At 33.8% G+C, this 60,948-nt stretch overlaps 1 protein-coding gene across 1 annotated transcript; it reads right to left on the reverse strand.

Moving 5' to 3' along the window:
• Nucleotides 1-31,970: 31,970 nt before the first annotated feature.
• Nucleotides 31,971-59,918, reverse strand: LOC118182562 (sodium channel and clathrin linker 1-like). The gene is made up of 2 exons (XM_035351933.2): nt 59,827-59,918; nt 31,971-39,971 (listed from the first exon to the last, which is right to left on the reverse strand). The coding sequence occupies exon 2, from the start codon at nt 39,804-39,806 to the stop codon at nt 38,094-38,096; it is 1,713 nt and encodes a 570-aa protein (XP_035207824.1). The 5' UTR covers nt 39,807-39,971; nt 59,827-59,918; the 3' UTR covers nt 31,971-38,093.
• Nucleotides 59,919-60,948: the final 1,030 nt, after the last annotated feature.

The following is a 60,948-nucleotide window of genomic DNA, read 5'->3' on the forward strand; positions in this document are numbered from 1 at the left end:
GGGCGTAGTTTGTGAGCGTCAAGAGCACGCATTTGTATTTTCTAAAGTTGAATAAAAAGGGACTTAAACCCTTCTCAAGACTCTGTCTAATTTCCAGTTTCAGCAGTCACCACTTTGTTGCGTGCAGGTTGGAGGCGCGCAACTTTACATTGGCGCCCGAACACTTGTCGAACACAAATGGCCGAAAATCGGATGGAAGCCGCGGGACAACAACAAGAAATGGCAACCCAATTGGAAGGATTTGGATACCTGGTCCAGACGTTGAGAGCGTCAATCAAGCCAAACGTCAATTTCGACGGAAAAAATTCGGTGACGATATTTCTAGAAAACCTCGACAATCACTTTCAGCTCTACCCTGTGCCTGAAAGACAAAAAGTTGCTATCGCCACATCTGCACTAAGAGGAAAGGCGCGCTATGGTGGAAGAATATAGGCAAATTTTTATTAGGGGAATTTGGAAGCCAGACATATACATTTGAAAATTTCAAAAAATCGTTATTAAAGGCCTTCCCCATAGTGAAAGATCGAGCAAGGCTAGAAGCCGAACTATATAGTTTCTATCAACGGGATATAGAAGAGTTATTCTGCGAAAAATTTAAACTGACGGATATGCTGTATGGGAAGAAACCCGACGCGGAGATTATTGAAATAATCTTACCAAGATTGTTACCTGCTGTTCAAGACTACTTGGAAATTAGAAACCCAAGCACATTGCAGGAGCTCTTCGAATTGGCGGTGAAGTTTCAAAATCGCAGAATAGCGGAAAAAGCTAGAGGGGCATCGTATTCTTAAAGTACCCGAAGACAATCTTCAAATGAGCAGACCAGAAATGCAAACCGCTCTTATGGGGGAAAGAGCTATCAAGCTAACTCATCGAACCTCGAAGGTCAAGGCCCAAAAAGGAAATTCGAAAACATACGTCCGCGTACCCAGAAGGCAGATGTTGAAAGGAAAGCTTTACACGAGTAGAGGGGCCTGTGAAAGCGAGGGTCCAGACCCCGGAAGTTTTTAAAAAACCCTCAAAAAGACACTTAAATACGGTCATCGTAAAGAACTCACATCTACCAATTATACAAGTCCTGGTTGGCGATGTACCAGTAGAAGCCCTCATCGATATAGGAGCAGAAGGTAATTTTATGAGCGAAACATTTTTCAAAAAGAAATTTTATAGGTTATGATTATTTAAAAACAAAAACACAGAAATTATAGCGGCGCAAGGAAAAACCTGTCACTGCATCGAGAAATTATCATTAAACATACAGGTAAAAGAGGAAAGCCTCAAAGTATTAATTTTTGTAGTAAAACATTTGCAAAATCCTCTTATTTTAGGTATGGAGTTTTTAACCCCTTAACTGCCGCGGGCGTATATATACGCCTTGCTCAGCCGATGCGTTAACTGCCCCAGATGCGCAGCCCATGCGTTAACTTTGCGAATAATTTTAGGTATAGCAGCGCAAAGCAAATGATAGCAGTTTGGAAGGACGTATATATACGCCTGGGGCAGTTAACGCATCGGCTGAGCAAGGCGTATATATACGCCTGCGGCTGTTAAGGGGTTAAGGGCCGCGAGGGCCAAATTGAATTTTCAGGACAGTTCTATTGTGCTGGAGATGGACCAGAGGGTGTTGGAACCCGTGGAACAACCGCAAGTTGACCTTAGCCATTTGAATGACCATGAAAGTCAAGTCATCCAGCAAGTGGTGAGTAATTTTTCAAACTTGTTTTGAGAAAGGCCTGGTAGCTGTCAAATAGTTACGCATGAGATACAGTTAACTGCTGAAAAACCTTGTAGGACTAAACCGTATCGTTATGATAAACAAAAACACCTAATCATCGAAGAACATATTCAGGAAATGTTAAAGTACAAAATAATAACGCCCATAAATAGTGACTACGCGAGTCCAGTCGTACTATGTAGGAAAAAGATCGAGTTTCCACCTTCGGATAGAAGGGTTTAGAGGTTTGCTATCGATTACAGAAAACTTAATAGTGTTAATAAATTCCCAGTTTACCCTTTGACGGTTATAGAGGAAATTATTAGAAAGATTAATTCTACAAGATACATGACTACCTTGGACTTAACGTCTGGCTACTATCAAATAGCTATGAGACCCGAAAACATACATAAAACCGCGTTTATAACAAAATCGGGCACTTATGCATCTTTACTCATGCCCTTTGGGTTGTGTGGGGCCCCGTCAACATTTCAGAGAGCTATGGACATTGTTCTAAAGCCTGTCCTAGGAAAATCGACTTTAATCTATCTACATGATATAATTGTAACGAGTAGTACGTTGTAACAACATATTAAAGACCTAGAAAAGTTTTTAAATTATTAAAAGAGGCCGATCTTACAATTAACGACTCAAAATGCAAGTTCGCAACTAAACTTAAATATCTGGGTTATAAAATTTCGCAAAAGGGTATAGAAACTCAAGATTCAAAAATAAAAGCCATCAAGAATTTCCCACCTCCCAATACCGCCAAGAAACTTTCTTCTTTCCTTGGGTTATGTTCTTATTATCGGTCATTCATAAAAGATTTTGCTAATATTGTTGAATCCTTGTTAGTAATTAAAAGAAAGAAAAGTAAATTCACGTGGACAGCAGAAGCAAATACCGCATTTGAAAGGTTAAAAGAAGCGCTCATCAATGCCCCTGTTTTGAAATTCCCGGAGGAGGACGAAAACCTGGAAATTGCAGCAGATGCGTCGGACTATGCTGTAGGTGCTGTTCTCATGCAAAATGGCCATCCTTTGGCATTTTTTAGTAAAACGTTGAATCCTACACAAAGGAATTATACAGCTACAGAGAGAGAAACATTAGCCGTATTAATGGCTGTACACAAATTTCGAGTTTATTTCGGCAAAGCGCCAGTAACAGTCTTTTCGGATCATGCGGCTGTTGGTAGACTTTACTCGGGGAAAAACCTAACGCCCAGGTTAATAAGATGGGCTTTAAAACTTCAAGAATATAATCTCATAATTAAATATAAACCAGGTAAGGAAAACAATGTAGCTGACGCACTTTCTCGTATAAAACTGGACGATGAAGGACATGAACTCAAATGCGCTGTGTTGACTTCAAAAATTTTAATTCTAGAGATACAATTATTGCTGAATTGAAAGCAGATTCTGAATTTGGAAGTATCTATGCATATTTGAAAGACCCCGAAAGCTTTGAGCACACAGATATCGATGCGATAAGAAATAGAGCAGAAAACTATGAAATAATAGATAATTTATTATTTTATACGAAAACAACAAACGAAAATCTCGAGTACAAACCAGTCATCCCAGTCTCGCTTCCATTAAGCATTTTGAAGGAATTACACGACGCGAAAACAGCGGGTCATTTAGGGGTCAGAAAGACTTTAAAAAGGGTACGCGAGGCGGTATATTTCCCGCAATTATACAAAATAGTAACTGCGTATGTCAGGTCCTGCAATCAATGTCAGTTAATAAATGATATTAATTACAGCCGCCCGGGTACTTAAATAGCATTCGCGCTACATTTCCGAATGAAATTTTAGGCATAGATCTTCTTGGTCCTTTCCCCCAGAGTGAGTTAAATAAAAATCGTTTTCTTTTAGTAATTGTAGATCATTTTTGAAAATGGACAGAAATTGTTCCACTTAAACGCGCGTCAGCCAAAACAGTTGCAGATGCATTCTTACACAGATCCATTTTAAAATACGGTGCACCGATAAAAGTCATTAGCGATAACGGTAAACAATTCCTTAGCCAAATATTTGAAAATATTTTCACTGGACTTGGCATACGCCATATCAAAATGGTTCAGTATAGACCACAGGCAAACATAGCAGAAAGAGTTAATAAAAATATTGTAAAAATAATTCTAAGTTATGTTAGCACACATCACAAGCGCTGGGATGGCTACATAAATGAGTTAGCTTATGCTTTAAGAACGGCAAATCACGATACTACGGGAAAAACTCCAGCAGAATTATTTTTAGGACGGAAGTTAATTACGCCATTAGATAAATTATTCTTTGTGCAACAAAGAGAGCAAGAATTTAAACAAAAAGATGTACAAAAACTCATTGACCAGGCGGTTAAAAGCTCGGATACGGCAAGAAATAGACAAAAATTATTCTATGATAGAAAACGCCGTGAAGCAGATTTTAAAGTTGGATATAAAGTGTTGAAGCGGAAATTTTCTTTATCAAGTGCCCCAGACAATTTTACTGCAAAGTTAGCTCCAAAATTTGAAGGCCCCTATGTAATTCAGGAAATGAAGGGAGTCGTATTGTACTTTAAGAACGAGAGCGGGGAAATCTGTAAAGCAAGTCCCGATCAGGTGAAAAAATATTATAATCAAAATGATTTTGAAATCCTTAAAAGTTTCTTGCAGGACTCCAGCGTAAAAGAAGTGGAAGGTCAAGAAGTAACGTCACCCGCTCAACCACCCAAGAAGCAGAGAACTGAAGAGAAACCTAGCCCTTCTACAAGTCATGCGACGGTACCGAAAAGAAGAAATGAAAACGTTCAGACTCCAGCAATTAAGAAATACAAGAAAGCAAAGCCGCCGCGTAAAGAAGCTTTGGTAAAGAGGAAAAGACCACTTACAACGTATGGCAGTAGAAATTCTGCATCGAGGAAAACGCTTCCAGGGCCAAAGTGTCAGGTGCAAACAAGGCCGCCGTTCCCGACAACGAAACGACAGCAGGAGGAACGAAAAGACCAACACCAACAGAAGAAATTCAAGCATGATTCCAGACCGGAAGACTCCAAGACCAGCCGTCCAGGGCAAAACGGAAAAGACAGCAACCCGACGACTACCACTCCAAGAGGCCAGCATGCAGAGGGCGAAAAAGAAATATCAACATGGACGACACTCGAAGGACACAAAGCAGACGACTGACATCGATGAATACCATATCGTGGGAGCAGTTCTGCCAGAAGAGGATGTCGGAGTTCCAATCATCAAAAACTCAAAGATAAGTTAAAATCTTCTATAAATTTTTTTTTCTTTTGTTCCGAAATGTTATGCGTAAATACGAAGTTCTATGTTTTGACGGAAGTCAATTTGTCTCGGTTGAGACTTAGTTTTGTTTTACTTTGTAGGGTTTATATTTATTTTAACTAACATTTATTTTAAGTTTAAACTATCTTTCCTGTCAAGCCTTACTTTCCCCTGGAACTGCCAATGCCAGAGTATGTAAATTTTAGTAGAACGCGCAAGGATTCAAATTATCAGCGGAAGTATTCTGAGTTAAATAGAAAGGAAACGAGTTCGAAGGTGTGCTTTTCTTACTTCATGAGCGCGGAAGTAGTTAGTCAGAAATTGAAGAACCACGCGTTTCGGCCTGTGTACTTGCCTAGGCAAATTGTTAATCTTTCAAAGTAATATTCAGAGTTTGCTGAATTATCAGCGGTACTTTAGAACGCGGTGAGGTTAGTTACGTTTAGAGAGCCTCGTAGTTAGTTACTTGTTAGTATCTCTTTTTAGTTTCTTATCTTTATTTTACCGCCGGGTGGGCGTAGTTTGTGAGCGTCAAGAGCACGCATTTGTAATTTCTAAAGTTGAATAAAAAGGGACTTAAACCCTTCTCAAGACTCTGTCTAATTTCCAGTTTCAGCAGTCACCACTTTGTTGCGTGCAGGTTGGAGGCGCGCAACTTTACATTGGCGCCCGAACACTTGTCGAACTCAAATGGCCGAAAATCGGATGGAAGCCGAGGGACAACAACAAGAAATGGCAACCCAATTGGAAGGATTTGGATACCTGGTCCAGACGTTGAGAGCGTCAATCAAGCCAAACGTCAATTTCGACGGAAAAAATTCGGTGGCGATATTTCTAGAAAACCTCGACAATCACTTTCAGCTCTACCCTGTGCCTGAAAGACAAAAAGTTGCTATCGCCACATCTGCACTAAGAGGAAAGGCGCGCTATGGTGGAAGATTATATAGGCAAATTTTTATTAGGGGAATTTGGAAGCCAGACATATACATTTGAAAATTTCAAAAAATCGTTATTAAAGGCCTTCCCCATAGTGAAAGATCGAGCAAGGCTAGAAGCCGAACTATATAGTTTCTATCAACGGGATATAGAAGAGTTATTCTGCGAAAAATTTAAACTGACGGATATGCTGTATGGGAAGAAACCCGACGCGGAGATTATTGAAATAATCTTACCAAGATTGTTACCTGCTGTTCAAGACTACTTGGAAATTAGAAACCCAAGCACATTGCAGGAGCTCTTCGAATTGGCGGTGAAGTTTCAAAATCGCAGAATAGCGGAAAAAGCTAGAAGGGCATCGTATTCTTAAAGTACCCGAAGGCAATCTTCAAATGAGCAGACCAGAAATGCAAACCGCTCTTATGGGGGAAAGAGCTATCAAGCTAACTCATCGAACCTCGAAGGTCAAGGCCCAAAAAGGAAATTCGAAAACATACGTCCGCGTACCCAGAAGGCAGATGTTGAAAGGAAAGCTTTACACGAGTAGAGGGGCCTGTGAAAGCGAGGGTCCAGACCCCGGAAGTTTTTAAAAAACCCTCAAAAAGACACTTAAATACGGTCATCGTAAAGAACTCACATCTACCAATTATACAAGTCCTGGTTGGCGATGTACCAGTAGAAGCCCTCATCGATATAGGAGCAGAAGGTAATTTTATGAGCGAAACATTTTTCAAAAAGAAATTTTATAGGTTATGATTATTTAAAAACAAAAACACAGAAATTATAGCGGCGCAAGGAAAAACCTGTCACTGCATCGAGAAATTATCATTAAACATACAGGTAAAAGAGGAAAGCCTCAAAGTATTAATTTTTGTAGTAAAACATTTGCAAAATCCTCTTATTTTAGGTATGGAGTTTTTAACCCCTTAACTGCCGCGGCCATATATATACGCCTTGTTCAGCCGATGCGTTAACTGCCCCAGATGCGCAGCCGATGCGTTAACTTTGCGAATAATTTTAGTTGTAGCAGCGCAAAGCAAATGATAGCAGTTTGGAAGGACGTATATATACGCCTGGGGCAGTTAACGCATCGGCTGAGCAAGGCGTATATATACGCCCGCGGCAGTTAAGGGGTTAAGGGCCGCGAGGGCCAAATTGAATTTTCAGGACAGTTCTATTGTGCTGGAGATGGACCAGAGGGTGTTGGAACCCGTGGAACAACCGCAAGTTGACCTTAGCCATTTGAATGACCATGAAAGTCAAGCCATCCAGCAAGTGGTGAGTAATTTTTCAAACTTGTTTTGAGAAAGGCCTGGTAGCTGTCAAATAGTTACGCATGAGATACAGTTAACTGCTGAAAAACCTTGTAGGACTAAACCGTATCGTTATGATAAACAAAAACACCTAATCATCGAAGAACATATTCAGGAAATGTTAAAGAACAAAATAATAACGCCCATAAATAGTGACTACGCAAGTCCAGTCGTACTATGTAGGAAAAAGAACGAGTTTCCTCCTTCGGATAGAAGGGTTTAGAGGTTTGCTATCGATTACAGAAAACTTAATAGTGTTAATAAATTCCCAGTTTACCCTTTGACGGTTATAGAGGAAATTATTAGAAAGATTAATTCTACAAGATACATGACTACGTTGGACTTAACGTCTGGCTACTATCAAATAGCTATGAGACCCGAAAACATACATAAAACCGCGTTTATAAGAAAATCGGGCACTTATGCATCTTTACTCATGCCCTTTGGGTTGTGTGGGGCCCCGTCAACATTTCAGAGAGCTATGGACATTGTTCTAAAGCCTGTCCTAGGAAAATCGACTTTAATCTATCTACATGATATAATTGTAACGAGTAGTACGTTGGAACAACATATTAAAGACCTAGAAAAGTTTTTAAATTATTAAAAGAGGCCGATCTTACAATTAACGACTCAAAATGCAAGTTCGCAACTAAAGAACTTAAATATCTGGGTTATAAAATTTCGCAAAAGGGTATAGAAACTCAAGATTCAAAAATAAAAGCCATCAAGAATTTCCCACCTCCCAATACCGCCAAGAAACTTTCTTCTTTCCTTGGGTTATGTTCTTATTATCGGTCATTCATAAAAGATTTTGCTAATATTGTTGAACCCTTGTTAGTAATTAAAAGAAAGAAAAGTAAATTCACGTGGACAGCAGAAGCAAATACCGCATTTGAAAGGTTAAAAGAAGCGCTCATCAATGCCCCTGTTTTGAAATTCCCGGAGGAGGACGAAAACCTGGATATTGCAGCAGATGCGTCGGACTATGCTGTAGGTGCTGTTCTCATGCAAAATGGCCATCCTTTGGCATTTTTTAGTAAAACGTTGAATCCTACACAAAGGAATTATACAGCTACAGAGAGAGAAACATTAGCCGTATTAATGGCTGTACACAAATTTCGAGTTTATTTCGGCAAAGCGCCAGTAACAGTCTTTTCGGATCATGCGGCTGTTGGTAGACTTTATTCGGGGAAAAACCTAACGCCCAGGTTAATAAGATGGACTTTAAAACTCCAAGAATATAATCTCATAATCAAATATAAACCGGGTAAGGAAAACAATGTAGCTGACGCACTTTCTCGTATAAAACTGGACGATGAAGGCAATGAACTTAAATGCGCTGTGTTCACTTCAAAAATTTTGGATTCTAGAGATGCAATTATTTCTGAATTGAAAGCTGATCCTGAATTTGGAAGTATCTATGCATATTTGAAAGATCTCGAAAGCTTTGAGCACACAGATATCGATGCGATAAGAAATAGAACAGAAAACTATGAAATAATAGATAATTTATTATTTTATACGAAAACAACAAACGAAAATCTCGAGTACAAACCAGTCATCCCAGCCTCGCTTCGATTAAGCATTTTGAAGGAATTACACGACGCGAAAACAGCGGGTCATTTAGGGGTTAGAAAGACTTTAAAAAGGGTACGCGAGGCGGTATATTTCCCGCAATTATACAAAATAGTAACTGCGTATGTCAGGTCCTGCAATCAATGTCAGTTAATAAATGATATTAATTACAGCCCGGCCGGGTATTTAAATAGCATTCGCGCTACATTTCCGAATGAAATTTTAGGCATAGATCTTCTTGGTCCTTTCCTCCAGAGTGAGTTAAATAAAAATCGTTTTCTTTTAGTAATTGTAGATCATTTTTCAAAATGGACAGAAATTGTTCCACTTAAACGCGCGTCAGCCAAAACAGTCGCAGATGCATTCTTACACAGATCCATTTTAAAATACGGTGCACCGATAAAAGTCATTAGCGATAACGGTAAACAATTCCTTAGCCAAATATTTGAAAATATTTTCACTGGACTTGGCATACGCCATATCAAAATGGTTCCGTATAGACCACAGGCAAACATAGCAGAAAGATTTAATAAAAATATTGTAAAAATAATTCTAAGTTTTGTTAGCACACATCACAAGCGCTGGGATGGCTATATAAATGAGTTAGCTTATGCTTTAAGAACGGCAAATCACGATACTACGGGAAAAACCCCAGCAGAATTATTTTTAGGACGGAAGTTAATTACGCCATTAGATAAATTATTCTTTGTGCTACAAAGAGAGCAAGAATTTAAACAGAAAGATGTGCAAACACTTATTGACCAGGCAGTTAAATGCTCGGATACGGCAAGAAATAGACAAAAGTTATATTATGATAGAAAACGCCGTGAAGCAGATTTTAAAGTTGGGGATAAAGTGTTGAAGCGGAAATTTTCTTTATCAAGTGCCCCAGACAATTTTACTGCAAAGTTAGCTCCAAAATTTGAAGGCCCCTATGTAATTCAGGAAATGAAGGGAGTCGTATTGTACTTTAAGAACGAGAGCGGGGAAATCTGTAAAGCAAGTCCCGATCAGGTGAAAAAATATTATAATCAAAATGATTTTGAAATCCTTAAAAGTTTCTTGCAGGACTCCAGCGTAAAAGAAGTGGAAGGTCAAGAAGTAACGTCACCCGCTCAACCACCCAAGAAGCAGAGAACTGAAGAGAAACCTAGCCCTTCTACAAGTCATGCGACGGTACCGAAAAGAAGAAATGAAAACGTTCAGACTCCAGCAATTAAGAAATACAAGAAAGCAAAGCCGCCGCGTAAAGAAGCTTTGGTAAAGAGGAAAAGACCACTTACAACGTATGGCAGTAGAAATTCTGCATCGAGGAAAACGCTTCCAGGGCCAAAGTGTCAGGTGCAAACAAGGCCGCCGTTCCCGACAACGAAACGACAGCAGGAGGAACGAAAAGACCAACACCAACAGAAGAAATTCAAGCATGATTCCAGACCGGAAGACTCCAAGACCAGCCGTCCAGGGCAAAACGGAAAAGACAGCAACCCGACGACTACCACTCCAAGAGGCCAGCATGCAGAGGGCGAAAAAGAAATATCAACATGGACGACACTCGAAGGACACAAAGCAGACGACTGACATCGATGAATACCATATCGTGGGAGCAGTTCTGCCAGAAGAGGATGTCGGAGTTCCAATCATCAAAAACTCAAAGATAAGTTAAAATCTTCTATAAATTTTTTTTTCTTTTGTTCCGAAATGTTATGCGTAAATACGAAGTTCTATGTTTTGACGGAAGTCAATTTGTCTCGGTTGAGACTTAGTTTTGTTTTACTTTGTAGGGTTTATATTTATTTTAACTAACATTTATTTTAAGTTTAAACTATCTTTCCTGTCAAGCCTTACTTTCCCCTGGAACTGCCAATGCCAGAGTATGTAAATTTTAGTAGAACGCGCAAGGATTCAAATTATCAGCGGAAGTATTCTGAGTTAAATAGAAAGGAAACGAGTTCGAAGGTGTGCTTTTCTTACTTCATGAGCGCGGAAGTAGTTAGTCAGAAATTGAAGAACCACGCGTTTCGGCCTGTGTACTTGCCTAGGCAAATTGTTAATCTTTCAAAGTAATATTCAGAGTTTGCTGAATTATCAGCGGTACTTTAGAACGCGGTGAGGTTAGTTACGTTTAGAGAGCCTCGTAGTTAGTTACTTGTTAGTATCTCTTTTTAGTTTCTTATCTTTATTTTACCGCCGGGTGGGCGTAGTTTGTGAGCGTCAAGAGCACGCATTTGTAATTTCTAAAGTTGAATAAAAAGGGACTTAAACCCTTCTCAAGACTCTGTCTAATTTCCAGTTTCAGCAGTCACCACTTTGTTGCGTGCAGGTTGGAGGCGCGCAACTTTACATTGGCGCCCGAACACTTGTCGAACTCAAATGGCCGAAAATCGGATGGAAGCCGAGGGACAACAACAAGAAATGGCAACCCAATTGGAAGGATTTGGATACCTGGTCCAGACGTTGAGAGCGTCAATCAAGCCAAACGTCAATTTCGACGGAAAAAATTCGGTGGCGATATTTCTAGAAAACCTCGACAATCACTTTCAGCTCTACCCTGTGCCTGAAAGACAAAAAGTTGCTATCGCCACATCTGCACTAAGAGGAAAGGCGCGCTATGGTGGAAGATTATATAGGCAAATTTTTATTAGGGGAATTTGGAAGCCAGACATATACATTTGAAAATTTCAAAAAATCGTTATTAAAGGCCTTCCCCATAGTGAAAGATCGAGCAAGGCTAGAAGCCGAACTATATAGTTTCTATCAACGGGATATAGAAGAGTTATTCTGCGAAAAATTTAAACTGACGGATATGCTGTATGGGAAGAAACCCGACGCGGAGATTATTGAAATAATCTTACCAAGATTGTTACCTGCTGTTCAAGACTACTTGGAAATTAGAAACCCAAGCACATTGCAGGAGCTCTTCGAATTGGCGGTGAAGTTTCAAAATCGCAGAATAGCGGAAAAAGCTAGAAGGGCATCGTATTCTTAAAGTACCCGAAGGCAATCTTCAAATGAGCAGACCAGAAATGCAAACCGCTCTTATGGGGGAAAGAGCTATCAAGCTAACTCATCGAACCTCGAAGGTCAAGGCCCAAAAAGGAAATTCGAAAACATACGTCCGCGTACCCAGAAGGCAGATGTTGAAAGGAAAGCTTTACACGAGTAGAGGGGCCTGTGAAAGCGAGGGTCCAGACCCCGGAAGTTTTTAAAAAACCCTCAAAAAGACACTTAAATACGGTCATCGTAAAGAACTCACATCTACCAATTATACAAGTCCTGGTTGGCGATGTACCAGTAGAAGCCCTCATCGATATAGGAGCAGAAGGTAATTTTATGAGCGAAACATTTTTCAAAAAGAAATTTTATAGGTTATGATTATTTAAAAACAAAAACACAGAAATTATAGCGGCGCAAGGAAAAACCTGTCACTGCATCGAGAAATTATCATTAAACATACAGGTAAAAGAGGAAAGCCTCAAAGTATTAATTTTTGTAGTAAAACATTTGCAAAATCCTCTTATTTTAGGTATGGAGTTTTTAACCCCTTAACTGCCGCGGCCATATATATACGCCTTGTTCAGCCGATGCGTTAACTGCCCCAGATGCGCAGCCGATGCGTTAACTTTGCGAATAATTTTAGTTGTAGCAGCGCAAAGCAAATGATAGCAGTTTGGAAGGACGTATATATACGCCTGGGGCAGTTAACGCATCGGCTGAGCAAGGCGTATATATACGCCCGCGGCAGTTAAGGGGTTAAGGGCCGCGAGGGCCAAATTGAATTTTCAGGACAGTTCTATTGTGCTGGAGATGGACCAGAGGGTGTTGGAACCCGTGGAACAACCGCAAGTTGACCTTAGCCATTTGAATGACCATGAAAGTCAAGCCATCCAGCAAGTGGTGAGTAATTTTTCAAACTTGTTTTGAGAAAGGCCTGGTAGCTGTCAAATAGTTACGCATGAGATACAGTTAACTGCTGAAAAACCTTGTAGGACTAAACCGTATCGTTATGATAAACAAAAACACCTAATCATCGAAGAACATATTCAGGAAATGTTAAAGAACAAAATAATAACGCCCATAAATAGTGACTACGCAAGTCCAGTCGTACTATGTAGGAAAAAGAACGAGTTTCCTCCTTCGGATAGAAGGGTTTAGAGGTTTGCTATCGATTACAGAAAACTTAATAGTGTTAATAAATTCCCAGTTTACCCTTTGACGGTTATAGAGGAAATTATTAGAAAGATTAATTCTACAAGATACATGACTACGTTGGACTTAACGTCTGGCTACTATCAAATAGCTATGAGACCCGAAAACATACATAAAACCGCGTTTATAAGAAAATCGGGCACTTATGCATCTTTACTCATGCCCTTTGGGTTGTGTGGGGCCCCGTCAACATTTCAGAGAGCTATGGACATTGTTCTAAAGCCTGTCCTAGGAAAATCGACTTTAATCTATCTACATGATATAATTGTAACGAGTAGTACGTTGGAACAACATATTAAAGACCTAGAAAAGTTTTTAAATTATTAAAAGAGGCCGATCTTACAATTAACGACTCAAAATGCAAGTTCGCAACTAAAGAACTTAAATATCTGGGTTATAAAATTTCGCAAAAGGGTATAGAAACTCAAGATTCAAAAATAAAAGCCATCAAGAATTTCCCACCTCCCAATACCGCCAAGAAACTTTCTTCTTTCCTTGGGTTATGTTCTTATTATCGGTCATTCATAAAAGATTTTGCTAATATTGTTGAACCCTTGTTAGTAATTAAAAGAAAGAAAAGTAAATTCACGTGGACAGCAGAAGCAAATACCGCATTTGAAAGGTTAAAAGAAGCGCTCATCAATGCCCCTGTTTTGAAATTCCCGGAGGAGGACGAAAACCTGGATATTGCAGCAGATGCGTCGGACTATGCTGTAGGTGCTGTTCTCATGCAAAATGGCCATCCTTTGGCATTTTTTAGTAAAACGTTGAATCCTACACAAAGGAATTATACAGCTACAGAGAGAGAAACATTAGCCGTATTAATGGCTGTACACAAATTTCGAGTTTATTTCGGCAAAGCGCCAGTAACAGTCTTTTCGGATCATGCGGCTGTTGGTAGACTTTATTCAGGGAAAAACCTAACGCCCAGGTTAATAAGATGGACTTTAAAACTCCAAGAATATAATCTCATAATCAAATATAAACCGGGTAAGGAAAACAATGTAGCTGACGCACTTTCTCGTATAAAACTGGACGATGAAGGCAATGAACTTAAATGCGCTGTGTTCACTTCAAAAATTTTGGATTCTAGAGATGCAATTATTTCTGAATTGAAAGCTGATCCTGAATTTGGAAGTATCTATGCATATTTGAAAGATCTCGAAAGCTTTGAGCACACAGATATCGATGCGATAAGAAATAGAACAGAAAACTATGAAATAATAGATAATTTATTATTTTATACGAAAACAACAAACGAAAATCTCGAGTACAAACCAGTCATCCCAGCCTCGCTTCGATTAAGCATTTTGAAGGAATTACACGACGCGAAAACAGCGGGTCATTTAGGGGTTAGAAAGACTTTAAAAAGGGTACGCGAGGCGGTATATTTCCCGCAATTATACAAAATAGTAACTGCGTATGTCAGGTCCTGCAATCAATGTCAGTTAATAAATGATATTAATTACAGCCCGGCCGGGTATTTAAATAGCATTCGCGCTACATTTCCGAATGAAATTTTAGGCATAGATCTTCTTGGTCCTTTCCTCCAGAGTGAGTTAAATAAAAATCGTTTTCTTTTAGTAATTGTAGATCATTTTTCAAAATGGACAGAAATTGTTCCACTTAAACGCGCGTCAGCCAAAACAGTCGCAGATGCATTCTTACACAGATCCATTTTAAAATACGGTGCACCGATAAAAGTCATTAGCGATAACGGTAAACAATTCCTTAGCCAAATATTTGAAAATATTTTCACTGGACTTGGCATACGCCATATCAAAATGGTTCCGTATAGACCACAGGCAAACATAGCAGAAAGATTTAATAAAAATATTGTAAAAATAATTCTAAGTTTTGTTAGCACACATCACAAGCGCTGGGATGGCTATATAAATGAGTTAGCTTATGCTTTAAGAACGGCAAATCACGATACTACGGGAAAAACCCCAGCAGAATTATTTTTAGGACGGAAGTTAATTACGCCATTAGATAAATTATTCTTTGTGCTACAAAGAGAGCAAGAATTTAAACAGAAAGATGTGCAAACACTTATTGACCAGGCAGTTAAATGCTCGGATACGGCAAGAAATAGACAAAAGTTATATTATGATAGAAAACGCCGTGAAGCAGATTTTAAAGTTGGGGATAAAGTGTTAAAGCGGAAATTTTTTTTATCAAGTGCCGCAGACAATTTTACTGCAAAGTTAGCTCCAAAATTTGAAGGCCCCTATGTAATTCAGGAAATCAAAGGAGTCATATTGTATCTTAAGAACGAGAGAGGAGAAATGTGTAAAGCAAGTCCCGACCAGGTGAAAAAATATTATAATCAAAATGATTTTGAAATCCTTAAAAGTTTCTTGCAGGACTCAAGCGTAAAAGAAGTAGAAGGTCCAGAAGTAACGTCGCCCGTTCCACCACCCAAGAAGCAGAGAACTGAAGAGAGATCTAGCCCTTCTACAACCCAGGCGACGGTACCGAAAAGAAAAAACAAAAACTTTCAGACTCCAGCATTTAAGAAATACAAGAAAGCAAAGCCGCCGCGTAAAGAAACTTTGGTAAAGAGGAAAAGACCACTTACAACGTATCGCAGTAGAAATTCTACATCGAGGAAAACGCTTCTAGGGCCAGAGAGTCAGGTGCAAACAAGGCCGCCTTTCCCGAGAACGAAAAGACAGCAGGAGGAGCGAAAAGACGAACATCAACAGAAGAAATTCAAGCATGATTCCAGACCGGAAGACTCCAAGACCAGCCGTCCAGGGTAAAACGGAAAAGACAGCAACCCGACGACTACCACTTCAAGAGGCCAGCATGCAGAGGTCGAAAAAGAAAAAGTAACGTGGACGACACTCAAAGGACTCTAAGGAGACGACTGACGTCGATGAAACCTATAACGTGGGAGCAGTTCTGCCAGAAGAGGATGTCGGAATTCCAATCATCGAAAACTCAAAGATAAGTTAAAATCTTCTATAAAATTGTTTTCTTTTGTTCCGAAATGTTATGCGTAAATACGAAGTTCTATGTTTTGACGGAAGTCAATTTGTCTCGGTTGAGACTTAGTTTTGTTTTACTTTATTTAGCTTTAGCTAAGGCAAAAGTATTATTTTCTTTAAGTATAAAATCTAAGAACAAGCAGTTTCTGTTGGTCGAAAGACTAATTCTGTTATGTTAAAGCCAAAATTTGGCCGAAGATAAAAATAACTTCGTATTCTTGTATTAATAAGAAATTTAGTTTCAGTGCCGCCAGCTTGGCGAAGAATGCGTAAAGTACAAAATTATTTTTCTCTTATTCATTTTATGGTAAATTGTAAACAATCATATGTATTAGAATTTTTTAAATATACGTAAATACTTGAAAGTTATGTAAAAGTAGAATTTAGTCTGGAAGCATAAAGTTTTAGATGCTAAAAGTAAATGCTCAAAAGCAATGAATTCAAATTTAAGTATTAAACTGTAGATAAAATCATGCTTTAGAGCGAAAGCCTGCATGTCTAAAGATGAATGAGGGAGAATTTAGAATGAATGTGTTTTGTAGGGTTTTCCACCTACACTTGAATTTTAAGAATGTTAAAATAGCTCATCGAGTTGTAGAATGTCGAGTAAGGTGTGTCTATTTGGTCGTTGAATTCTAACAAATCATTGTGGTTAGGGGAAGTGTTGCAATACTAAAACACGAATATTCCCGTTTGACACCACACATGGTGGAGAGCCAGGGTAAAGTTAAATTCACGTTTGAATACTTGAATGAATGTGAATTAAGCAGTAACTAAGGAAAATAAATCGTTGAAAAACAAAAACTTATTCAGTGTCAAGAAAGTGTAAATTATATAGTATTTAGAAAGATACTGATACTTATTCCTTCCAGATGCTGGAAGGACAGATTGATTGCGGAAGTCCAGGAAAGATTGCTGTAAGAAGAGAGAATTAAATAAGTATCTACAGAAATTTATTCTACCTTTTGTGAGATAACAGATTTTTTTTATGTAAACGAGGCTCTTAAAATTTAGTTCAGAATTGTGGAAACTTTTCAACAGGTCGTTTCTAGTACCTGCTTCCAAGTTTACCAAATTCTGGCAGCGGCAAATGTAGGGTTTATATTTATTTTAAGTTTAAACTATCTCTCCTGTCAAGCCTTACTTTCCCCTGGAATTGCCAATGCCAGAGTATGTAAATTTTAGTATTTACATTAATAGATAAATAGTATTCAAAATTGTCAGCGGCAGTAATCTGAGTTAAATAGAAGGGAAACGAGTTCGAAAGAGTGCTTTCTTGATTCACGAGCGTGGAGGTGGCTAGTTAGAAATTGAAGAACCACGCATTTCGGTAAATGTGCTTGCCTCGGCAGATTGTTAATCTTTCAACGTAATATTCAGAAGTTTGCTGAATTATCAGCGGTATCTTAGAACGCGGTGAGGTTAGTTACGTTTAGAGAGCCTCGTAGTTGATCACTTGTTACTATTCTTTTCTTAGTTTCTTATTTTTATTTGATCGCAGGGTCGGCGTAGTTTGTGAGCGTCAAGAGCACGCATTTGTAATTTCTAAAGTTGAATAAAAAGGGATTTAAACCCTCCTCAAGACTTTGTCTACTTTCCAGTTCTTAGCAGTCACCACTATTGTTGCGTGCAGGTTGGAAGCGCGCAACATTACACGGTAAAAACTCTAAACAAAAAATTTATGAATTTACTTTTGCCTACAAATAAAGTAAAATTAAGTAAGATTGATAGTACATTTCATTTTTAATTTTATGAACATTTTCAGGCAGTAGTAGCAAATATTTATCATTTCAAATGTTTATAGAAACCAAGGATTGTTTTATTTATTTTTTCTCTTTTCAAAATTATTATGGTATTAAAAGATGATCATTTATGACAATATTAATAACTCATAAAATTCGGAGCATAAACTTTTCTGAGTGTAAAGAAAAATTTAAAAAAAAATTCGCAGTAAATAAAAAAATCTTATGCGGAACTAGAAATAAATTTAAAAAAATCATTACTATAAAATACAAGATATTATATGTCCAATCTTAAATTTTTATTAATGCGCCTAAAGTAACCTTGTAATTTTATATACCTGTAAACATATACATCCATAAATACATATGTATGAAAGTAAACAATTTATGATATTTGTTGCATTGAAAAATTCGCTTACTTCACTTTTTATTTCAAATATTTGTGAAAACAAGATTATATCTATTAATCTATTAATGTAAATACACACACCTATATACTATATATATTTAGAGAGAGAGAGAGGAAGAGAAAGAGATAATATGGTTTATTGATGCTTAAATAAAATTAATTTAGTAAATCTGCTTCGAATATTTTCTCTCTGTTTAGATTCATTGTAACATACAACTGCATGATGCATTCTGATTTTTAAATATTGAAATATCACTGCTTTAATTAATTTAATCAGGTGGTTTTTATCTGGATCATCATCATAAATATGGTCTTGAAGAGAAGGAAATATATGTGTTCCTACGCTTTTTAAGACTTTTAGAGTCATGAAATTTATAATATTTTTTTTATTCAATTTAAACTCCTCTTCAGTCTGCCTAAAAATTATTTCTGCATTTTTGCAGATCATTCGGACGTCACTGGAAGAAGTCAAACCTTTACATCCAGATTTATAATATTTGAAACCTAGCAAACCATCATATGGTTCTGTTGAAACAAAGGCTGAGAATCAGATATTACATTTTACTTTATAAGCTAAGCTTTTTAACAACAAAACCAGCTATATAAGATGTATACTTTTCGTTCTTAAATATTCTTATTTTTGATTAGTTATAATGCTAGGAATTAAAATTTACCTATAATTTAAAAAAGCAGCAAAAAATTATAAATTTTAAAGAAAAACTTTCAAAAATTCATTTTTAGGCATTTTAATATTTAGCTATAGTTTAGTATTAGTTATACTTTTAGTAATTGTAAGAGAACATTACTTGGTTGAATTTTTCTGTTAGTTCAGATTTAAAATATTATTTTCTAAAAGAAGAAGTTACAAATTCGCTTACATCATAAGAAAAGCTAAAAATATATACAAGCCTGAAAGCATGCAACAGCTTTATAATTATTTAGAACGTTAATTATGCTTGAAAAACATACTAAGTATTTAAAAAGCAATCTCAGTATCAAAAATAAAAATAATTAAAAATTCTTACTTGTGAAATGAGGCACTACCACTAGCTTTTTCGTGACAATTGTACGCGCTGCAATAGCCAACCATTGCTAATTTCTGGAAGTCGTCCCTACTCCTCCGGATGTGATCAAGGTGACAGCCGGGAACGCGCCAGACAAGGGAGAAAACACAACTGGGTTAGTCTATTTCTTATAAGGTTCATGCTCCTGCCCTTCTGGACTCACTTCTTTGCTCACACTTCGAACTTATTCTCTTTTCAGCGCCCAAAGAGCAAACATCTGATGACAGCCGGAACACATCAAGCAGAATGCTTGATAATCTCAGCATAAGTGTAACTTGGAACATCTCGGTTCAGTTTGTTTAGAAAACTGTGGTTGTTTACTGTAGCGAATTCGCGGTGAAATCGGATTAGTTTTCTTCGTTTTGAATTAAGTTCTGTTGAACATTTGAGTAGCTTAAAAGATAACTACTGTGACATACTGCAATACTGTACGAATATCTGAGGAAATTTAAGAATTTTGTTTTATTTGTTGTGATAATAATAAATTTTATTCACTTTTCATCGGACTTGTGCATTCAATTTATTACGAACCCGTTTGCATACAACTATATGTTCCTGATTATATGTGGAGTTGACCTTAACAGTTTTCTGTACTGTCTTTAAATTTTATTTGCCGTTATATCGAGAACCAGCAATCAAAAGTTCTTTCGAAAAACTTTCTTTAAATTCTTTGAACAAGTTCTAGGATTTTATTTTATTTTATTTATTTATTTATTTATTTATTTATTGGATGAAAATAAATGCATCTTCTTTTATTGCAGTTATTTAAATATACCCAAGATTCATCTATTGTAACAATATTTTTAAAATTTTTATTCGAATAATAGTTTCTCGTAGAGAATTCTGCAGCGATATGTCATGGATAAAGACGATGCACATTGCGTTTTTCCACCTTTTTAAGATTCAAATCAGCATTAATCATTTTGTTTACAGCTGACACTGAGCATTTTAATAATTACACAACGGTCCTTTGCGGATTTTCTTTTAAAGTTCTTACCTTTGCAACATTCGAAACATTCCTCTTTTTAATTGGATACGTAATTTGGGGTGTACTTCAACTGCGCGAATGAGCCCCCCCCCCGGTCTTGCTATAGTCCAACTGCGCGAATGAAAATTCCTTACCCCTGTAACCTACAGGGTTATAATTTAACTTTTCGAAGCCAATTGTAGCCAAGAGGAAAATAAAATAAAGAAATAGAATTACATATCACAAGAACAAGTAAAAAATATTTAACAAGCAGGCTAATTACTTGAATAACAGCAATAAATGCGAGAGCTAATAAAGAAAGTAAAAGATATTGGCAAACATACATATTAGCATTACAAAACTGTTTCATTTATTATAATAACATCATAAATTAATTAATTATAAAGCATACCAATTATATTTTTTATAAAGTACATCAATAATAGTCAAGATATCTGAACTAGACTGGAAAATTTAATAGAGCTCACTGACGTGCAAAAGATTATTCCATATCAAAGTGTGTTAAAGTTTGCTAAAAGATATTTTTTGTTAATTAAAGTAATCATGTAAATGTTTGCAGAAATTAATAGTTAAATTTAAAAAATGCTTAGCATGAAATCTATTATAACAACATTACTATGCGTTTGGAACACTGACGTATAAATTGTAAATTTAAATTATTATGCTAAGAAGTTTTTTCTAGAATTTATCTAGAAGAAAATAATTAGATAAACGATACTACAAATTAATATAATCAATCAGCCCTTTCAATAAATAAAAGTTTATTTTTTGAACCAAAAATTAAAAATTGGGATGCAAAAGTTTGTGTAATATACTTGGAAATATCTGAACATATAATTAATTAGAAATGTATAATTAAATTAATAACAAGGTAATTAACAGTAACATTAAGCTTAATTTCATTCAAAACAAGCTAATTAACAGTAACATTAAGCTTAATTTCATTCAATCTAAAACAAGCAATCGATTAGGAGCTCTGAATAACTGAAGTTTTATTGCTACTTTATGTAGATTTGAGTATAAAATAAATATTTGCACTTATGAAACAAGTGAATAATGTATTGATAGTCAACAGGAATTAACATACAGTGGTTAAAAATATAACTACAGTCAAAAGTCGTTAATCCGGACTCGTCGGGCGATTCCGGATTATAGATCATCAGTTTAAATCTGGTAAGATGGCATGCAGAAATTATAAAATTAAAAATATTAAACCGTAATTTATGAAATAAAGAACAATTATGATTTAAAAGGTATCAAAATTTACAAAAAAAAAAAAAAAGCCTAATATTTATTTGTTTACTTTATTAAACATTTCTTTCAATGTAAGTTGTTTAAGTTGCTTCATTTTTTATGTGATAATACATTCTCTTTAATTCTATAAACAGACATAATTTCTTGTTCAGTTACAAAGTTCCGCTGTTCAAGTCCTATAATTGCTGTGTCGAGAATACCGACTAATTTGTCAATCGAAATTTTTTCGTTTTCAATAACCTCTGTCACTTTCTTCGCTATCGGAAGCGAATTATAATGATGAGGAATTTGATTTAAATCATATCAAAGACGGAGTACATCGAGATGAAATACTACATTTAGTAAGGAATTATAAGCCAAATAAAATAAAAACATCTGCCCTGAAGATAAGGATAGTGCTGGCAGATCAACTTCCAATTTATTGTGCGCTGCGGCGTTAAAGATAAACAAAGTTTAGATAAAACAAACGTTAAAGTTTAGATAAACAAAGGATATGACTTTATCCGTTTTTTGCAGCAATTCCACTTTTTCTTTAATGGACTTCGAAACATACTTTCGCTTTGTAGATCCTTTACATATTAGTAAATATATATCAGAAATTCTATTTGACATAATCGAAAGTTCAAGCTTACTTTTATAAAATTGCTTTAACAGTCTGCAAAAAATAATAAGCCGAATCCAATTCGAAGATTAAGGAACAACGCAATCTGAAACATTAACTGAATTAGGTAATTTTAGCTTACCTTATACCTTCCGTTATACATAAAACGCGCATTCGTGAACGTATTTTGCGCACGCGCACACGCATATTAGCAGCCTTGAAGGTCTTACGCGCCTGCGCCAACGCGACGCATGCGCAGAAAGTTTGTAGCTTTGAGGTCCGGGTTATAGATCATTCCGAATTTTGGGTGTCCGAATTAACGACTTTTGACAGTACTTATCAGAAGGTATGCAAAGTTGCCATGGCTATAGAAATTGAATGATTATAGAAAACTCATAAAGTTAAGCGCTACGGTGTGAAAAAAAAATTCTGGAATAAACATGTTAAGAAAATTAGATGGAGAAATAATCCTTAATTTGTTGATATCCATATAAACTCTATGCTTTTGGAAAACGTTACATATAATTTGCACCGAGTAATCAATCACCGAAAACGAGTTAATTTCTTTCCTTATTTTTTCTTAGTAGAGGGATTTGTAAAAAGGTATGCCAAGGTGAAAATTTTTGAAATATTTTTTAAAGAATAAATTTAAAGAGTATTGTTACTTCATAAACTGAAATTTTTACAATACATTTTTACACAGTAAATAAGTACAAAAAAAGAAAGAGCTGGGAGATCTCTGGGATTAGAAACTCGGGTCAAACTACTAATGTTTAGTGACTTTCTGCTTGATCATAAGACCTTTTGAAATTCGGCTGAACAATATACAGTCAAAAGTTGTTAATCCGGACTCGTCGGGACTTCGGCGATTCCGGATTATCGATTTTTCCGGATTATAGATCATCAGTTTAAATCTGGTAAAATGACATGCAGAAATTATAAAATTAAAAATATGAAACCGTAATTTACGAAATAAAGAACCATTATGATCTAAAGGGTATCAAAATTTACAAAAAAAAAAAAAAAAAAAAAAGCTTAATATTTATTTGTTTACTTTATTAAACATTTCTTTTAATGTAAGTTGTTTAAGTTGCTTCGTTTTTTATGTGATAATACATTCTCTTTAATTCTATAAACAGACATAATTTCTTGTTCAGATACAAAGTTCTGCTGTTCAAGTCCTATAATTGCTGTGTCGAGAATACCGACTAATTTGTCAATCGAAATTTTTTCGTTTTCAATAACCTCTGTCACTTCCTTCGCTATCGGAAGCGAATTATAATGACGAGGCATTTGATTTAAATCATATCAAAGACGGAGTACATCGAGATGAAATACTACATTGAGTAAGGAATTATAAGCCAAATAAAATAAAAACATCTGCCCTTAAGATAAGGATAGTGCTGACAGACCAACTTCCAATTCATTGCACACCGCCGCGGCGTTAAAGATAAACAAAGTTTAAATAAACAAACGTTAAAGTTTAGATAACCAAAGGATATGCCTTTATCCATTTTTTGCAGCAATTCCACTTTTTGTTTAATGGACTCCGAAAGATATTTTCGCTTTGTATATCCTTTACATATTAGTAAATATATATCGGAAATTCTATTTGACATAATCGAAAGTTCAAGCTTACTTTTATAAAATTGCTCTAACAGTCTGCAAAAAATAATAATCCGGATCCAATTCGAAGATTAAGGAACAACGCAATCTGCAACATTAACTGAAATAGATAATTAGTTAATTTTAGCTTAGTTTATCCCGTCCGTTATACATTAAACGCGCATTCGTAAACGTATTTTGCGCACGCGCACACGCAAATTCGCAGCGGTAAAGGTCTTACGCGCATGCGTCAACGCGACGCATGCGCAGAAAGTTTGTAGCTTTGAGGTCCGAATTATAGATTATTCCGGATTATGGGTGTCCGAATTAACGACTTTTGACTGTATTAAGGAAAATAGAAGATACAGCACAGATAAGAACAAAAGTGGGCTGAATTAGAGAGTTACATGTTTGGTGAATGAGTTAAACTTATCTGTATGCCATTATGAAATATTAGGAATGTAGCTTAAAGCATCAGTGAAGAAGGCAATGACAATCTACATCATTGTAATTTAAATATATAACATTATCAGTATCTGCTATTAATTTCAATACTGCTGAAAAAAATTATACATGAATTATATTATAAATCACATGAACTCATTGTATTAGAAATATTATTAGCGTGATTTAGCGACTATCTTTGCTAACAAATAATGTCAAATAATTAATTTTACAAATAATTCAGCCTGAAACTGGGCTAGAAAATAAGCTGCATGATAAAGTTTAAGCTTTATCAAGGTGTTAAAAACATCTTCTGTAAACTAGAGTTATGATGCAAGAATTTGTAAAAATTATCATTTAAATATAAATTGGCATAAATACAAAATATATAAATTCTTCATACAGAAAACTTGAATACAGTGCAACAATATGTGAAAAAGGAATGGATTAAAAGGGAACTGAAAATCCCAAGATATTAATATAATATAAGGGAGTCCGAGATTTTTTTTTTTTTTTTTTTTTTTTTTTTGTTAATTATGAAAATTCTGCAGATGCTCATAATTATCAATTTATTAATTAAATGTGTATTAGAAATTAAATGTATGCCAAAGTACATCAGGTAATTGGAGAACAGAATAAATATTTAAACGTTTCTAGTATTAAAATATGGAATTTGTAAGAAAGTTAAATACCTTAAAATAACTTCAATGACTAAAAATGGAAAGCTTAATACGGCATGTATTGCAATAATATTAGTATGAATTTAAAACCACTTAAGAAATCCAATTTTTAGATTTAATAAAGATAATCTTTTAAATTAAATTAGAACTGTTTACCTAAAATGGTAAATTTCAAAGTTAAAACCATTCTGCTATCTAAGATTTTTTAATATTTATCTACACACGAAAAAACTTATTTAAGTTGCGGTACAAATCCGATATTTGATAGATTGATTATGTATCCGTTTTATGTATGTCATTAATCTATCAATTTTATTATTCAAACTGATATAAATCATTTATAATATATATATATATATATATATATATATATATATATCACAGCAGCTAAAATCTACAACTTGGAAAGTTTTTAATTCTTTCAGAGAATAAAAAATATCTGGCTCATTATTCTTTTAAGCATCATAAAACTTTAAAAATGAGTGTAAAAGAAATTCATTTTTACTTTAGCACATGCCAGATTTTAAATTAGTATTTATTTTGTATGCACAATTTTTACAATATTGGTAAACGAAAATGGAGGCTTGATGTCTCAATAAAATGTCCCATTAATGGCGATAAAAGACTTTTTGTACCACCCATCTTCTTGGGAATCCAAGTTCTTAGAAAGAGGTGACAGGAAAACGTCACGCAATTCGTGGATTAGATAAGGGGGGGGATCTTTGATCAAATTTCGTGCAGTTCGTACCCTGTTGTATTTTGAACAATTTTTCGCCTTAAAGACAAACTTTGACTTCCCCCCCCCTTTTACTGAAAATATTATCTATCGTTGCTTTAAATACTAGAAAATTATGGCTTTCACAGCATTTTTTAATAACTAGATAGGAATAATTTTCTTCGGAAGGAGCACAAGCATTGCCTTCCGCCCATTGGTTCTGTAAAAGTGGTATTTTGCATAAAAATAAAACTGTCAAGCAGCAGATGATAATGTTGTATACTTCCAAAAATATAGTTGCAGTTTTAATTTTTTTTTTTTTTTTTTTTTTTTTTTTTGTAGCAAAGCAAACAGGTGCGAACAGCCTTAGTAATTTTATAACACATCAAAATTTTCAACTTACAGAGTATACGTACAGTATTTATTGACTTACAAAAAAATAAAAATCTGAGTATTCGGAAAATTAAGTTTATAATTTATGCTTTTATTATATATATGTATAAGGTTTTTCTTCTTTATACCATACCTAGAGAAAGTATTTACCTATGGACATCCATTTTGCAAAATATTTTTTCCTCCTCAAGATGATCTGGTTGCCTTAGTTCTATTTATTTATTTGCAAAATTTATGCTGAATTAAAGTTGCTCTTTTCTGATTTTAGATTTCACTCTGGTGTGTTTTTCTTCCTAGTGATTTTGGTTTAAAATTTTTCAAGTGTTTGGTTACATCAGTCTTTCTTGCATATTTTAAGATATTTAACCCATTCTTCACGGGATGTTACATGGCCTCCTGCTCAGATAGTATATTTATCTGGACATTTTTCCTTAGTTATTTTACAAGTATGAATCACATGTGGAACTGCATACTGCATGCATTATCCCTTACTAGAAACACTTAAAGCAATAGTACCCATATGTTTGATACCAATGGTACTGTGTGAAGCCAGGCTTAGTTTTATAAGACTTTATAAGTATGGTCAAAATATGCAGAATGTTTACATAATTTCAGAATGATTTCAATAGAAATTTTAAAAAAGCAAATTTTGGGAAATAAAAATTTCTTGGAACAGCTTATTATTTGAAAAGAGGAATGTTACATGCAAACAAGTTAAGGATTGAAAATATGTTTTTGTGCTTTTCAATGAGAATAGTTAAAAAATGTTGTTAAGTGCATGGTATTAAAATTTTGAAGTGCAAAATAAGCAACATTATTAATTGGAAGGAGAAAATCCATCAATCATTACTTCTACATGGAAAGAAGACTTCAAAAGAATGCCCAAAAAAGATAAGCATTGTTTCTAATGTTTCTAAAGTTAAATTGTTGGTAACAACAGATAACCCACTGAAGCAGATATCAATTACAAAGTCTTTAAATACATCTGTAAATACAGTAAATAAATAATAGTAGAGCAAATAAAATAATAAACCAAGATTTACAACTTAAAGAAACTAAAAAAAAAAAAAAAAAAATTATGTTCACCAGCTTTTGTCAAGGGATCTGGATCAACGTACAGCAATTTGTAGAATTCTGTATGAAAACTATTTCGCAGGAGATAAATAGAAATATATTTTGACCCCTGATGAAGCATGAGCATAGACTCCAACCTTCAGCAAACCTTGTCAGTAGTCAACGCGCGAATGACATTTTTACAACTTTGAAAATGTGCGCGTAGCGTATGTTGTAATTAACCATTCATTAATTTTAAATTAATAATTAATTGTAATCAATTTTATTACATTTAAAATCCATATACATATAAAACTGAATAATTAAAAATATACCTTGTAAATTATATGCACATTTAATTAGAAATTTTCTTTTAACTCCTCAAGCATTCACTAATAAAAAGTACTTCAAATCACTACTAATCATAGAAAAAATCAGAAGCTATAAATCATATCTTTATTCTGGATATGATTTCTATAGGGAAATAAAATTTAAATAACCAAGAATGATACATATAAGTATTAAACAAAATACGCATAATTTATGAATGCAAAGATTTATATGTAGCATGCTTAGCAAGCTTAAGTTCTGATTTTGAGAATGTTTTTTTTATAACACAGTTCTTCATATTTGCCTGCATATTTATTTTTTCAATCAAAACTGCTTCAAGAGTTTTAAGACCTAAATTTGGTCGAAATTCCGTCTGATTTTTTTTAACAATAGAAAAAATTCTTTCGCAAGCTGCATTTGAATGAGGTATTATTAAGACAGCAAGCATTACAGAAGGCAATACTTTATATTTAATACACCCATTCATATTTTTTAATTTGGCAATTTCTCCCCATGCTATATCAATACGCAAATCTACAATTTCTTTCAAATCATCTACTTGATACATGGAAAATTCAATTTCTACTTGATTAAGACATTTTTCATCAATAATGGATGGAAAAGTATTCATCAAGTAAAGAACAGATGAAAATGAGACTTCAGTTCTCAAGTTGATGTCAGCAACTTCAGCATGTTTTAGAAATGGATCACTCAGTGGAAATTTATCAATTATATATGAACATGCAGTTACAAAAAAAGCTCGCACAGAATTGAAAAATGATTTCACTTCACTTTCATTCAACTTGGCATTTTTAAATATAGTCTTGTTTCCGCACCAATCACTAAATTTTCATTTTCTTTTTGTTTACTATACTTCTGAAATGGAATAGACGTTAGAGTAACATCTTCATTTTCTTTAGAAATTACTGATGGTTTTACGAATCTAACAAATAAATTCATTAAAAGTTCAAAAAGTTCTCTTCTCAATTTATGTATATAAGGAGCTTGTTGTTGCAAATTAATATTTACTGTTATAAACAAAGGCAAAGTATTTTTCAAAAATAACAAGTACAATTTGGTGGTCGGTGACTGTAAAATTTTTTTAATGTTTTGCAATCTCTTTCCTTCATTCTCACTGTTATCTGGTTTATCTCCAAAAAAATTTATCACAGCATCCCACTGTTCCAAAATCCTTGTTATAGATTCTAAAAGAGACAACCATCTCGTACTGCAATATTTCAAAATTTTATGAGATTTTGCATTCTGTCCCAAAATTTGTTGAGCAACTTTGAAGCTATGCTTCCGTTTCGAACTTTTCTCCAAGTAAAAATATATATCTATTATCAACATTTCAATTTCTGAGCCAATTAATTTTTCAGTAGCTTTTTTTGCAGCTATATGCAAGAGGTGGCACGGACAACCTCGGGTGATTATACTTGGTTGATGCATTTTGATAAATGATGCTACACCTTTAAACTTTCCAATCATATTACTAGCATTATCTGAAGAAAATGATAAGCAATTTTTCCATTCTAAACCTTTGTTTTTAAAGTTTTCATTTATACAATTAAAAATACCTTCTCCTGTATTATTCGTGCATTCTAAAATAGAAATCAATGAAGTAATTATCACTCCCTTTTCTTTACTGTAGTATGTTATAACCAATGGGTACAGTTTGTTATCATTGTTATCATTACTTCCATCAGTACTTAGAGAAAATGATGTACTGCACACTGATTTTATAATATCAGCAACAGTATTTTCTGCAAGCGTTTTCACAATAGCAGCAGTTTTGGTTTGACCGCAGCTAAATTTTTTTGCTATGGCAGAATCTGGAAACATTGCTTTGGAATGATCCGAAACAGAAAGCGGTAGATTATGTTCAATTAAAAAACGAACAAAATAGCATTCGGCTTTTATAGGATCTGTTTCATCATCTTTTATTAAGAAATTTGTTATTTCTTTAGATTTTACGGTGCCAAGTTCTATATGCTTTTGAGAAAACACATGCCGTTTACAGTCATCTTTTCCGCCATGAGCAACTGAGAAGTCTTTGTTGCATACACTGCAGTGTGCGTGATTCACAGAAATTTCGGATGCTTTAATGCATGGAAATTCTGAAGAATATGAATCTTTAAACTTCTGCTTTGATAATTTTGGCTTCTTCGTTCGAGGCAGCATTATGATTAAAAATCTTTCACCTGATTCACAGTTCATAAGACACATGCTAAGCTCTCGCCGTAAACTACACAATGCAGCCGAATGCAGCCTAAACACGCATCAGCGAGGAACCTGGGAGACAGACAATTGGGTGAAACTATTGATAAGTCGTTAACGGTTGGAGTTACTGATCTACGATTGGCTAATTCTTCAAAACTAGGAACGCACTCAACACGTGATATATGATAACACGAGTATTCATCCAATCATCGGATGAATTAGTTGGTTCCATTTTGCATACTGGTTCTCCTGCTCTTGTTTCTGTAAAATCCGTAGTTTTTTCCATACTTTTCGTAGCTCGTAGTTTTTCATGAATTTCCGTAGAAACTACGGAGAATCCGTAGTAGTTGGAGTCTATGCATTTATGTCTAACCTTTTTTTCTCTAGATTGTTCAAGTTTCGAAACCGTGGAAGCTAGGCTATTAGTCTGAACCACATTCATCAGTTTTAACCTTTCCAATTCAAAAATTCGCTCCCATTCCCGTTCCCGCTCTGCTCTCTCTTGTTCGGCTATTTCTTCTGCTTTTCTCTGCTCAGCCGCAGCCCAAATTCTTGCCACGTATTCTTTCGTAGCTTCTTCTTCATAGTCCTTGGCATTTAGAATAGCCTGCCTAATTTCTCTTACTCTATTTGCCTGAGACACATTTGTTTCAAACTCCTCTAACTCCAATAGCAGAGCTTTAGTAAATTTCCTCATAAACTCACCCATTATGGAAAATTAAAAAAAAAAAAAAAAAAATACCCTACTCCGAAAAACAATAACACAAAAACAACAACAGGTCTATCTCTCCAAAACTGAATAATTCCCTAACAATTCTGAACACAAATTGCCTTACAACACTTAATGATAATACCTATGCCTACAAACAAAGCGTATATAAAAAAAAAAATGCTAATTAAGAGGCAACCTTTTCCTGCTCTATATCCAAAATAAGCCTAGTCTCGAATAACTGGCATAACCTCTCCAAAATCACAAAAATGGTACTCACCAATTTTGAAGACGCCTTCGATTGACTCTCCTCGCACTACTTGGATATTCTTCCAGGAAATTTCACTATTTTGCGGCACTAGATCACGCTTCCTCCGGCGTTCCTTTCTGACACACTGTCACTGAAGAGGCTTCACCACGCGAACTGTCCTTGCACGCAAAATTAGATCGTTCTTGAAGAGAAGAAAGTCTTGACTGTTAACATAAAACTCAAGTTAACAGGCGAAAAAGTCCATTCCTAAATTTACTCTCAGAAACAATCCCTAAAAGCTGCCACCAACTTTTAATATTTACTGCTGCGGTGTAGTGGCCGAAACCGCTATGCAAACCCTGGGTTGTGACATCAGGTTGAAAACAAAACACAGCATAATAAAATTTATTGAATGCTAAAAAAAAAATGGCTACATACAATTCTGCAGAGAAAAACCTATCTCTAAAAAAAAAATCAAATTCTATACATTTTACGTGCGAGATTAATTCGTGGCTCTCGAGCTTGCGTTTTTAACATTGCCAACGATTTAATTAATTTAATAAGGACTATTTTAACAACTATTGAAAACCTGTTTGTAAGTTAAAAAAAATAATAATTTTCAGCTTATTCTCACGAGACATCCTTGTCCATATTAATCTTCAGTCTCTTCTTCTTTTATGTGACCTTATCACAGTTCACTCTTTTTTGGTATTTAGCTCATTGTACTTGATACAAATTTCACACAAACTAGAAACAGCTAACACACCTCTTTGTTGTTGTTCCATGATGAGCACATAGAAAAAAGCAAAAGCCATTGGGAATTAAGAGGTAAATGCTCTACTAAAGCACACATCTCACCAAGTAAAATTCCCACAAGATCACACTTTCTGGATATAAACCAAGCCCTCTGACCCAAGCCTTAATTTGAAATAACCTTAGCTAAATTAAAATCCACAGAGTACAAACTTGCATCAGAAGACTTACTTGTATACCTAGAAGTGTACTTGGTGGCAATAACATCAAAATGATATAAATTTAGTTAGCAGTATAAAAAGAGTACAAAATAAATATATAGTATATTCAATACTTACAAAACCTGAAAATATCATTATTTTTAAAACTTTCAGAACACTAACAGATATACTCAACTATCTGCAGATCAAACTTTGAAAAATTTATTTTCAGCATGAGCACATACATTGCCATTGTGAAATGATGTTTCAATAATTCTTCGTTCTTTTATGCATGCTTTTAATGCAGCTGTGAATTTTAACTCTTGTCAAGCAATGGATTATTGAAGGACAGTGATCAAAACATAAACTAAATAATACACAGAACAATACAATGAATACCAGTATAGTTTTCTTGACCAAATTCTGTAGCCTTTTTCTTTTTAACGAATTAATAAATAATATACAGTATGTTATTTTTAACAGTTTTTTATTATTATCACTGATATTTTTAAAAAAGAGAGAGAGACCTTAAACCTCATAGATCAAAAACTACTCTTTATCAGACAACTAAAAATTTTTAATAAATATGTTAGACATGTAATTAATAATTTATATGTAATACCATATATTTCTAAAGAAAAATATGTTTACATTTCTTTTGAATACTTATTGGCTTATCAAAAACATATTTTCCTTATTTTGTTGATTATTTTACATGCAAGATGCCCCTTAAGTCAGCAATCACAGGAATTAATGTATAACTTTTCTAAAACTACATTATATTTTCTAAATGAGATTAACATAGGAACTTTTTTCATAAATTCTATTACATTATATATATATATATATATTATAATGTAAATAATTCCAGTACTCTCTTTACCTATACACATAAATACTACACACAATTACATTAAAAATTAGGTGGGGAAATGTCATTACATTAATTTATGAACATAAAAATCAACAAATAAACATATACATTATGGAAGTGATATGAAAGGAGGAAAACTGGCTTATTGCTTCAATTTCTACAAAAATTTTAACGAAATTCTAGTCTGTCATCTGTAAACATATAATGTACAATCTGTGAGAGTTTAAAAAACTCATACAATAAAAAAGCAGTTTGATTATTTTACTTACATACTGAAACTGACAAAGCAGGCACATATTTAGTGTCCAGTAAATATAATTCATCAAATGTTTATTAAAACGAGAAGGAATTTTATTAACACACAAATGAAAAATTTAGTAACAATGTTTAGATGTTTACATCTTACAAGAAAATAAGATTTTATGGAATTTATAAACATTAATTGGTACTTTCTGATTATCACACACCCATGAAAATTTGCCTTTTTGGAGCGGATATAATAAGAAAGTATCAAACTTACTTTCTTAATGCATGATCACAATTTCTAAGAAGTTATTTTTTCTAGCATTAATAGTGCAATCCCAGTTATCTGACACACTATGAAAACTTGACTCATATTAAGAATTATTATTACTATTATTCAAGAATAACATAATAATACACTCATATCCAAAATTTAAGTAAGTGATGAAAGCAGATAGAAAGAAAAGTATTTGTCTGGTAATATAAAAATATAAGCTCATTCACTGGGGAGGGTGAGATTAGATTGGATTATCTGATTGTGGCAAAGCATACAAGGTTTATGCGTCTATGAACAGGAATACCTTTATGGAGAACTGGCCAATGGAAACTGGTTTTTAATCATGTTATGTATGAGAAAAATCATAAAAATTCCCATGTAGCTGACCCTTTTCCCAAGATTTGGACCCATGTCAAATCATCATTGTTCAGTGATTTTAACTGCTCGGTTGCTAATGGGCCAATTTACAACAGGATACATAAACTAATGCACAAAGTCTGATCATCCTTTTCTGAAAACTCTACACCAAATGCCTACAGCTTTCCACTTTGCTAGATTACATAGTTGACCAAATAGTGCTTTTCACAAAGAAGTACAAAAAGTTTTCCAACCCCAAAGCATACTCTCCCATTACATTTCCCGCTATTAATATGCAAACTAGTTTAAATTCAATTATTCTGCTTTACCAAAGACTATTCAAAAATATATAACTAACTTCATCCAATACAATAATGCTACCATAGCAACACAGCAACAAAGAGAATGCCCTCAAAACTCCTGCATGTACAGATCTTTGAAATTTAACATTTAACTTCATCACATCATACAAATGGCCATCCATATAACAATGACTGCATTTGAAGATGGCATACATTTCATGTCAATGAATTGAATCTGATACATTCTGACACAATCTAATACATTATACAAGATAAATACAGACCATAAATACCTTCAGCAACTTTTGCAAGGAACTAAAATTCCAAGGAAAAAAAAAAATCTCAAGCAAATCTATTCCATACGGCATGACAACAAATCACTCAGAAGCCAACATTTATAATAACAAGGAAAATAATCAAGATTCATAATAAAATTCAAAAATTAGGAGTGATACGCAAAAGAAGTTTTCATGGGTTTTCTAAATTAATTGATAAGATAAACTACTATCATAAGATTTTGAAGAATGCAGAGCTCAAGCTGGGGATTAAAATCAGCAATTCAAAAACTATATACAGCACCATAGAAGAAAAAATGGCCACTCACAGGCCAACAGCTAGGATAATTCCTATGACAGAAAAAAATATATATTTGTTAAGAATATACAATGAACATTTGATCTCAGTAACATATCGAACTATCTCCACATTGCCAACACTAAAAAAATATAATGCCACTTTATATCAAAGTGCATGGTGAAGCAAATAGAGCCGTCCCGACAAACACATTTGGTATCAGTTTCAACTCAGCCTACTAAGAAACCAAGATTTCATGTACTGATTGTCACCCAGCTATGAAAGAACATCCATACCACATCATCACCTCGGCCAGAGTTTCTTAAACAATAGGGTGTAAACTGCAGTAGGGGGTCATCAAAAATTTTAGCAATTTTGATATTTCTTTAGCTTATAATAATTTTACTATTACCAAATATTTTTACATAATGTATCTGCAAACAGATAAAGATAAGACAATACAGACAAAGAAAAAACGAAAACATTTTGGTGCATTATTTTATAATAGAAACGTTAATTTTACTTTAAAAATTTAAATTAATGACCTAAAACTGCAATATTACATTACAGGACAAGTGAAGAAGCCGATAGTTTCACTCATGCATGCGTCGGATTTGCACAATGCTTATTGGGGTTCCACAACATTTTCGGAAATATTATGGGGTCCCCACACCAAAAAGTTTAAGAAACCCTGACCTAGGCATTAATGACACTACCATGATACCATTTAGATAATTCTAAGATACAAGGCAAAACAAGCTGTTAATATATCCTCAAAATGGATAACAGAATTAGTAAACAATGGAAAAGTCTTCTGGTGAGTGAAAACAATAATTCCAAGTACAGTTAACAGCAAGATACTGTAATATATAAAAACAGCCAATATCAACTAACTGCATATTCATTCTTATCCTAATCAGCCCAATGCAGCATCAGAAACAAACAGCACAGCTGACTGATACTAAATGGAATTCAACAGAAACTAAGCAGCTGCAAACATCTGCACATTATTATTTCATGGATTATAGGAAACGAACACATTCCTGTAATCCATGAACTTAATACTAGCAAAAGAAGCTGTTCAAGGCATGGCAACAATCAAATGCAATATGCTGTTCACAGCATGACCAAGAAGGCATCTTGCTACAATTGCTATTAAAAAGCAATAGCAACAGGGAATAGGATGCAATATAAAATGGTAAGATGACTTTCAATATATTACCAAAATGTGATACCAGTAGATTAACAGCCATACCTATACATAATAGCAACACAGCAACTAGGAATAGGATGCAATATAAAATGGCAAGATGACTTTCAATATATTACCAGAATGTGATACCAGTAGATTAACAGCCATGCCTATACATAATAAATGCAATGGCTTCTCCCAGATCACATGCCATTTTCTGTCTGCTTCTGCTGCAGAAACACTTAATCAAAAGATATTCACATCTATGGATAAATAGGAGATGGTTCCCATTATCTCTTCAAACAGGCAATAAGAAAGGATCTCTATCTTCATTACCCATCACAAATAATTCCAAAATATGGACTTTTCTCGGAAAAAGGAAACTTTAAAATACACATCATCAAAATAATGATTATTCTAGTAAGACATACACAGATTTGAGTCACCTGAATGAAGAATGCTCTCATTCAACTTCAAATTCCAGCAAGCAGAGCAGTTTACACCTTCGTGTTCTTGCATTTTTTGTACATGCAAAGTCACATTAAATTAAGCCATTAGCTTCCATTTTAGAAGTTACATCACAGGTTATTAATAATCAAAGTGAATCCTCACAACCACCGAGTCTTCAAATATACAGAAACTGTGCATATGCAAATAATTCATTGTTAAAAATATGCTCAAACTCTAAAGAAGTGCTGCACTCTGAAACTAAAGGATACTCACAGAAGGTCAAGTTAAAGTATAACACCTATACCACTTTGCCTAATTTCAACTGTCATGCATGCAAACTTGACAGAGACACATTTAACTTAATATACTAACTTTCCATTCATTGTTGAACTTTTGAACACTAGTTTATTATTATTGGCAAACATTGTCACTGTTCTAAAATAAAAAAACTTAATGCATTCCAAAAAGGCTTCATTTGTTTCTCTCACAATCAAGAATATAGGTCATCTCATCTGAAATCTAGGCCAAACTAAAATTAAATTCTGTCATCTTCCAAAATGCATAAATGAAGTTTTTTAATTATGAATCATAATATAAGTAACTGGATATATGTAATACAAGTAAATGTATATCTGTGCAAAGCAATAGATTATACATAATTTCAAAGCATATTTTGAAACAAATTCTTTATATCACAGTTCATGACAATTATTCGCAACAATTCTGAAACTCCTTTGATCTGTAATGTGCATGCCTTTTTGAGTTTTAATTATAATAAGAAATGAGAAAATTCATATTGAAACAAAGTAAATTGTGTGTGTGTACACAGATACAAATACACATAAATTAACAAAACAGATATTTTGTAAAGTTACAATTTATATGTCCATTATCTTATATGATTCATAAAAGTCATCATACAGTCAAAAGTCGTTAATTCGGACACCCATAATCCGGAATGATCTATAATCCGGACCTCAAAGCTAAAAACTTTCTACACATGCGCCGCGTTGACGCATGCGCATAGGCGTTTACGCGTGCGCGTAAGATCTGTATGACTGCACATATGCGTGTGCACAAGCGCAGAATACGTTTTCGCGTGCGCGTTTTATGTATAACTGACGGTATAAGCTCTAATTATCTATTTCAGTTAATGTTGATGATTGCGTTGTTCCTTAATCTTCAAATTGGATCCGGCTTATTATTTTTTGCAGGCTGTAGGAGCAATTTTATAAAAGTAAGATTGAACTTTCGATTATGTCAAATAGAATTTCCGATGCTGGAACTCCCAAAGGATCTACAAAACGAAAGTATGTTTCGATGTCCATCAAACAAAAAGTGGAATTGCTCCAAAAAATGGATAAAGGCATATCCTTTGTTTATCTAACCGTTCCGAAATCTGTTTATCAATTTCACGTTGCTCTGCGCAGGGGGGGGGGATGTCGCAGCGCGCAATGAACTGGAAGTTGATCACTATCGTTTTCTTCCGGGCAGATGTTTTTTATTTTATTCGGCTTATAATTCCTTATTAAATGTAGTATTTCATCTCGATGTACTCCATCTTTGGTATGATTTAAATCAAATTCCTCGTCATTATAAATATCACGAATACAAATCAAATAGTTTTCTGGTTGCAATTTTCTAATTTCGGCTATGCATAATGTATGCTTTACGCATGCTCACGTTGAAAGAAATGTTTAATAAAGTAAACAAATAAATATTAAGCTTTTTTTTTTTTGTAAATTTTGATACCCTTTAGATCATAATTGCTCATTATTTAAGAAATTACGGTTTCATATTTTTAATTTTATAATTTCTGAATGCCATCTTACCAGATTTAAACTGATGATCTATAATCCGGAATCGCCGAAGTCCCGACGAGTCCGGATTAAAGACTTTTGACTGTACTTATATTCATTTATGTACGTGTTTCTGAGACTCCTTCCCCTTTATTTTCTTCTTTCTAGGTATTTCTTTCTCCTGATGAGGAGGGACCTTTAGCTGCCCTCGAAATCGATTGATTGTTTCATTATACTTACACTAAATACAAGGTTGTTTCTATGATTTTGATCATAAATACTCAGTTTCAAATATCTATACCATTTGCAGATTTCAAAATTTATTTTTATATTATTCTAAATAATTGAGAAGCCTAATTTTACCTTTCTTAGCATCCTAAATATTAAAATAATTGAATAAATTTAATGTTGAATTAAATTTAATAATTCATAAATTAACCAATTAAATAAATAAAAATAAAAAAATTATCACATATTAGGTATAATTTTAAGGCCATGAAGAATTTGTATTCTCAAACACAAAAGTAAAAAAAACTATTGAGCTAAAGAACATACTTCTTGCTATTTAATATTTACTTATCAACAGCCATGCATTTCAAATAGATAATATCAACTGGTATTCCCTACAGCTTGTGATACATTAACTAAATCGCCCAAAGAATATATATTAGAAATAGGAACATGTATATTATTTTGTTGCAAGATATTCACTAGTTCACTATTTTGATTTGTGAGGTGAATAATGTTTTGGCACAGTTCTTTAATTTTAATTTCAGACTTTGCTATCAAGTCATCCACCTCTTCTTTCCATCTATTGTTTATCTTCAACTCAGCTTCTAATAATGCCTGTAGTTCACCACATATTTTTTGATAATGCTCTTCAGTAAGGCGTAATTGTTCAGTGTACGTCTGTTGCTTTTGACGAGAACTTTCTTCGAGCGATGAAAGTTCGTTTGCATGCTTTGATTTTGCTACCCTTAATTCTTTCTCTAGCTCCATACATTTCTTCTTTAACTTTGTCACTTCATCACAAAGTTTGATTCTATCACCAGATGCTTGATTGAAGTCTTTTAACAAATTATCTAACCGTTCTTTAAAATTATTCTGTTCTCCTTGAAGATATTGTAATTCGTCTTCTTTAGCAGATTTTAATTCTTGTAAAGCTGTCTCAAGAAATGCAGCTTTGAGTTCAAATTCATCCCTAGCCCTTTCAGCCATCGTTAAGCGCTTGCAAATGTCATCAAAGACACTACCGGACACAGGTATACCACTTGCACTCTCTGAATATAACTGTTCTAATTTTGATTCCAGTGCTTGCCTTTCTCGGACAGCTCTCTCAAACATGCTTTGTTTCTCACTGTTTTCACGATGCAAAGACTGTATTTCTTCCATTAAATCATGAATTTTTGCAGATGCTTGCTTTTCAGTTTCTTTCATTTCTGATTTATATCTCCTACTAACTTTCTCAATTTCTAAATCTATAGATAATTTGAGCTGCTCAATTTCTTTTGCATACTGTTCTTCTCTGTAAGCCATTTCCTTTTTCTGCAGAACAGCTTCCTGAGCAGTAAGCAAACTTTCCTTTGCATTTCCTTCTTTTATTGATATCTCACATTGCAAATTCTTATTTTGTTCCTCAAGCTGCAATACATATGTTGACAATTCTGATTTGCTAATTTTTAAAGCAGAAATTTCTTCTTTGCTAGAAGAAATTATCTTTTCACAATTGTTGAATTCTAACTGAAGATTTTCAACTTTCTTTTCCATTTCTGTTTTTTCAGCAGAAAGCTCAGCTACATGTTTCCTGCTTTTATTTAATTCATCATTAGTAGAATCAGAATTTTTTTTAAGTTTTTCAAATTCACTACTTTTTAGTTCAAGTTCTTTTTTTACTTTATGCAATTCATTTCTAGTATTAGAGAGTTCTTCTGATAATATATTTAAACCTCTATTATATTCTTCCTTAATTAAATCAATTCGTTTACCAACTTCATCTCTCTCAGCTGCAACAAGACTTTTTTTACCAACAAGCAATTCTTCTTGTTTTTCCAACTGATGCAATGCAGCTTGCCACATTTCGACAGCAGCATCTTTCGCTGCAACTGCAGCTTGCAGTTTGTGCTCAAGATGTCCAATGTCACTCTCCGAGAACTGCTGAAGTCTGAGCTGAACATTTTCTTTTAACTCACTTGCAAGTCTTCTATTTTCTTCAAAAAGTTTAGAAATTTCACCTTTCAGCTTAATCTGTTCTGTTTTAAAAGCTTGCATCTCTTCTTTCAATAATGTAAATGTATGAAAGTATTCCTTTGATGCTGGATCCATAATTTAAAAAATAAAATATTCTGAAACCATATATCGGAAACAGAGAATTAATTGTTTTAAAACATTTGTACGAAATCAAAATAATTGAATATAAATTACTTAACTATTTTCTAACTCTTTTGAAGTCAATACAACCCACAGATGTTCAGAAAAGGTCATGTAATCCTGTAAAAGGTAAAAGAAATTTCTTATAACCACATAATAATAACAACAACCATGAATTAATGCATATGGCACAAATAAATTTTGAAAATTATTTACTACAATGATCTGTTGAAAAGGTTCCTAAAGTAAAAACTTAAAACACATTCTTTTAAATTTCAAAATGATTTATTCATTTAGTAATAAAATAATTAATATTAATGATATACAGCACAAAGTTTGAAATCCGGATACCCATTATCCGGAATGATCTAAAACTCGGACCTCAAAACCACCAACAAAGTTTTTCTTGTAGGCTTTATGCATACACATTTGATTTCCCCCTCCATGCATAATAAAACACCTGGAGAGTCTCGATTCTTAATTTCACTTAAATAAAATACAGTACAAAGTCCGAAATCCGGACATCCATTAACAGGAATGATCTAAAATCGGGACCTCAAAACTACCAACATTTTTTCTTGTAGGCTTTACACATGGACATTTGATTCTCCACGCACAATAAAACACCTGGAGAGTCCCGATTATTAATTTCACTTTGACACTAAATAAAATACCTTGTTATTGAAGAAACAATAATTTTAGCATAAATTTGTACGATCAGTAAGTTGGCTCCGTTGCTGCATATCTGCTTGACACATATCTCAAACCGAAACATTCTACATAGATACATCATTGATTTGATGCCAATCTGGCTAATCATTACTTATTATACTTTCATTACAGCATGTTAACATCACCGCATGTTTATCAAAATATGACAACTTTGTGCAGGCACTCTATAAGGCTTAAGTACATGTGGGAATCTATTTATTCAGAACTCTGATAAGCCTTAAACATGTGCAAGAAATAGACATAAGTATAATAAATAACTAATACAATTCAGGCTTTATTGTCTCTGTGCGATAGAAGCTAGATAAAATTTAATGGAAGAACTTGTCATAAGTCGTCAAGCTCATGATGCATAGCCAAATACGTATTGAACGATAGCTAATGATAATTTGATGATGATAGCCGCTAATTTTAAAGGTTTTTGGATATCGCAAAACAAAGATGAAATTTTCCAATTAACGGATTTTGTAAAGAATAAGTAATAAATGAAGAAGACAAGTAATAAATGAAGATGATATAAAAGAAGTTTTTCATTGTGATGACAATGCTTCTCAATCATCAATGAATTAATGAATGGCAAAATTTGTAGTATGGTTCTAGATCCGTAAAATATTTCTACCGTTTAGTGAAGAAAGTGACAGAAAAGTCACTGAAAACGAGAAAATTTCGATTGACAAGTTAGTCGGAATGCTCCAAACAGCGGTTCCAAGACTTCAACAATGTAACTGAAAAAGAGATTATGTCTGTCTATGGAATTAAAAAGAAAGTATTATCACAAAAAACAAAGCAACTTAAACAACATACATTGAACGAAATGTTTAAAAAGGTAAACAAATAAATATTAAGCTTTGTTTTGTAATTTTGATACCCTTTAGATCATAAATATTTCATGATTTCATAAATCCCGATTTCATATTTTTAATTTTATAATTTTTACATGCCATCTTACTAGATTGAAACTGACGATCCAATATCCGGAAAAATCCCAAATCCGGAATCGCCAAAGTCCCGACGAGTCCGGATTTCGGACTTTGTACTGTACTTTGTTATTGAAGAAACAATCATTTTAGCATAAATTTATACGATCAGCAATTTGGCTCTGTTGCTGCATATCTGCTTGGCACACATCTCAAACCGAAACATTCCATACAGATACATCTTTGATCTGACGCCAACCTGCCGAATCATTATTTATTATACTTTTCTTTTATAACCGCATGTTTATCAACACATGACAACTTGAGTAATGACTGATGTAGCGATGCCTAAACAATTTTTAATGTTAGTTATTGAATAACAAAAGAGTATGGTAACCTTTTATGTTGACATTATGCTTGGTGATGATTACAGATTTAAGTTAAATGCACTAAAAAATGTTAGACAAGGAAAAATTTACCAAACTTTTCTCTCCATGTGTCAAAAATAGATTTTGTTTATGATACTCATAGACCCAAAGATTACATTTAGGGCTATTTGAATTAAGAATAACTGATTTGTTATTCACATAAACCGAGAACCAACGACAGTGCTCATAAGGTGGCAACAGGTTGCAGAATTTAGGACCTACAGAGATTGCATCAGGCGGAAAGATATCTAGCGCAAGACCTCAATAAGGCTTAAGTATATGTGGGAATTTACTTATTCAGAACTCTGATAAGCCTTAAGCATGTGCAAGAAATAAATATAAGTATAATAAGTAACTAATACAATCCATGCTTAATTGTCTCAGTGTGCGACAGAAGCAAGATAAAATTTAATGGAATTTGTCATTAGTCGCCAAGATCATGATGCATAGCAAAATATGTATACTGAACGATTGAATGATGATAGCCATGAATTTTAAAGGTTTTCAGATATCGCAAAACAAAGGTGAAATTTTCCAATTAATGGATTTTGTAAAGAAATGTGGAGAAGCAATAATAAATGAAGATGATATAAAAGAAGTTTTTCATTGTGATGACAATGCTCCTCAATATCAATGAATTAATGAATGGCGAAATCTGTAGTATGGTTCTAGATCAAGAAAATACCGCTACCAATAGTAAAGAAAGCGACAGAGAAGTTACTGAAAATGAAAAAATTTTGATTGACAAATTAGTTGGAATTGTCGACACAGCAGTTACAGGACTTTAACAATGTAACTAAACAAGAGATTATGGCTGTCTACAGAATTAAAGAGAAAGTATTAGCACAAAAAATGAAGCAACTTAAACAAATTACATTGAAAAAATTTTTAATAAGGTAAACAAATAAATATTATGCTTTTTTTGTACACTTTGACACCCTTTAGATCATAAATACTTCATTATTTCATAAATTATGATTTCATATTTTTAATTTGATAATTTCTGCGTGCCATCCTACTAGATTTAAACTAATGATCTAATACCTGGAATCGCCCAAGTCCTGACAAGTCCAGATTTTGTAACATTGTAATAATAATCAACAATCACGATTATTGATACAGTCAAATACAAAAAATCCACCGACCTGAAATCTGCCAACTCCTGAAATCCGCGTTGCCTCTCAAAATATAAACATTCAGTTTATAGGTTCCAGAAACTGCAACATTGAGCATGAAATATCGAAGAAAAAATACTTACCAAATTAATGAGTCATGACGGAAATACCAAATTATTGACATCATGACAAAAGTTTTTTCCCCTCTAATCAGCATCAAGGTAAAAAAGCAGACAATTCACTCTTCTTTTAAGTTCACGATTCATGTTGTTGTATTTTCTGAGCTTTGTTATTTCACGAGATTATTTAGTGCTACCTTTTTTTTTATCTGGATATTTTGTAGATAAATTTAAATATTTTAAATTTCAGCCCTTTTTAATACAATGACAGATAAGAAATGCACTCATGATTTTACTGCTTGCAATGTTGAAAAATGTAAAATTGAAGGTAATGAAAAAAGTGCAAATTCTGCAAAAGATGGAGGCAGGTTCCACTCCTCGGTTTATAGCAGAATCGTATGGAATTGTGACACAATTGTGCATGATATACAGAAAAATAAAGAAAAGCTGTTGAAATTTTAGCAACAGTGATTCTAACACTGGAACCCGAAACCGGAAATCTTTGCATGAGGCAAAATCGGCAAACCTGGATGCTGTGTACATATAATACAATGAATAATACAAGGTCCGGCTATTAATTTCCAGGACTGACGTAACTGCAGGAGAGCAAAAAGTCAGAAAATGGCACTAATGATTGCATATTGAAGAGTGTTTTCTTGCACATGTGCAGTGCAATTGGCGCCATTCTGAAGTAAGTGGTTCTCGTGGAAAGGTGCATTAAAACGTAGCTCTTAAATTCCTAGTGTCGAAGTGAAAATGGAGCAAAGAATCAACATTAAATTTTGCTTCAAATTGGGCAAGACAGCTGCGTAAACCTACGAAATGTTAAAACAAGTTTACAGCGAGGACGCATTATCCCGCTCAAGAACTTTTGAATGGTTTAACCCTTTGCGGCATGGTGGGTCAATATATGTCCCACCTAATTAATATTTGTTTTCTCAGTTAGCAATTTCCATTAAAAATTTTCTAATCTTTTAAAAATAATCTATTTTAGTTATTATTTTTCTCAGTAGATGTTACTACTATACCAGGGCTTAAGTTTATAAGCAAAAAATATTCAAAATAGGATCACAAGAGTGATATCCCTGTATCTCGCATTTTTTAATATTTTAAAAATTTTGGTATACAATTTATGATATGTATGATACTTTTTAATATTCAAAAGTACTTTATTTTCAAAAATCTTAATTGTATTCAATATTTTATAACATTAATTTTGCAGTTGAAATAAGTGGGTTAAAATTTGTCCCACCACACACTTGAATTTCCGCTCAATAGATGGCAGCACTCACGATTATTTTTTCTTTTCTTTTTTGTATCTACTTTTTCGTGATTGCGCGCGCTTTTACATCCGTTGTATGCTCTGATGTGCTAAAATGTCTAGGAAAAAATTAACAACTCAGGAAGCTTTGGATCTTTTTGCTGAATTGCCATCCGATTGCGACTCAAATGCTTCAGATGTCAGTTCTGATTCCGATGAAATTGAAATCCAGGAGAGAATAACTGAGGTTGAAGTTATTACTGAAGAAGAAAGGGAAGTAGTTATAATTTGTTTCGCTTTTTAAAGACACAGACCCATCTATGCATGTGGCACTGTAAATATGGATCGGAAGTATCTACCCAAAAATTTAAAAGACAAATTTATGTCAAGAGAATATACACTTTTCAGTTAGCGATGATTCAATTTATTGCATAAAATGGAAGGATAAAAGATCCGTTTCTATCCTGTCTTGCTTGGAAAAGGCAACTGAAATGAAAGAAATTAATAGAAAGGAACGAGATGGAAAGACAAAAAAAAAGTACTGTGCCCAAACAGCATTATTTCATACAATAAGAATATGGGATATGTCGACTGATTGATCAACTGAAAGGACTATATGAAATAGACCGCAAAAGCAAGAAATGGTGGCACATGATTTTTTTTTTTTTTTTTTACTTTTTAGATGCGAGTATAGTAAACACATTTATTCAAGTTTGTTCGCGAATCTGATCATGATGTAAAAACAATGAAAGATTTTCTTCTCTCAGTTACAGAAGGTCTAATGGCACTTGCAGACAAGAAAGAGCTGAAAAGAAAACTGAAATCCCTAGTTCAAATAAAAACTAAAAACCCTATCGTATAACCAGAAAAGACACTAAAAAATGTAAGGACACTGATGCTGACTCTGCCAAAGAGAACGAGCAGGAGAAGATGTGCATATTGCAGCATATCGAAAGAAGAACGACGAACATTTTGCATGTGTGAAACATGTGAAGTGCTTCTATGCTTACAAAAGAATGAAACAACATGTTTTTCAAAGTTTCATGAAAAATGACTTTTTTTCAATTTTAGTCATATATAAATGTTTTTGAATCAAGTACCAATTTAAATATTTTCTTTAGTATCATATGTACGAGTATCAAATTTTAATCTTAAAATAATATTCAAGAAAATATTTTCTTTTGTTCCTAAAATTTAAAAATATTAAATATATACTACATGCAAAATGTGCATATGCAAAATTTTACAAGTCATGTATATATGCAATAAGTACAAAATGCATTTTAGTGTGTTTATTATGAATATTTTAGAATGCACGCTTTATTTTGTTTATTCATTCCACATATAATTTTTTTTTCCTGCATTACACCAATATGCTATAAGACATGTGCTAGTTGCATGCTGGGACAAACGGTATCCCACCTTCCACCGTAAAAAATAAAAGCGCAGAATTTTTTTCAAGACTTAAAGGCACTTAAGTAAGTCCATCTGACTTATTCTAAGGCATTTTTTAAAAGATTAAAATATATTTTAAATATGCGTGTCACAAAGGGTTAAACACTTTCGAGAAGGGTGCGGAGGCGTCAAAGATGATCCACACACAGGTTTCGGCCGCAGTCCGTACGCATGCCGGAAGCAATTGAAAAAGCTTGCAATATGGTGAACTGTGATTGTTGATTGACTATTCGAGTACTCGCCAATGAATTCAACATAGACAAAGAGATGGTTCGGAAAATTTTGATGAAAGACCTAGGCAAAGGCAAGATTTGTTCCAGATTCGTTCCTCACGATTTAAGGGACAGACAAAGCGACTGAGACTGGACGCATGTGGCGAACTTATCAACAACACTGATGCTGACTCTGCCTTCCTGGATAGGACAATCATGGAAGATGAGTCTTGGTGTTATCAATATGACCCTGAAACTAAGTGTCAAAGCTCCAAATGGCGGTCTCCAAGTTCACCAAGGCAAAAAAAATTTTGATTTGAAAAGTCCAAAATCAAGGTCATGTTAATCGCTTTCTTCGATTGCGATGGACTTATTCATCATGAATTTCTTCCTCCTAACATGACTATCAATGGACAGTTCTACGCAGAAGTTCTTGACTGACTTCGAAAACAAATTCGTAGAGCGAGGCCTCATTTTCAACAAAATGGAAGTTGGCTGCTGCTACATGACAATGCCCGCCCACACTGTAGCAAAAAATATGAGGTGTGTGATCTGGAAGAAATATAAAATTAAAGTAACTTACCCCCAAAGGATGACAATTCAAATAATATAAATCAATTAATATTTATTATATCTTGACATCATTAAATTTTGAATCAGTACCAGCATAACTTAAGTAAATATCGCCAGACAGAAGAATATCAGTCATAATCGTATAGTGGCCGAATAAATAGAAGACTATCAGTCCTACCATTTTGAATCCTAATCTCTCGTACGATATGTGTGTAATATTCCAGTCAAAGTAGATCTCCTTCCATCAACGTAAAGCAAAGTTTCGTGATAAAAAAAAGTCAAATTTTTTAAAGGTGGAAATTAAGTTAGCTGCTTATTCCAATATATTTTTGAAGAAGCACAAGGCGAATACTTATATCATCTGGAAAGTTCTAGCACGTGCACATGAAGTCTTTTCGAAGATTTTTAACTTGTAGAACATTATTAATTATCGGCAGATGTTATGTATATAAATCATTTTGTAGCTTCAGTTCCAATTTCTTTACAAGAAGGAATACCATGGCTCTACATACAGCAACGGAAATGGCAGACCAAGAAAGGAACGAAAAATAACAAAAAATGGCGCACACGTCAGCCAGGGTGAGAACAGCCAGAAGAACGTCCTACACACACATTATGTTGCATGTGAGGCAATTCTTAGCCCAGCATGGTGTCGTTGAAATGCAGCAGCCACCATACTCTCCAGACCTAGCAACTGCAGACTTTTTCCTGTTTCCTAAGTTAAAAAATTTTCTGAAGGGAACAAGATTTCAGGATGTTGAAGCCATCAGGAAAGCAGTAACGTCACTATTAAAGAGAATTCCAAAAGAGAACTTTAAAACTTCTTTCCGAAATTTGTACAGCCGAGCACAGATGTGCATTACGGCTGATGGGGATTACTTTGAATCATATTAAATGGCTATGTGTTTAACCTTTTTTTCTTCTGAGTTATTCCACGAGTCCTGGAAATTTATAGCCGGACCTTGTATAATCAATTTATATATGTAATAATAATTTAACACATATAATAAATTATTGCAATAATGAATATAATAATTCAATTAAATGTATCTAATATGCCTTATTTATTTTGCACTTTGAGTCTGAATATTACGATTTATCTTTTCTGTCTTGAAATTCGCAAAATCCTAAAAACTGCACAACCTCTGGTCCCAAGCTTCGCGGATTTCTGGATTTCTACTGTATAATAATTCATAGCTTTTTGGGATCATCTACCCTATGGATTTGTTCAGCACATCCTATCCTTGCAACAATGATACATCAGATATTTTAAAGTAACCTATAGGCATTTTATATGCACTGACATTTTTAGGTACTTATTTATTGCATTTGATCTACATCAAACTGTTTATTATACATTACCACAAAATTTGAAACAAGATTAGTAATGATTGAAAGCTTTTTACTTATTTTAATTTTTTGCAATGAAATAAATTCGACAACGTAAATCCGAAAATATATCTGTAAAGCCTGTACACATATTTTTCTTTAGATAGATATAAATGTACAGGCTGACATTAAGAATGAGGTCATTGATAATCTGGCTAACTCAGATTCCCAGCACACCTTCTGCAGTGAATTTTCAGATTTACCGTGTTGGTGTGCTGCTGTTCTCTGGGGGCATGGTTTATCTTTTGATAGTGCTGTACTCTGATGTTGCCTGCATGAGCTAAGAGACATAACTGTCTAATCCTTTTCCTTTTATCATTCATTTGCTGCAGTATAGCCTCATTATGGATTCAGCAAATAAATAACAGGTGGTATAAAATGTACATATTATGTGTTGTCGATTGTAGAGAAAGAGGAAATGCTAAAATACCTGATAGCAGAGTGTCTATGCGAACGATTTGTTATACATATGACACAAGTTCTTTAATAGTGTATGATATTAAAAATCTGCTAGTTTTTTCTGAGAGCAGATCAAAAAATAAATGTTCATAAGGAAGTCAATGACAGACTTAGAATACCGTTTTTGTAATTTGTACGAATAAAATCAATTTATAAGTAGGATGCATTATTATTAAACATAATGTAATATTTAACTTAATTATAAAGCAAATTCAAGAATAAAATTACCTTCAAAATTCTTTTTCAACTAATTAGCATGAAATTAATTAATTTACAATATTAAATTGCTTCCTGAAGCATCTTTATATTTTGCTTACAATATTCTCACATATTTTAAAGAACATTAGTAGTCTTTGGTAAAAGAGTAGTTTAGGGTACCCCTCGGAAAAACTTGGCGATTTTTGGCGGTACATGGATACCGATTTTGTGCAATTCTTTGACTCGTTATTTTGGCTTGCGAAGCGGAGGTTTTTGCGCCAAAAATCACTGCTACACAAAGCCAAAATAACAAGACAAACAATTGCACAAACTCGGTATCCATGTACACATCGACTTATTTTCACTTAACGCCCACCCCCAAATTGAACAAAAATGGCATTGCGCACTCTTTTAACTTTATCCATGTATACGTCGACCTATTTTTCCTTTAAAAAAAATCCCAGAATTGCACAAACTTGCATAGCGCACTCCCTTTACTTTGTCCATGACCACATCGATATATTTTCACTTAAAAAGTCAAAGGAGCGCCAAATTCTACGATATAGGCAAACAAAAAATACATAATCTCGATAAAATACATTTTAAACCAAACAATAAAATAACATAAAAAAGGATAAACATGTTATACATTTAGACACTACCAAAAGTAAGTATTCACTTACCATGATTTTCAAGTTTGCTTCGTACACCCAGAGCCACGTAAAAATCAAAATATCAGTCATATTCAAATGATTTTTTTCAAACCAGGTACTCTTTCTGATCGAGCACTTCACATAGCGACCATCTGAACCTTTCTTCCAACAAACCCCTTCAAATCCATCTAAATGGTTTTTACGTTCGACTAGATGCATATCCCCTCCTACATACAGGACAGTTATAATGGCTACTAATTAAATATTCATTTACACACCAGTCAATTAAAGCTCTTTTCTTTCCCCTTTCGCTCCAAATCGTACAAAAACTTCAAATTAATCTTACTACATTCGGCCATTCTACCGTCTAAAGAATCAAACCAACACACACCACAAAAACGCTTACAAAACATCTCATGATTCAAAATTTCCCAGAATCATGCACCCAATTACATCACAATACGGTTTTCGTAACATTCAACTACTCAGGCTACCATAAATGAAACAACAACTTTGCGATAAATCAAACAACAACTTCACCATAATACAAGGGGTACCTTAAAGTCTACTCTACCCGTAGTCTTTTTATCAGGTTTTTAATGAAAGTTTCTCACCACCACAAATTTTGCCTACGCAAACAGTTCGTGTTGGAATGTTTAATCATATTTTGTCAAATAATTTTTGGCATTTGAAAGAAAAAAACTTGCGGCTAATCTTTGGAATATGGTAACAGGTAGTTTGGCGACATTTTGGTAAGGCGATAAAGGTTACTAACTAGGGCTTTACTACATAGATAAAGTCAAGAGTGTGCGCAATGTTATTTTTGTGCACTTCTGGGATGTTTTTTATGTGAAAATAGATCGACGTGTACGTGCAATTCTTAAAAATGCGGCAAGCAGTTTGCGATTCTGCACTTTCTCCCAATTTCATACCTAATCTTTGTCATGATTAAGCACTTTTGTTCCATAAAAGTTCTAGCATAAGCGTAATTCGGCTAGCAGATTGTTGGAAAAAATGCTGAGTAAAAAAAAACATGCCTTTACTTCGTGAAAACAAAATGGCGTCCAAACAAAAACTAGCAGGTTGCTGTAGCAGGGTTGGTCGCCAAATTTTCGCCAAAAAATCACCAAGTTACCATAATCCAAAGATTAACCAAACTTGCTTTAGAACACTGTGTTGTGAAATCTGTAAAAGAATATTGTTCTCATTAAGTACAAGGTGTCTGAAATGAAACTATCCCACTACCAAATTAGAACCATCATTTACTTCCAATTCAGTTGCAAAAAGTCAGCTACAGAATGTCACCAAATCATGTATACAGCTTCAGGTACTAATGTGGTATCATATAACACTATGAAGGTTTGGTACAAAAAATTCAAAACTATATGACATTCAAGAAGTTGAGTTGGCTGGCCTACTTATGTTGATGAGGCTCATCCGTAAGAACTTCTGGAAGATGATCAGTATGCAACCACTCAAAAGATTGCTAAGGAGATAAACATTCGTGCCATGTCCAGTAGTCGTGCTATGCATTGCATAAACTTCATGTACAAATTCAATACCTGAGTGCTGCATGAGCTGACTCAAGCAGATAACGATAGACGTGTTCAGGCCTGCACTAATCTGCTCAAATATCAATGCAAAACTCTGTACCAGATCGTCACCTGTGATAAAAATGGATTTACTTCCCAGGCCAAATAGGGTGTTGGTCTGCACCCAGTGAGCCCGCTGGCAGCATCACAAAACACAATTTGACTAACAAAAAAGTCATGCTTTATATCTGGTGGGATTGCCGTGGTATTACTCACAGAGTATCTGGAAAAAGGTAAAGCTCTCAAAAGTAAGGCGTACGGTGACATGTTAGTCCGTGTTGAAGCTGCTGGATAGGAAAAATATTGAACTGAGTTCCGATGCAAAAAGGTAATGCTCCATCAAGATAATGCAAAGCCACATGTATCTGCATTCACAGGCTGGACTCTGTATGGACTTGAATGGGATTTTTTGTCACACCCACCATGTAGCCCTAATAACACTCCTTCGAACTTCTACCTTTTTCACACCTGCAGTTACATCTTACTGGTGCTCTCTTCCACTTTGCACAGGATATCTAAAATGAGGTTGATCTGATTTTGGACTCGCGGCCACTAAGTTTCTGGGCAGAAGGCTTTGAAAAACTACCAAAACATTGACAGAAAACCATAGATTTGGGTAGTGATTGCTAACCACACTAAAGGTACTGCTTTCCTGTTTTTTTTTTTTTTTTTTTTCTAACTTTATTAAGAGAATTTTCATTGGCAGAGACCTTTTGTTACAACCAGATATTTAAATTTCACTAACAGATAGTTTACATTGATTCGTTCTTTAATGCCTTATTTTGTCACCTACTCATTCAGTTCATATGCAAATTTTATATCAAGAGGCATGAGTTAAATTGTGAAGTAAAATAATAATCAGCTTGACTCATAACAGAAGCTTGGCTGTTGCCACTGCAGCAGCTTGCTTAGAGACAAAGAGCCACTGATCAGAACAGACATGCATGCCTGAAGTTGGCATGATTGGTAAGTATTGAAAGTCAGCTGTACTTTGTCTAAGGCAGTTAATGTTATAGCTTCATGTAGACTTTCTGGAATTGTAACCCATTTAATCAGAATAATAGAAATGAAATATGATATATAAAAATGGCAATACTGGCAAAATGAATATACAGTATTTAATAAAAAGTTTTAATAAGCCACCGAAACACTAAACATGATAGGTTATTTTGTATTATTTTAAGTCTCTGTAGCTGTAAGGAATAAAGTTTTATGTTAATTTTTTTTTTTTTTTTTTTAAATCTCGCATCTACAATAAGGATTAAGGGAGAAGATAATTCACCTTAACGTGAAGAGATAACTTCTAAGGGTTAGAGCACTTAGTTACAAATAATTACATTACATAGTTAGATACTCTTAGTTACAATAACATTTTTCTTTTTTTTAATTTCAAGAAAATATCCATTAAAAGTGCACTAAGAACATTTTTCAGCAATTATAATTTATGATATTGATTCTGAAACGGGTTAAAATTTATTCTACGGTACCTCTTGGCAAATCGTTTCGTTTTTGACGCCAAGAATGGCACCAGGAATGATCAGCACCAATTTCAGGATGGCACCGATCCTTCCGCCCGCTATACAAAACCAAAACAAGATGCCAAAGACTTACACAAACTCGGTGTCCATGTACACATCTACCTATTTTAATGTAAAAAAAATCAGAGAATTGCACAAACTAGGCATTGCGCACAGCCTTAACTTTTTAATGACAACTAAAAAAAATCACAATTTTCTCCCAAGGCTAGTTTCGCCAACATTATCAACAGTAGGGTTAGTGAAAAACCTATTTCATACAGCGGACTTCCAGATTTCCCGAACAAACAATACCACTTGTTGATTTTTTCACACAGAGACCAGGGGGTATTATACAGTGAAGATCAGCCCTAAAATGTTGGGGAATGTGCAGAATTACCCACTAACTTCAGGCATTTCTCAAAACTGCCAACTTGAAAATAACAAATCAAAGAATTGCACAGACTTGGTATCCATGCACACATCGGCCGCCTAATTTGACTTAATAAAAAATCGAAGAATTGCACAAACTTTGCATTGCACACTCCCTTGACTTTGTCATTGTACACATCGATATGTGCAATATAAGTGGGCGATTCTGCATCAACTTGAAAATAACAAGTCAAAGAATTGCACAAACTCGGTATCCATGCACACATCGACCTATTTTCATTTTTAAAAAAAATCGGAGAATTGCACAAACTTGGCATTGCAAAGTCCCTTGACTTTGTCCATGTGCACATCGATACTCGCCATATAAGTGAGCGATTCTGCACTTTACCGAAAATGTTATTGGTATAACTATACATTAAAAGCTACAAAACATATTTTGTAGCACGAACAAACTCCTGTTTGGTACTCTTCTGGGAAGCACTTCCGCAGAGAACCCGGTAAATGTAAACATTGCCAACTTTGGCGATAATAGTTCAAACCTGGTAACCCAGCGAATTTATCCTATTCGCTTGTTCAAAGTTTGCAACCATTCCTCTTGCGTTCATTTTCTTGAATTAAAGCTGTCGTTGTTCGCATTTGCAGATTTATATTATTCTTCTCTTATTTAATATTATTTTTTAACAACGAATAGACAGAAATATTTTCGTAGATAGATGCCGGTTCTCGGTTCAGGATGAAAGGAAGAAAATACACCGGGAGGGGTGAATGCTAATTTGTAACATGGCTGTTCACGTTGTGTTCTTAATTATTATCAGCTCTAAGAACCATGAGGTTTCCAACCTTTAAAATAATTTGTTTCCGTAGGCCGCAAAAATGTACATGTGCATTTTAAGTAATTAAGTAATGCTTTTATTTTTATTATTGGTTATTGTCATCTAAAATTATGAGAAAATTTTTATGGTGTAAAATTTTAACAAGATAATATATTGTTAATGCTTTTCTAACAATAACCTTTCAGAGGATGGCAGGTGTGACATAAATAGATGATTAAATTGAAATAAAAAATATTACTGATCATCTAAACCGTGGTCATCAAAATTAGCAAACCACTGCTGGTGTAAGGAATATATTGTATTCTGTGTTAACTGGAATTTAAGACAATTTTTTTTCGTTCATCACGTTTAACCAGTTAATTTCAGTACATTAATACTAATTAATATTTTTTAATGAATTTTTATTTCCGTTACAAATACTTATACATTGTCAGTTGATCTTTGGATTATGGTAACTTGGCGATTTTTTGGCGACCAACTCTGCTACAGCAACCCTCTATTTTTTTTTCGCCGCCATTTTGTCTTCACGAAGTAAAGACATGTTTCTTTTCTTTTTATTTACTCAACACTTTTTCCAACAATCTACTAGTCAAATTATACTTATGCTACAAATTTTATGTAACAAAACTGCTTAATCATGACAAATATTAACTGCAAAATTGGGAAAAAGTGCACAATCGCACACTCCTTGCACGTTTTTCAGAATAGCACATACACATAAACCATTTACACGTCGACTTATTTTTACTTAAAAAAAATCCCAGAATTGCACAAAAATGGCATTGCACACACTCTTAACTTTATCCATCTACACTGCTATTTTCTCATAAATTACAAAAATTTGCACGAAAATGCAGGAAAATTTTGTGAACCTTTAAACTCGGTAAAAAGCACATATATGAAATTACCGGATCGCGAAAAAGTACATACCCTTTCCAAGGATTAACATTTCCACGTATAAAATAAATAAAATATCCAAAAACGTTTACCTCTAAATTATCTATTATATTATAAATGTCACCAACGAATTCAGACCGCAAACATTAAAAATAGTTACAAATACAGTCAAAAGTCGTTAATCCGGACTCGTCGGGACTTCGGCGGTTCCGGATTATCGATTTTTCCGGATTATAGATCATCAGTTTAAATCTAGTAAAATGGCATGCAGAAATTATAAAATTAAAAATATGAAACCGTAATTTACGAAATAAAGAACAATTATGATCTAAAGGGTATCAAAATTTACAAAAAAAAAGCTTAATATTTATTTGTTTACTTTATTAAACATTTCAATGTAAGTTGTTTAAGTTGCTTCGTTTTTTATGTGATAATACATTCTCTTTAATTCTATAAACAGACATAATTTCTTGTTCAGTTACAAAGTTCCGCTGTTCAAGTCCTATAATTGCTGTGTCGAGAATACCGACTAATTTGTCAATCGAAATTTTTTGTTTTCAATAACCTCTGTAACTTTCTTCGCTATCGGAAGCGAATTATAATGACGAGGCATTTGATTTAAATCATATCAAAGACCGAGTACATCGAGATGAAATACTACATTGAGTAAGCAATTATAAGCCAAATAAAATAAAAACATCTGCCCTTAAGATAAGGATAGTGCTGACAGATCAACTTCCAATTCATTGCACACCGCTGCGGCGTTAAAGATAAACAAAGTTTAGATAAACAAAGGATATGCCTTTATCCATTTTTTGCAGCAATTCCACTTTTTGTTTAATGGACTCCAAAAGATACTTTCGCTTTGTATATCCTTTACATATTAGTAAATATATATTGGAAATTCTATTTGATATAATCGAGAGTTCAAGCTTACTTTTATAAAATTGCTCTAACAGTCTCCAAAAAATAATAATCCGGATCCAATTCAAAGATTAAGGAACAACGCAATCTGCAACATTAACTGAAATAGATAATTAGATAATTTTAGCTTAGCTTATCCCGTCCGTTATACATTAAAGGCGCTTTCGTAAACGTATTTTGCGCACGCGCACACGCAAATTCGCAGCGGTAAAGCTCTTATGCGCATGCGTCAATGCGACGCATGCACAGAAAGTTTGTAGCTTTGAGGTTCGGATTATGGGTGTCCGAATTAACGACTTTTGACTGTACTTAGTGTCAAATATTTAAATTATTTCCATACACGTTTACTTCAACTGAAACATATACCAAATTGCTACAAACATAAAATTCACAAAATAACTATCATTTAATTAAAATATCACTAAACCATGTACACGTTTACTTATTTTTACTTAAAAAAACATCCCAGAATTGCACAAAAATGGCATTGCGCACACTCTTCACTATATCCATGTACACTGCTTTTTTGTCATAAATTAGAAAAATTTCACAAAAATGCATGAAAATTTTGTGAATCTTTAAATCCGGTAAAAAGAACATATATGAAATTACCGGATCGCGAAAAAGTATATACCCTTTCCAAGGATGAACATTTCCACGTATAAAATAAATAAAATATCCAAAAACTTTTACCTCTAAATTATCTATTATATTATAAATGTCACCAACGAATTTATACCGCAAACATTAAAAATGGTTACAAATACTTAGTGTCAAATATTTAAATTATTTCCATGCACGTTTAATTCAACTGAAACGTATACCAAATTGCTACAAACATAAAATTCAAAAAATAACTATCATTTAATTAAAATATAACTAAACCATGTACATGTCGACTTATTTTTACTTAAAAAAAATATCCCAGAATTGCACAAAATTGGCATTGCGCACACTCTTCACTATATCCATGTACACTGTTTTTGTCTCATAAATTAGAAAAATTTCACGAAAATGCATGAAAATACTCAACGTATACTACTCAAACGTATTCCAAAATACTACAAACATATAACTCACAAAATCACGATCATTAAATTAAAATATAATTAAATTAAAAACACTACTTAAAATATAAATAAGCACATACATTAAATTAATAAAAATTAGATTACAATCCTAATTACTTTAAACTTAATCATTGCTAATAACAATTTTCCAATAATACCATATTAATTTACTTACTAATTACATTTAGAACAATGCATAAAAATAATATCCTCAAATGATTAAAAATACTAACTTACGTAATCTTCTTCAGAATCTTCATTACGTGGCACGCACACTTCCCTACAGAAAGAATTCCAATCGGCTGCAGTACTACTGCTAATTTCTAAATCCGAAATCCAGTAGTCAACTGGCAGTCTATTCACCCAGTAATAAGAAATTAATGAAATTTCACCCATACTCAAACTACTTTCAGCAAACCACATACACTTCCTTACACTCCATTTCACAAAATGTCCATTTTCACCAGATTTCTTGCACCGCCATTCACACATTCTCATTTCACACAATCTCATTTCATTCCCACATTTTGGACATTCATACTTATCCACAATTAAACCTACACTCATACACCATTCAACCAATTCTTTTGAATTATCAGATAAACGCATTAAAAATTTAGAATTCACTTTACATAGCGCCATGCAATCCGAAAATTAATCAACACTATTTCACACAACACACAATGAAGCTTAATACAAAATAATATAGTACTACAGATATTTTTCCAAATTTTTACCCCCTTTTCCGATTAAAGAACTGTAATTCGTCCATTAATGTCACATGACATATCTCATGATCTCTCATTTCCCTCACACAAAATAATGCGTAATCGGAACTGAGGACTTCTCACATTATTACCAAAATCCTAGGTAGTAACCTTTATCGCCTCCAAAATGTCACCAAACTACTTGTTACCATATTCCAAAGATCAGCCATATTGTCTTATGCTTAATATAGTATTCTTTTCTGTGCTAACTTGAATTTAACACAAATTTATTTTCGTATATCACGTTTAACCGGTTAGTTTTACATCTACATGCTTATTATCTGTGAATTTTTACTACCATATGCTTAATATATTGTTTTGTCTGCTAATTTGAATTTACATGCAAAAATCATGTTTACGGTTCGGCTTATCCTGAACTTGGCGAGTAAAAATGCAACGGCGCCAACTGATTCTCTGCGGATGAAAACCCCTCTTCTGTTATCGGGATTAGGATTCAGAAATGTATGTATATACAGTGTCTCACAAAAGTGATGGGACACTTGTGCTTTACAAAAGGAAACTGTAATAAAATAAATTTAAAAAACATGTAAAAATTTTTGTGGGTGTGTTTCATACTTAAATTTAGTAACAATTATTACATAAGATACATTTTCTCAAAATATTAAAATATTAATTTAATAAAAATACAATTGTTCAGAACGGAGCAAAAAATGGCTCACATACGTGATGGGACACCATTAGATACTACTACGTACTACGATAAAAATATTTTGGTGGGTTTTTATTTTTACTCAAAAGCAATTGGCAATAATTTATAAAATCGTCTGCAGTATTTCTCTTCAGTTTGTTTTGGAAATTTTGCGTTTTTTAGCTCTGTGCAGCCATGAATGCTAATTGAAAAGAAACTTTCCCTGAAATTCAAAAATTAGTTATTAATTTGCATATTGAATGTGGAAAATCTATTAGAGAAACTGCTGAAACAGTTAACTTGAGTCATTCAACAGTTTTCAATATCATTAAACGATATAAAAAGAATCATATGATTCAGGATAAAAGAAGACCTGGCCAACCATCAAAGCTATCCAACAGAATAAAGCGAATTATCGTTCGAAATATTAAAAAAAAATCCAAGAATGAGTGCTCCTAAAGTTGCTGCTGATTTACAAGCATTATATGGAATAATTGTTAATCCTGAGACTATCAGAAGAGTAATTCGATCTGCTAGATAGAGTAGAGCAGCCAAGAAACTGTAGAGCAGCCAAGAAAAAATTCTTCGTAAGTGAAAAGAATAGAAAACTCAGACTGGCTTTTGCAAAATCCAACATAAATAAGAATTCTGATTACTGGAATGAAGTTATATTTGTTGATGAGAGTAAATTTAGTATATTTGGTTCTGACGGTAGAATCTTGGTGTGGAGAAAACCCAGGGAAGAATTTCGCAAACAGAACTTGGTGCAACAGTAAAACATAATGAAGAAGGAGTTATGGTATGGGGGTGTATGTCGTCCGCTGGAGTTGGTAATCTCGTTTTTATTGACAGTATAATAGATCAATACAAGTATATTGACATTTTAAATCAAAATTTGAAATCTTCAGCACAAAAATTGAACCTTCATAACAATTTTAAATTTTACCAAGACAATGGCCCCAAGCACACTGCTTTGAACGTTAGACTGTGGCTGCTGTATAAATGTCCTGAAATAATACAAACACTACCACAATCTCCAGACTTAAATCCCATAGAGAATATTTGGCAAGAATTAGAATCAAGAATTCGCAAACATACCATTTATTCAAAGCAACAATTAAAATTGGTGCTTCAAAAAGAATGAGGTAAAATCGCTCCAGAAATCATAAAAAAATTAGTCGAATCCATACCAAGAAGATTAAATCATATTTTAAAAGGAAATCCAACAAAATATTAAAACCTTTTAAAAAGTAAAATTTTTGGATAAATATTTGATGGAAAAGTAAGTGTCCCATCACTTATGTGAGCCATTTTTTGCTCCGTTCTAAACAATTGTATTTTTATTAAATTAATATTTTGAGAAAATGTACGTTATGTAATAATTGTTACTAAATTTAAGTATGAAACACACCCACAAAAAATTTTCACATGTTTTTTTAATTTATTTTACTACAGTTTCCTTTTGTAAAGCACAAGTGTCCCATCACTTTTGTGACACACTGTATGAGTGTGTGTGTATGGAGAAATATTTTCATGCATGCATGTATACATGTACTTACATAAATATGTGTTTGTATACACACACATACCGTATTTAGGAATCACTTGCAATAACTTGCAAAGTGCTAATTACAGAAACATACCTACGAATTTAAACAAAATGTTTTAAAACGTTGTGCCATTCATCGTACACATTACATTCATGAATAGAATTAAAATATATAATACATAGTATATCTATTTAAAAAGCTTCCCATTTTTTATAGATTCGCTCTCTATTATACCAAAATTGCATAGTTTGTCTTAAATAATACCGAAAGAAACCTACTTTCTGCAGTTTTTAGCAAAAAATACTAACCAGAGAACCATCAACATCATTTCAAAACTAATTCGCGCAATTTTTACTTATTGCCAGATTCAATACTAAAGGATTTAAGAAACTTCTTTGTTCGATGAGGCTCACCGATTCTCCACCACCAAAAAAAAAAAAAATAAATAAATAAATAAATAAATAAATAAAAAATAAAAAATAAAACCAAATCTCAGACTTAAAAAATAGGACATTTGCGCAAGAAAATATGATTATTTAGGATGATATTTAATGTTACGTATCAAATTGTTTTAAGGAATACAGATTATTGCATCGTCAAATAAAGCAACGCTTTGTGTCGGGTTGGTAATAGAACACCAGGGTGCCTGGGTCTAAGGCCCTACGAAATATATTTTACAATGATAAGGCAAAATCCAATGTAAAGTTTTCCAATCCCTACCCCACATTTCAAATTTTTGACGTCATGGAAAAATCGAGTAGTTTCGCCTGGATGGTTATTCTTGAGCATGCGCTGAAGGGCAAGATTGAACCTGACGTAATATTCATACAAGAGACTCACCTTAGACCAGCACTCAAAGTACTTTATGCTAATTATAACACCTATCGTACGGATCGTGAATCAGGAAGAGGCGGTGGCATCATCACATTTGTTAAAAGGAGCATAAAGCACTCCCAAATTCCAAATCCCAACAAAATTTTCGAAAGTAACACAAGAAATTGCAACAGAACACAAAAAATTCAAAATTTCTAATATATACATCCCACCAAATAATAATCCCAGCACACAAGAATTGATTCACCTCCTTAATGCTAAACACTCCTTCAACGCCAAACACTCCTGCTGGAACCAAGGACCTGCTAACAAAAAAGGAAATTACATATTTAAACTCATTCAATCAAATAATTATAATATTCATGCCCCAGACGAGCCCACCCATTACGGGTACAATAGCGCCAACACAATTCTTCATCTCAAATAACATTACTAACAGATGCAATATCTCTGTAATTCAAGCCCTCTCTTCCGACCACAACCCCATTGCATTTGAAATCCCTACTAAAAAATACCTCTCCTCACTTGACAGAAGTATAGGAGTTACAAATTGGATCAAATACTCT

This window comes from Stegodyphus dumicola, chromosome 2, assembly GCF_044657685.1.
Source record: "Stegodyphus dumicola isolate Sdum_Otavi_A_Nest chromosome 2, ASM4465768v1".
NCBI classification, from domain to species: Eukaryota; Metazoa; Arthropoda; class Arachnida; order Araneae; family Eresidae; genus Stegodyphus; species Stegodyphus dumicola.

Bases quoted from the DNA above. Each gene is read 5' to 3' on its own strand.
- LOC118182562 (XM_035351933.2), bottom strand. From the start codon at position 39,806: ATGGATCCAGCATCAAAGGAATACTTTCATACATTTACATTATTGAAA.